This window comes from Populus alba, chromosome 7 (genome assembly GCF_005239225.2).
Source record: "Populus alba chromosome 7, ASM523922v2, whole genome shotgun sequence".
Classification (NCBI taxonomy): Eukaryota; Viridiplantae; Streptophyta; class Magnoliopsida; order Malpighiales; family Salicaceae; genus Populus; species Populus alba.
Genome location: NC_133290.1, coordinates 9,175,478 through 9,239,051, shown reverse-complemented (window position 1 = coordinate 9,239,051; position 63,574 = coordinate 9,175,478). Strand labels below are relative to the sequence as shown.

Genomic DNA, 63,574 nt, shown 5'->3' with positions numbered 1-63,574 from the left:
TTTTTTATATAATTTTTGCTTTTTTTTCAAATTTGCTAGTTCTAATAATTGTTTTTTTGAATTCTTGTTATAGTGATTTTTTTCCCTAATTAATTAGATATATTTTATTGGTTTGTTTTGATTATGCATGGATTTTTTTTATGTTTTGTTTTTAGCAGAGCCACCAAAATTATCAATTTTTTCTCACTATATATGTTTTCATTTTAGGTTGAACCATGAACAAAATAAGAAGAATTAATTCTTTTTTTGAAAAAAAAGGAAAAATATTGATAACTCACAGCTTAGTGAACCAGCTCCAAGTAATGTTGAAGTTATGGTTGAGCAGCCTCTATGTACTTCAGTTTACAAAGAACCTGCGCTGATTAGTGAGCAGCCTCTTACTAGAATCGATATTGCTCATTTAATTAGAGATCCAAGCAATCGTCCTCAAATTTAGGAATACCCGGTTAATCAACAAGATGAAATTCGAAGGGCATACATTAATTTGGGGCCATATCAAACTTTGATGTCTGAATATCCGCTAACTGGTAATAAACATCCTTGTCGATTTCAGTCTCATTGGTTCAAAAGTTATCCGTGGCTTGAATATTCAGAGAAAAATATTGCATTTTGTTTCCCTTGCTATTTATTTTCAAGTAAACTATCTGGAAAGCTAGGATCAGACACATTTACTGTTAAAGGATTTAATTGTTGGAAGAAAGTTAATGATGGGGAACGATGTGCTTTTTTGACTCATATGGGAAAAGGTCCAAATTCAGCTCATAGATTTGCTACCAGGTGCTTGAAAAATTTGAAAAATCAGTCATGTCATATTGAGAAGGTAGTTAAGAGACAAACTACTCAAGAAGTTCAGAATAATCGATTGCGTATTAAAGCTTCAATAGATATTGTTCGTTGGCTCACATTTCAAGCATGTGCTTTTAGAGGGCATGATGAACGTCCAGAATCAAAAAACCGAGGTAATTTTCTTGAAATGATGGAACTTTTAGCATCATACAATGAACAAGTAGGTGCTCTTGTTTTGGGTAATGCTCCACAAAATGCTAAATACACCTCACATCAAATTCAAAAAGAAATTTTGCATGTCTTTGCTAGAAATGTTCAGTCTTCAATTCATCATAAGATTGGTGATGCAAGATTTTATTTAATTGTTGATGAAGCTCGAGATTAATCTAGAAGAGAGCAAATGGCCCTTGTTATTAGGTTTGTTGATAGAAGTGGATTTATACGAGAACGATTTTTGGATATTGTTCATGTCAAAGATACAACTGCTGCAACTCTTAAGGAAGAGATTTCCCTTGTTTTATCTCATCATAATCTTGATGTTCAAAATATTAGGGGTCAAGGATATGATGGTGCCAGTAATATGCGTGGAGAGTGGAATGGTTTGCAAGCTTTATTCATTAATGATTGCCCTTATGCATATTATGTACATTGCTTAGCTCATCAGTTACAATTGGCTCTTATTGCTGCAGCTAGAGAAATATTTGATGTTCACACTTTCTTTCAGAATTTGATCTTTATTATTAACATTGTTAGTGCTTCTTGCAAGCGTAATGATGAGTTACGGGCTTTTCAAGCAGCTACAATTGAGCATCTAGTTGATATTGGTGAGATTGAAACAGGTAAAGGAGTTAATCAAGTAGGTGGTTTGCAATGACCTGGAGATAGCAGATGGAGTTCGCATTTCAAATCAATTTGCAGTTTGATAAAAATGTATGGGGCAACTTGCTTGGTTCTTGAGAACATTGCTTTAGATGGATCTACTTATTCTCAACGAGGTGATGCGGCCTTTTCATTTAAGTTGCTAATGTCATTTGATTTTGCATTCTTCTTACATATAATGAAGAATGTTATGGGAATTACTGATATGCTTTGTCAAACATTGCAAAAAAAATCTCAAGACATTTTAAATGCTATGCATTTGGTGACTAGCACAAAGACTTTAATTCAGAAGTTAAGAGACGAAGGTTGGGAAACTCTTTTAGAAGAAGTGACATTATTTTGTAAGCATCAAGACATTGAAGTTCCTGATATGGATACTTGTTTTTCTAGTGTGGGACGATCTCGTCGTAAAACAAAATCAGTAACAGTTGAGCATCATTACCGAGTTGATATATTTACAACTATCATTGATCAGCAATTACAAGAGCTAAATAACAGATTCAATAAGCAGGAGATCGAGCTTCTTAAATTGAGCATAGCTTTAGATCCTAGAAATAGCTATAAATTATTCAATGTTGAAGATATATGCTTGCTTGTTGACAAGTTCTATCCTGAAGATTTTTCTGACCAAGAAAAAATTCATTTGAGATTTCAGTTGCAACATTATGAAGTTGATGTACCCAATCATCCAAAGTTAAAGAATATGTCATCGATTGCAGATTTATGTCAAGGATTGGTTGAAACAGAAAAATCAACAATTTATCCACTCATTGACAGGTTGATTCGGCTTATCTTGACTCTTCCTGTTTCGACAGCAACTACTAAACGAGCTTTCTCAGCGATGAAGATTGTTAAAACAAGACTTCGCAATCGGATGGAGGATGATTTTCTTGCAAATTATTTGATTGTCTATATAGAAAAAGAAATTGCTGAAAGATTCCCAATTGATATGATAATCGATGATTTCTATTCGATGAAAGAACGACGAGCACAATTAAAATAAATATGTAAGAATTATTATTTATTATTTTATTTCAAAGTTTATTAAACATAAATAATGTTTCGTTTTAGTTAATGCTTCTTATATATTTTGTATGTTTGTATTTAATAGGTATAAAGATTATTATATGTTTTGTAATACGTTCTTTAAATAAAACTAAATCAAGTAGTTTTTATTTTATTTTTACTTTTTATATATAATAAATTAAAAATATATATTATATTTTTTGGCCCCCCCTAACAAATAATCCTAGTTCTGCCCCTGTTTATATATATATATATATATATATATAGAGAGAGAGAGAGAGAGAGAGAGAGAGAGAGGGGGGGGGGGGGAGAAATTGTATGATATTTAATGTTTACTAAAACACTAAATTGTCCTCACTTTACTTGGTGATAAGGGCAAAATCACTATTACATTGTTCTAGTTAATAATATCAAAGAGTATATGAATAATGTTTTTCCAAGCACAATTAGTTGTGGTTAATTAATTTTCAAATTGGTTTGAATGTCTTTTGACTAGGTTTTTTTTATATAGAAAAAATAAAAAATAAAATGAAATAATATAATTTGTAAAGATCAATTTTCATTATTCACTGTCTAAACCTCATAGTTTGTTTTTTAGAAGGAAAAGGAAAACGTTAAGTAAACCTGCTACACTAATAACTTATATTAATAAGCTTTTCCCCATACAGTAGTTAATCAAATTATTTGAGTAATATAGACTTGATTTATGTAATGACACTTCACCTTCAAAAATCCCACTATGACAACTTAATCATTTAACCCTTTTTCTGCTTATCAAAATTATTTTGTGGACCTTTTTCTATCAAGGCAATAATATGAGCTATAAGACATTAAATTGTATTGTAGCATTATGATTAACCAAGATTTTATCAATAAATATTTAGTATATATTGTTTCCAAAAAAATGTCATATCAAGGGAAACACATGAATATAATTTTTCTAAACTCTCAAGCGCATTGAGTTGCGCACCAGCCCTTAATGCACCCTAACACAAACGCACTAGGCTGGCCAACTAGTGCGATTGCACAACTCTTCAAGAATGGGATTGACACAATAGCTCTTCAGTGCAATTACACCGCTCTCTAATTAATGGACTTGGAATCCTTAAAGCAATCACACCACTCTCTAAAGAACTCACATCCACTTAGAATTTTATAAGTACGAGCTTCACCCTCCATGGATTCCACCTAGCCACTTAGAAAATTTCTAAGTATAGACTCACCGTCTCATTGAGTTCATCGTAGTCACTTAGAAATTTTCTAAATATAGGCTTCATCCTTATTAGGTTCCACCTAACCACTTAGGAATTTTCTAAGTATAAGCTCACCACCACTTAGAAATTTTCTAAATACAAGTTTCACCCTTCTTAGGTTCCACCTAGCCATTTAAAAATTTTTTAAGTATAGGCTCACTCTTTTATTGGGTTCATCTTAGCCACTAAGAAACTTTATAAGTACGAGTTTCACCATTTTTTGGTTCCATCTAGCCACTTAGAAATTTTATAAGTATAGGCTTACCCTCTCATTAAGTTCATTATAGCCATTTAGAAATTTTTGAAGTATGAGTTTCATCCTCTCTTTGGGTTCCACATCCACTCAAAGATTTTTTTCAAGTGTTAGCTCACTTTCTCATTGGGTTCATCCTTTCCACTTAGAAATATTTCATATTTCTAAGTACAATCTCCTTTTCCATGGATTTCTCCACCTATTAGAAATTTTTCTAAGTAATGGGCGTGGTACCTTTAGACTCTTAGAATTTGTTTCTTAGTATGGATTTTTGGTATTTTTGTCTGAGTTAAATTTATTTTAATAATGATGCATGTCTTTCTGTGTATTTTTTTGTTATGCACCCTGGTTTATACACCCCTCTCTTATACAAGCAAAACTCACCACCCTGCTCAAACTAGGTAATTAATTAAAGTCTTCATGTTTTATTATATTGCAAAGACCTACTGATGAACCAATATTTTATCAATAAATATTTTTTGTATATATTGTTTCCAAAAAAAAATATCAAATCGAGGGAAACATATTAATATAATCTTACTGAACTCTTGGGTGCGGTGGGTTGGCACGCACTAGCCCCCAACACACCCCAACACAGGCGCACTAGACTGATAGCACTTGTCAAGTCTAGGCAATGTTGGGTCCCTCGCTTGCCAGACCCATGTGCTTCAGAGCATGATAGTGCACCATGACTAGGCACAACTAGGTCTAGCGCCTACTAAATCCATCAGTGTCTGGGCTTAGCGTGCGTCTCCCAAGGGTGTCGAGCTCGAGGATTTTTTCACCATCGTATCCCAAGTGTGGGCAGGCACTCTTTGTTTGCCTAGACCTAACATGTGGTCGAACCTACTACATCCATGGATTCAAACATAATGCATGAATCTAACGCCACACCTTTACAGATTTTTACATAAATCTTAAAGGGATTATTTCTCAGCAAATAAACTTAATTAAACAAATCTATACCCCACCAACACCATTATATATATTAAAGTCTCTCATAGCTTACCATATCTCTATCTCTTAGTTGGATAAAATGAGCAAAACACAACTCATAATACAAAATTAATTTATAAGGGTGAAATGACTCTTCAGCTCCTTATTCTAGCATAACGATAAGATTAAAGGGATATAAGTACCCTCTAAACAATCCAAGTAAGAGGGTTTATAATTTTGTTTATTCTCAATTTTTTTATTATATATTTTTTCTAAATCTATCTCTCTAAAATATCATTATATTTTTTTTCTCTCTAAAAAAATACTTAAATATATGAGAGCCTTTAAATATACAAAAAAAAAAAAAAAAAATTTACAAGTATCAACAACTAACCAACCACTTTAGCTAAAAAAAATAAATTAGATTATCAAAATTAAAAAATTAACTAATTATCTAACTTATAAATCTTATTCCAAATTATCTAAATCTTTTAGAAAATCATCACGCTGTATACTTTTTAAGTGCATGGCTTGGACAGTGAATAAGTTAAACTGAAACTTTATTGCAATCAGGTGAGGTGTTTTGTTAAATTGTTTAAAGATTAAATTTAATTTTAATTAACGTATAAATTAATTTAAAAGTATCTCTTACTATTAAATAACAAAATAATTTAAGTTGCCCGACCATAAAAACAATAAGAGAGAGAGAGAGTAGCAATCAGGCCAGTATCTTCTGGCCCATGAAGCCGAGAAACCATTTAGTATCTCTTACTATTAAATAACAAAATAATTTAAGCTGCCCGAAAAAAGAGGAAAGAGTAGCAATCAGGCCACTATCTTCTGGCCCATCAAGCCGAGAAACCATTTAGTATCCCCTTCTAGTCTCTCGCTCTGACCCAAAAGTCTTGAGAATCTCTCTCTGACTCTGAGTGATTGTAAATCACTCCAAAGTGAAAGAGAATTCACTTTCCATCTGTGTTCTTCAAGAAACATAAGGTAAAGCACCCGTTTTGTTGATCTATTATGCTGGCTGTCTCTTCAAGCTCACATTTTGATCCGTATTTTAAAAAAAAAAACTATGTTGAATCAATTACTGTAAAGTTTGTAGTTTTTTGTTTTTATGTTTAATGTGAACCCATTTGCTTGTTTCTCAAACTGCATGATCCAATTGTCAAAGAAAGTTTGTTTCTTCTTCTTCTTCTTTTGTATTTATTGTTAATAAAAAGATTGAGTTTCTAGTCTCTTGCTTGTTTTTGCCCATGTTTGTTTTTAGCAAGATTCAAGCTTTCTAATTCTTGATGATTGTTATTAGATGGTAGATCGATATTGGGTTGGTTTCTTTCTGGTGTTTTCATGTCTTGCTGGAACCTTAGATGCTAGTGCTGGGGATTCTGATCCCATTTACAGGTAAATTTTGACCCTTCCCTTAATTACTGTTTTACTTCATGTGCATCTGGTTCCATGTTTTTTTTGTTCTTCTGTAATGTTATTAATCGTCCACACACCAATGTAACAAAAGGAACAAATCTAGTTTTTTTATAATGCTAATTGCACAATTTGATATATCGACAAAGGAAGTTTTGAGCCTGTAAATGTGATTTCTACACCCTCAAGTGTGTGGCTGTTTCTCTCACATTGGGTCAACCAATGTGCACAAGAGGCGTGAATTAATTTCGTGGGCAGATACGGATGTGCTGAACATTCAAGAATTCGGTATTTCTTATATTTGCCTGCTTGTTTCAGCAGTCCTGCAGTACTAGCTACTCTTTAAAGCAGTCACTGCTGAGCTATTTCTCATATCTTTAGTGTTAGGTTCAGCAATTTTGGTCTGTTCCACCATTTATTTGGTGTACATTCTCATTAACAAATATTTTCCCATAGGATATATTCCTGAACCATTACAGCACACCTTCAAGTTTGTTTTATGTTGGTATCTTTTCTATCATTTTGTGCCTGTTCAGAATACCTGATTACAGTTTTCTATGACATTAGGTCCCTCAACGCCCTTCAGTAATGTTTTTGTTATTCAAAACAACCTGATTATGTGCCCTTTTTACATTCTGTTGTATTTTCTTCTCATTATCTGTTGTGGAATCAAGTAATTTGCTCTTATGTATAATTCTTATAATCTCCTATAATTCCATTTTGTGCATGCTGAAATATCTTTTTTGTTCTGAAAACTAGGACTTGTGTTGGACAATGTGAAAAATCTGGATGTGTGGGGCATAGATGCTTTTCACACTGCAATTTTTCTTCTGATGGTGTCTCCATTGATGGTCCGTGGTACAAGCAAGAACCTCTTTACTTGCAATGGAAACAATGGGATTGCCAAAGTGATTGTCGTTATTATTGTATGCTGGATAGAGAGAAAGAAAGAGAAGCACTTGGTCATGGTCCCGTCAAGTACCATGGTAAATGGCCCTTCAAGCGTGTATATGGAATTCAGGTTTGCTTTTCCAGTAGTTCTATTCTCATTAGCCTTTTTCTTTTCATAGATGCTCAAGATCAATCCTATTAATCTCAAGAAAACTTAATGACCTATTGTTTATGTGCTCAGGAGCCTGTTTCTGTTGCTTTCTCTGCCCTTAACCTTGCAATGCATTTCCATGGTTGGCTATCCTTTTTCATTCTTCTCTACTACAAGTTGCCTCTGAAACAAGATAAAAAGGCCTACTATGAGTATGCCTCTTTGTGGCATATCTATGGGTTCTTATCATTGAACTCTTGGTTCTGGAGTGCTGTTTTCCATAGCCGGTGAGGTTCTTCTTTTTAATCAGACTTTCATTTGTGAGGACCTTTATCGTTGTTGTTGTTGTTGTTGTTGTTTTTATTATTATTATTATTATTATTATTTTCATTTTTGTTATCCATGCATGCATGACTTTTTTTTATTTTACCATGTTTAATTTTATGTTTCTTATCTTGCATTGTCTGTTTGAAATGCAGAGATGTGGACTTGACAGAAAAGTTAGACTATTCTTCTGCAGTGGCATTTTTAGGGTACTCACTAATTATGTCTATATTAAGAAGTTTCAATGTGAGGGATGAAGCTGCAAGGGTCATGGTTGCCGCTCCACTACTTGCTTTTCTGACTACTCATATACTGTTCATCAACTTCTATAAACTAGACTACGGTATTGCATCCTTTCTCTTTTTGTCTTCTTTCTAGACCAAGGTTTAGTGCATAAAATGTTTCTAATCATTCTTAAATGGCTACAATTACTTGAGGAACTTAGGTTTTCTTCCACGTAACACAAAGTTTTCTCATAGTATGTAGTAAGAAACTGACAAGATTCCTGACATCTTACAGGGTGGAACATGCAAGTTTGTGTTGTGATGGCAGTTGCTCAGCTTCTCCTGTGGGCGATTTGGGCTGGTGTCACCGGCCATCCTTCTCGCTGGAAGTTGTGGGTAGTGGTAATTGGAGGTGGCCTGGCAATGCTCTTAGAAATCTATGATTTCCCTCCGTATGAAGGATATGTGGATGCCCATGCGCTTTGGCATGCCACCACAATCCCTCTTACCTACATTTGGTGGAGTTTCATCAGGGATGATGCAGAGTTCCGCACCTCTAATCTCCTTAAGAAGGATAAGTAGCATATAGTAAAACAAACAGGCAAACCTATTAGACCTTTTCTTAGACCTGGCAGCAAAGTTTGATAGTTTAGAGGGTTTGGCATATTTTGTCTGTGTTGTAGTCTTCTCTCCTTTTCTGGTGAAAGATTTATGTGGCAGGATGGGATTCTGTAGTTGAGCATGAGCTTGTGCAGATCGTCCTAATCTTTTTCTTGTTTTCATGGAGGATTATCTCAAAGCAACGCACTATTACATAAGGATGTTACCCCCGGTATCCCATACTTTGGTCACCTGCATCCTTGTGTATCAATGCTTAGGTTTTGTTTTCCGGATGTGCATGTTGATCTGAGATCCCTGACACTTGAAAAAAAAATTAATTGTCATTTGAAGGATCATATAATCATTAACCATCTGAGTTGCTATTTTAGGATGTAAGTGAATTGAGTCCCATTTGAGCATTGACTTGTTTACTTGAATTAATTTGGGTGGAGAATATTTTATTGTCAAGGGCATTAGCATGGATGTTTGTAAGTATAGTAGTTGATTTTTAAAATGTATTTTTATTTAAAAATATTTTAAAAAAATATTTAAAAAAAATTATTTCTGATATTAGAATATGAAAACATTTGAAAACATAAAAAAAATTAATTTAAAATTAAAAAAATTAAAAAATAATATTTTTTTCAAAACACTTTTAAAATACAAAAACTAATAGGATTTTAGGTTGAATGAGTTTAACTAAAATTATTTAGATTCTAATTTGTTCAAATTATTCATCAATGATGCAAGCTTATGTTTGGTTGGAATTTTATATATATATATATATATATATATATATATATATATATATATATTTAAAATTAAGGGTTTTTTTTTTACTTATAAATCAAAGAAAAGTTAGAAATATATTAAGTTAGAAATAACTTTTGATTTAAAGTTTGTTACAAATTTTATTTAAAATTTTAGATTAATTAAAAGTTCAAATTTGTATATTTTAACTTATAAATTATAGCTTTTGAGTTATTTCTTACTAAAAGCTTGTTTTGTATTATAGTAGTGATTATTTTTCAAAGTGTTTTTTGTTTAGAAATACATTGAAATAATATTTTTTTTTTATTTTTTTAAATTTATTTTTGATATTAACACATCAAAAAAAATTTAAATTATTAAAATATATATTTTTTGCAAAAGCGTTTTCCAAGGTTCTAAATATGTTTTTAATTCAAAGTCATCTTGATTCTTTTTTTTTTTTCATAATTTAGTTATAAAAACAATTTTTGAATTACAACTCAAACATTGAAAGTCATGTTACACATGTGTCAAAGAAAATTTATATACGTAAAATTTGTTGTTGTTACCTCCTATGAAAATTCATTCTTTTTAGTGTTTACCATCAAGCAGTTTTCTTTCTTAATTAGCATATTAAATTTAAAATCTTAATAGAATAATACCATTTAAATTAAATTGGTGAAAAACACACTTTTATCTTATTGTATTTTTAAAACATGACATTTACAAAATGTCACTATTACTAAGCGTGAAAACTTAACATGACATATTTCAAAAATACGATATCAATTAAAATTTAAGTCTCTCTAGATTAAAGAACACAAAGACACAACAACTCCTCTCTCTCTCTCCCCAAACCGACCGACACCCTCAGCCCTTATCTCTCTAAAAAATACCCACCAAATATTTTTTTTTCCTTCTTAAGACAACAAAAGATCGAGCCTATCCTACTCTTTAAGTATTCTTGGATATTTTTGTTTTTAAAATTCATTGTTGTCTATGTTACTGTTGTCGCCCCAACCCTTTTTTTCTAATTCAACAAGGTGAACATACTATATCGCTATAAATTTGTATTTAGTTTAGTTGAAATAAAATAATTATTTAGGTTGAATTTAGAGTTTATGGTGAATTTACGGTTTGTTGAATTAATGATGAATTAGTTATGAATAATTTAGGGCTTGACATCTTTTTAGTTCACATGAGGAGTCTTTTGAAAAATTGTCTATGTTGTTGTTTAGTAAACCCCTGGAAATAAATATTTGTGTAAATTGCAAACTAAATAAATGGAAAATAAAAGTGAAGAAATTCATGTACAAATTTAAATAAAACAGGAATTCAGAAATTTTCAGATTAAATATTTTGAGATATTATAAATTTAACTCGGAAATATTGAGGGTTGGATTAAATTAAAAAAAATGAACTAAACTAAAAAGTTAAAGGGTGGAGCTATAAGAAATGAAAAGAGGTATAACTTAATTATAAAAAGAACAGATGTTGAGGTAAAAATAATACACTTAAAAGAAATTAGGTCTAAGTGCAAATAAGAGAAATTATGGGGTATAAATACCCATCTCCCTTACTCATCAAAACCGGCAACAACTATTAAGAAAGAGGGAGGGGGTTTTTTATTTTGTTCTTGTCAAATTAAAAGAGGAACACCAAAAATCTCAAGAATCCATCAAAAAATAACGGTTTATAAGTAGAATAAACACTTATGATCAAGGGATTAATAAGAAATTTTAAAGGTAGAGAGAAAATGAAGGGTCGACTATCATTAGAAAAGGGGGAGTAGAAAATTTTTGATTGGTTGAGGATTGAGACCTTAATTCTTACCAGGTAAGGAGTTTTAAACATGGCTCTGTAAATCGTTTCGAATTCGATTACAAATTGATGCCTTAGTGTTGAATATTAATTATGATTCTTAGACTTGAATTGGGAGAAATTAATTAATTATTAAAATTAAACTAATTCATATGTTGTATGTGATTGGGGGCATGAAATCATAATGATTCATCAAAGAAAATGTATGGATAATTGAGTTAGAGTCATATTAAGAGCAAAGAAGCAAAGGGAGAAATTGTGGTTTTCCTTATTGAATTTATTATAATAGGTTGGTTTTGATATGAACGAGTGTGTGAATTGAATGAAATTAGCATGAAAGGAATGAGAGAACTCTTAGTTCCTTAAGGCCATACTTTCGGCCAATTATACATCAAAGGGGGAGGATGTTTAATTTGACATAGTTAACTTTATGACATATGTTTAATTGTGTTGAAATGAGGAAAAATACATGTAGAAATAGCAAGGATTGTGTTTAGAAGAATATTGTTTGAAAAATTAGTAAAATTGATAAAAATATTATATTTTGATGTAAGAGGGAACATTAAAATAAATAGAATGAATTGGCTGTTAAAATATATTTTTGACACTCTTATATGGTATGTAATATGGCTAGGGGTTGAGATAAAAGAGGAACAGTTGAATTATGGATGTGATGTGTAAATAGAAAGGTTGACAAATCTGGACATATTCGTCTCTTGATTTTTGGAGAGAATTCAAGTAGGAGGATGAGGGAATTAGGATCGAGTTCCTTCATTGGAATTGTAGTTTTGGATGTTGAATAACTAATGAAATTGGTCTTGCTCAATTTGGAGCTATAAAACTCCAGTTATGGGGTAGGAGGTCGGATTCATTAATGAGTAATTTCGAGTGTCTTAGGGGGAGAACTAGTTCTCCTCCTATTATGGGGCTTGTAACCCTGTATCTTAGCTTTCCAACAAGACTAACCTCTCTTGAAAAGGAGTCCTACAACTTCAAATGTAGTTAAAAATCTGAGGAGAGGTTGGAATGTGACCTTTGCTAACATATTCAGAAAGCGGTAAAGTGACTATCTAAATGCGTTAAGGGTGAAAATTGGGTCCTTTTCTTTTGGGCAACATATGATATTACATCTTAGCTTCCAAAAGAAATGAGCTATGTTTGAAATGAAAATTTGTAATGATAACTATGATCGGACAAAGAATGATGATATTAATGGGTAAAATGGGAAAAACATAAAATATAAGAAAAGGAATAATTGAAAGAAAGACCAATATTGGTTGATATGGTTATTATGAAATTTATCCTTGAATGAGGATAATTTATGAGATATGCATGTGATTTCAAGAGAGACTACAGGCGTTGTGCAACAGCAATAGAGGACCAGTAAAGCTTCTACTATAGTTAGGTGATCCGCACCTATGCTTTCTAGTTAAATTCCATGATTTAATATGTTATTGATATGAAATGTGAATTAGTGTTGTGGGTCGATCCCACGAGTAAGGTTTAGTTTAAATTTTTATGCTAGATAATATGCAATTGGAAGGATTTTTAAGATTATCTAGACTATAGCAAAACAAAACAATCAAGCTAAATTAAATAAATCAAAAAATGATTAAGAGAAAAAACATTAGTTTCAAGTAGACGTCCACCTACGAAAATCAGAGCCAATAATTGAAATGATACATAGATTTATATTATAAATATTCATCTTTTCTTAACATTAGTTAGTTAACCGATCTAACGTGTAACTAACTCTAACCATCAAACAACCACAGTGTCCGCACTAATAATTTAATTTAATGGCAACCTTAAGAACTAGATGAGTTGATTAATCTAGACAACATAATTGTCTGCAATTCATGTTTGATTTGATTGAATGTTTTCCCTAAGATTAATAATATAGATATGTCATAATTATTAAACTCAGTTGTTTCACAAATTTATATACCACAACTCTAGTTTTAATAATAAACTTAGCAATAAATTGGTTAGAATAATAACTTAGAATCTGCTCTAGCAATCAAACTAAACAATCATAGGAAATAAGCATAGAAAAACAAACATACTTATCATATAAACTAAAAAGAAAATGTAAAATAAATCTCACGGTTTTTGAAACCTGAAGGTTCATATCTCCTTACAATCAAGAAAAAGAACTTAGCCTTGCATTTATATTGAGAGACTAATTAAAAGAAAAGATGAATACATGATTTCGTGTATAAGAGGAAAAGATGAGTTTTTCTTCTCTTTTTGGCCGCCCCTTCTTCCTTTCTCTCTGTCTTTTTATTTGATAGGAAACCCTAATCCCTCTTTCTTGTAAAATAGTCCTTTTCTAAGTAAATAATTTACATTTAAGTAGTGCGATAACTATTTTTCTAAAAAAAGAGAAATAGTCTTGTATAAAATCTTCAAGCTTTGAATTTGGACTTAGAGGAGTTGAATTGCTGAAATAAAGACTTAGATGTCAGTTTAGATGCTTTGGGAAGTAAATTGGACTTGTTTCTTCACAAAACTTATCTGCTAGCATAATTCATATGTTATTTTAGAAAAATCATATCTCTCTCATATAAGCTCTTTTTCTACTAATATTTGGTAGGATGATAGGTCTTTGAGTCAGGAATCCAATAAAATTTATTTTGCATCAAATAAACTTCTCTAGCTCAAGATATTCAAATGCGAATGGCTGAAGGTCAACATTGGCAGAATACGAGATTTGTCTTTGAAGGCTGCGATTTCCATGCTCTTTCTCTTTTTATTTTTCTTACCATATATTTATAGAAAGGTATGAATGTTAGCTTTATAATTCCACTAGAATCACTTCTTTTCGACACCTAAAGCTTAAGTTATACACAAAACATCAATTAAAGGTCAAATCTGTCAATTACCTCCAATTTACTTCCTTTTGAATCTTACATCCAAAAGTTCCTTCAAAATATAAAATAAAGAATATGAAGGCATTTTATATATAAAACATAGGCAAAATACTAGGTAAACATAGATAAAATTATTGAATATATGGTTGCATCAATTAGCAAATGTTGAACATTATATGAAAGAATAAAAGTTTGCGTAATGATATTGTTATTTTGGATAGTATTTTGAATGTATATGTGCTCAATGTGAATGGTCTTTCGTGTGAATTTCCAAGTGATGGAAGTACCGCTAACATAGAAAATATGAGAAGTGTGATATGTGACATAGACTAGCATATATTTAGTGTATATCAGGATTTCGGGTAAGGGAATTACCATGCATCAGCTAGCATACATTTAGCATATGCTAGGATCCTAGGTAAAGGGAACGTCATGCATCGACGCGAATATATTTAGTGCATCGACGCAATGCATCGACGTAAATATATTTAATGTATGTCAAGATCCTGGGTAAAGGGATTATCATGCATTGACGCGCATACATTTAGTGTATGTTATGATTCCGAGTAAGGGAATTACCATGCATCAGCTAGCATACATTTAGTATATGCTAGGATCCTAGGTAAAGGGAACGTCATGCATCGACGCAAATATATTTAGTGTAGGGAACGTCATGCATCGACGTAAATATATTTAATGTATGTCAAGATCCTGGGTAAAGGGATCATCATGCATTGACGCGCATACATTTAGTGTATGTCAGGATCTCGAGTAATAGGATCGCCATGCATCGACGCCTACAGGGTGATGATGATATTGGTGAAATTGGTATCGGTAATGTGTTCGGCGAAAATAATTGTGGTTGATTTTATGAAATTTTGAATGGAAGTTGAATGAGAAAGAGTTCTAATGGAAACAAAAAGAGAGAAGTGAATAGAATATAAAAACATGTTTGCTTTTTTAAATTGTTGTATTTTTATGTTGCTATACTTATTATGATATTTATGTTTCAATAATATGTATTTAGTTTCAGAACCATTACATTTACGACAGGAATAAATCCTAACTTTAGTTCATTTTTTATTATTTAGTTCTAGGAAGTATATCATTGTATTTTGTAATATTAAAACATTTATATAACTTAATTTATATAATTAATATTTAAACTTGAATAAATTAGCTTAACTCTGTAATTCATAAAATCATGTTTCATGTATGCTTGTTTATCTTATTTATTCCTCTATAATGATATTTGTTGTTCAATATGTGTTATAAAGATTATGGTTGTGATGATGATGATGATGTTTGTGGGATTAAAACCCGAGACGAATGGATCATGATTGAGTTATGAGATGTGGGATATTAAAAGTGTAAATAAGTTATATGTCGATAACTTGGGACCTCCCAATATAGGGGAGATTCTTTCGAAATTCTGATAGATTTTTGTATGAAAAATGTATTAAAAAAAATTTACTTTGTTTTCCATTTGATATGTGATTAGTGTTTTTATCCTGGATAAGGGGATGTAACATGTTTGTAATAAAATAATCAATCCTGGAACAATTGTTGATTGGACACACAAAAAAAATTTTGATGATAGTATAATTTGGTTATCGTGGTTCTTTGCAGGTTTTTATAAGTAAGACAAAATTTCAGATATAATTCCTATATAGAAGAAACTTCGCCTAAATTTTATTAAAACTATAAAATTTCGAACTCTCTAAAATCATTAATTAGATTAAATGTAAGATTAACAAAGTAAGTAATAGATCTCATAAGAAAATATTTTTTTTGTTAGATTTAGATGTTAGAGAATTTTGGGAGGGGTAGTAGCCTCACTACCAATCATCCGGCTCAAGCAGTCAGTCGGTTGATTTAGTTATATGAACTAGTTGATCGTTTCACACAAAAAATATGATTTTATGAACTTTTTCTTCCAAAAATATTTTATGAACCAAAATATATATCTTTACTCAATTTATAAACTACAAAAAAAACTCCAATTAAAATCTCAAAAATTTATTGTTCGAACAATAGCTTGCCTTTATTTTTCAATGTTAACTAGGCGGTCGATAACTATTATGAACAAGTACACAATAGCTTTTTTTTGTTTTTTAGTGTCAACCAGGTAGTTGATTTAACTGACTATTATGAACCAGTATCGGTTTATAATAGTAAATTAAACAAGGCACTTGATTAAATTTTTATCACAATTTAAAAATATAATATTTAATTAAATATCAACCACAATAAAATTTTAATTCATATAGCATTTTAAAACTACGACATATATATATATATTATTTTACTAAAACTTTTTGTTTCACCTTTTCTTTTTATTTTACATGCTAATCGCCGATTTTGTCCGATGCGCTGTTGCTCTTCTCGTCATCCCTGTAAATGACATGACTAATGAGCAGTGAGCACCCAGCAACTCCAAAACATGTACCAGTGCCTTCCCACTCCCACCATCACCCGGCATGCTACCTCTCTTGTTATTGACTTGTGGTCGCCATGATCATCACCACTATCCATCTTCATCGCTGCTACCATATTTTTATCCTCGTGATTTATAGCACAACAGTAATATTTCGTTACTTTTTTTTACGTGTGTATTGGGATTTTAGTATCTTAAAGTAATAAACAAATTATACAAAAAGAAAAGAAAACTTGACATACACCCAGATTACAGGTGAATAACCGCTCCTTCCAATATCAAGATCGGACAGGTGGTAAGTGTAATGATCCAAATTATTGTTTTTGAGAGATTATCAGGTAGTACTCTTGAATAGCTTCGCCTAATTATCCTCTCCCTTTACCTAATTCTTCGATGCTTACGGTAGAGAGCATTCTATGCAAGGAGAATAACGAGAAATTATAAAGCAGAATGTTCTCTCTTAAATTTTCTATATGCGTATGGATCTGGTTTTATTATTCATCACACTCGGTAATTACTGGGTAATTATGCACCATCGAGTCATCACTTGGGATCACATGGATTTACCTGCAAAGAAGAAGAAGAAGATGAAGGGTTAAAAGCCTACTGTGGACTTTACTCGGAGTAGGAATCATAGAGAGCAGTGGCTCTACTCGCCAATAAAATTTGTTTAGATCAATATGGATATTCGAAGTGGTTTAAAGACCATGTTGTCTGGTTTGTGGCCTAAAAGACTTGACCTAACAGCAGCTGTCCAGTCTTGATTATGGGCTGTGGCCCAATACACCTGGCCAGACAGTAGATGTCCTATCTCGTTCAGTCTTGATTATGGGTCATGGCCCAGCAGACTTAACCAGAATGTTGGTGTGCGTGTGTGTGTGTACTGAGCTTTTAAACATTTGTATGTTTAAAAACGTTAAGTGCACACATATTGTAACATAAACTAAAACTACTCAGTCTTTTACTGTGGACTGCACAGTGCAGTCCACAGTAAAAGCTGAGCTGTTTTCTTCTTCTTCTTTTTTCGTTTTTTTTTTTTTTTTTTTTTTTTTTTTGCGTTTTGCTTTGTTTTTTTTTTTAAGTTGTTTTTTACTCTTTTTTTTCTTTGTTTTTTTAATGGATATTTTTTAAAAAAAAATTTTTGTTAATATTAATTTTTTGTATTCAGTTCTCAAACTTTTATAATACGCATTTCGGGTTTAACGGGTTAACCCAGTTAATTCTAAGTTAACCAAAAATGTTTTTTTTTCTAATTAGTTATCAAACTTTCATGACACGAATCCCAGATTTGACAGCTTAACCTGGATTTTTTTTTTGTTTTTCTTTTTAATTATTTGTTTTCGTTTAATTTAGTTTGTTAATGTTAAATTTGTCTATTTCGTTATTAAACTTTCATGACATGGATCTCGAGTTTGACCGTTAACTCGGCTAATTTTGGGTTAACCAGTAATTTTTTTTTCCTATTCAGTTATCAAACTTTCATTACATGAATCTCAGGTTTGTCTGGTTAACCTGATTTGAAGGGTTAACTCAATTCATTCATTTTTTTTTCTATTTCTTCATTAGTTTTTTTCTTCATGCAGGCTTTTTCTTCTTTGTTATTTTTTTAAATTAATCTTTTTTTTGTTTAGTATTTTTGTTTTATTTCTACTTTTTAATTTTTTTAAAAAATTTAATTTGTTGATATTAAATTTTTTTTTCTATTTAGTTATCCAACTTTCATGACACGGATTCCAGGTTTGACAGGCTAATCTAGTTTGACAAGTTAACCCAATTAACTCAGATTTTTTTACCTTTTTCATTATTAGTTTTTTTCTTCCTGTAGGTTTTTTTTCCTTTGTTTTTTTTCTTTTTAATTAATTTTTTTTGTTTAATTTAGTTCATTAATGTTAATTTTTTTATATTTAGTTATCACGCTCTCATAATATGAATTCCAGGACCCGATTTGGTGGGTTAACCCAGTTAATTCAGATTTGTTTTTTCTTCATCGGTTGTTTTCTTCCAATTTCATCTTTAAATATTGTAATTAACTATAATTAAAAGGCATCAACCTTTTTTCTTTCAATTTCATAACATGAATCTTAAGTTTGACAGGCTAAATTGATTTGGCGGGTTAAACCAGTTGATTCATATTTTTTTTCTTTTTTTTTAAATAGTTTTTTTCTTTCAATTTCATCTTTTAATATTGATTTGATTAAGAATTAAACTTTATGATTTGTTTTGTTTACTGTTCATTGGATTATTGTTATCTCATGAGGAGATTTTAATGTACCCCTCCTTGCAAAGCACTATTAATCGGAATAATGCTTTACTTTATAGGTTTTTTTTTTTATTCAATTAATCCTTTTTTTTTTTAATTTCATTCTATAATATTAATTTTTTTTCTTTTTAATTATCACACTTTTATAAGCAGTCAGACTCATATCCAAGACTCCAAGTTTGATATTGCAACCAAACGCACCTAAACTTAGGTCATGTAAGTTTAATATTATTATTAATATTATAAATATAACTTTTGGGTCAGGGATAGCAGATAGACCCAATGCTATTAGATATAGCTTTAGAAAAATACCTAACACTCTTAGATCTTAACTTTTTTTTAATATTTTTTATGCAAAATAAATTGATCCGCAGCGTAGCGCGGGCCACGTTTCTAGTTTCACTACTATTATTGATATGAACAGTGACACAATTTTTTTTTCATTTCTTCTCTTTTTATTTTTTTTATTTTCAATTTTATCCTCAGATTTTTTTTATTACTCATCCGAGTTATCTTTAGATTGACTAAGTCAATTAAATCATAACAAGACAATTTTTATATGTTTAATTTTAAACCTGAACTAGATGAGAGATCGGGTTAGAAAGTATTTTGCTTTCTATTTATTTTATTTTTCTTAATTTTGTCCTCAAACTCTATTTAATAATCATTTGGGTTGCTTTTAGGCTAACTAGTTCGATTGAGTCACATTAAGACAAATCTCATATGCTTAATTTTAAACTTGAGCTTGGCAAATAGCCAAGTTGAGAGATTTTTCTTTTAATTTCATTATTTTTTTTTCAATTTCATCCTTAGATGTTTTTAACTTGTCATCTGGGTTGGCCAAGTTGTTTAGGTTATGTTAGAAAAAAAAATCTTATAAATTTAATTTTAAACTCGAGCTAGGCAAAGAGTTAGGTTAAGAGATAACAATTTCAAATAACTTAAACTGAATTTAAAATGTAAAGAATAATCATGTGTCGATATAGTAGAAAGATATAAAAGAAGAAAATAAAAAAAGCCTTTCAGCGAACTCGGCAGACAACCCAGACCAACAAATTAAATACATAACCTATAGCATGAAATTGAAATGACCCCATAAATACAAAAACAAAATAAAAAAATACCAGCACAAAATATTTGAAAAAAAAAAAACCTTAAAAAAAAGATCGAAATTGACTCGGACTAATTATTTAGATCTATGACCTAAGTCATGAGATCAAGGTGATACTACTAAAGGTAAACCTTAAAAAACAAATAAGAAAGATTCTCAATGAAACAAATATGAATGGATGAAATTGAGAAAGAAAAAACAAAACAAAACAAATAGCAATTAAAATAATTAGGACTAAATTCAACATAAAAATAAAAAAAAAATGTTTATGGATGAAATTGAAAAAAAACAAATCAATTAAAAAGATTATTAAAAAAATAACAATTAATTTAAAATAAAAATTAAATTAAAAAAATTTAGGGATGGAATTGAAAACACAAATTAATCAAGAAAATGATTCAATACAAAACAAATATCAATTAAAATAATGAGGATCAAATTTGATTAAAAAAATAAAAAAAATCAAATGATTAGGGATGAAATTGAAAATAAAATTCAATTAGAAATAATCAATGTAAATAAAACAATTACAATTAAGAGAAGAGATGACGAGTCAAAAGAAAAAAAAAATTGAAGGGCTAATATAATTTTTTACATGGCCAACATGCAATTTAAAAAAGAAAGAGAAGGAAAAGAAAAAAAAATGAAAGAAAAAAACCAAATTGAGATGAAACCAACGTGAATGGACTTACATGCGCCACCCAATGTGGTTGGATCCACCATGAAGGATCAAAAAACACCTTGGACAACATTTTTTTTTAGCAATCTTGATATGCAACACATGCTGCCTAAGGGTGACAGGATGCCTCACGTGCAAATACATACTCTGTAAACATCTACAACTTTTGTTTTTTTAAATCATTTGAAAGACTTAATAACCCCTCCTAAAGCCTAAATTAACGAAAAATATGTGTGAAAAGCCAAAAATACCCCTAATAACATTTGATAATAATAAAAAAACATGTGGGAAAATACGAAAAAACCCTTAAAGCAAAGGTTTAAAAAATTTAAGTACACTAACTATATAAAAAATATAAAAATCCATTACACCCCTAAGTATCAGCATTTGTGTTATTCAAGGCAAAGTCAAAACAATTTATGAAAAACTTCTTACACCTTCCAACAATTATACATTGAAATTAATATCCTATAAAATGATAATGTTACCCTTGTTTTTTTTTTTTAATCTAACTAATAAGAGTTCTTTTTCCAAGTGAAAAATGGGAGCAACACTAATAGGTAATTTAATTTAATTTAATTAATTAATAATTTTAAATTAATAAGGGAACATGACAAAGGGAAATAGACAACTTTCAAATATCCATTCGTCGTAATATCGGGCTTCTGTTAGCAGACTGTGAAATGCCACAACTATGAAAGCCCAACACTACAGCCCAATAAAAAAATTCAAAGCCCTAGCCTACCAAAAATGCAAAACCCTAGTCAACAACAGAAAGCACGTATAAATACCCTCATGTTAGCCAACTGCAGCTCTCTCATCTCATGCATTGTGTGATAGAGTGAGTGACCCTAAAAACCTACTCTCTTTTTCAAGTTTTCGCCGCCTCCTCGTTCCTGTAAGCTCTCTTCCCTTCGCTCCTTCATCCTCTTGTCTTCTCTATCTAGATCTGCTAGTAAACACACATATAAACTATTTTTGGCTGCAGCTAATGGCTATAATTATTAGTGTCCAATATTTATTGATTTCTTTTATTGCCTTATTAACAACTGGGTTCTCAATGGATCCTTGGTTTTGTGTTGAGTAGATCATAACATGATTGATTGGACAACATTTTGATGGGTTTGATGAAGCACTGCTGCTGTTTCTGTGTTTGTGCAGGTTTTATTATCCTAATTAAATTTTTAGGAGCTCGACAAGATGGTGAAGTTTACAGCAGAGGAGCTTCGGCGCATTATGGACTTCAAGCACAACATCCGTAATATGTCCGTTATCGCTCATGTTGATCATGGTAGGATTTCGTTTGAATTTATGTGATTTATCTTCTTATCGAACCATTTAAATTGGATGCGTATACTCTATGGTTTTGACTGGAAACTTTGGTATTGTTGTTCCTTAATCAAATCTGCATGTGCTTTCTTGAGGGTTTTTTTTTCCTGGCAGTGGTTATCTTTTTTATATTCTCCAATATATTAGGTTACTATGTTTTTTTACGTCTGTGCTTGTATTTATGTGCTTATTTTAATTCTGTTTTTGAAAGTTCGTGCTTTTATGTGTGAAATTCTTTGTTGGGCTGGATTTGATCTTTGTTCCTTTGCAGGAAAATCAACTCTCACTGATTCTCTTGTCGCTGCTGCTGGTATCATTGCCCAAGAGGTTGCTGGTGATGTTCGAATGACTGATACCCGGGCAGATGAGGCAGAACGTGGCATCACAATCAAATCTACTGGCATCTCTCTATACTATGAGATGTCAGACGAAGCCCTCAAGAGCTACAAGGGAGAGAGGCAAGGAAATGAGTATCTTATCAATCTTATAGACTCTCCTGGACACGTTGACTTTTCATCTGAGGTCACAGCCGCTCTTCGTATCACTGATGGTGCTCTGGTCGTTGTGGACTGTATTGAGGGTGTGTGTGTCCAGACTGAAACTGTGCTTCGACAGGCTTTGGGTGAGAGGATCAGGCCTGTCCTGACAGTTAACAAGATGGACAGGTGTTTCCTGGAGCTCCAGGTTGATGGAGAGGAGGCGTTTCAGACATTTTCTAGGGTTATTGAGAATGCCAATGTCATCATGGCAACCTATGAAGATCCCCTCCTTGGTGACTGTCAAGTCTACCCTGAGAAGGGTACCGTTGCCTTCTCTGCTGGTTTGCATGGCTGGGCTTTCACTTTGACCAACTTTGCCAAGATGTATGCCTCAAAGTTTGGGGTGGATGAGTCTAAGATGATGGAGAGGCTGTGGGGCGAGAACTTTTTTGATCCCGCTACCAAGAAGTGGACCACCAAGAACACCGGCTCTGCTACTTGCAAGCGTGGTTTTGTGCAGTTTTGTTATGAGCCAATCAAACAGATTATTAACACGTGCATGAACGATCAGAAGGATAAACTGTGGCCCATGTTGCAAAAGCTTGGTGTTGTCATGAAGTCTGATGAGAAGGACTTGATGGGAAAGCCTCTGATGAAGCGTGTGATGCAGACCTGGCTGCCAGCAAGCACTGCTCTGCTTGAAATGATGATCTTTCACCTGCCTTCTCCTGCCACGGCTCAGAGATACCGTGTGGAGAACTTGTATGAGGGTCCCCTTGATGATGCTTATGCCAATGCTATCAGGAATTGTGACCCTAATGGCCCCCTCATGCTTTACGTGTCTAAGATGATTCCTGCTTCTGACAAGGGTAGGTTCTTTGCCTTTGGGCGTGTTTTCGCTGGAAAGGTAACAACAGGTCTGAAGGTTAGGATCATGGGACCAAACTATGTGCCTGGTGAGAAGAAGGACTTGTATGTGAAGAGTGTGCAGAGGACTGTCATTTGGATGGGGAAGAGGCAAGAAACCGTTGAGGATGTGCCTTGTGGTAACACTGTTGCCTTGGTTGGACTGGATCAGTTCATCACTAAGAATGCCACTTTAACTAATGAGAAGGAAGTCGATGCCCACCCTATTCGTGCCATGAAGTTCTCTGTCTCGCCTGTTGTGCGTGTGGCCGTTCAGTGCAAGGTAGCATCTGACCTCCCCAAGCTGGTGGAAGGTCTGAAGCGTTTGGCCAAGTCTGATCCCATGGTTGTCTGTAGCATCGAGGAATCTGGGGAGCATATCATTGCTGGAGCTGGAGAGCTGCACCTTGAGATCTGTTTGAAGGATTTGCAGGATGATTTCATGGGCGGGGCAGAAATCATCAAGTCTGACCCTGTTGTGTCGTTCCGTGAGACTGTCCTTGAGAAGTCCTGCCGTGTGGTGATGAGCAAATCTCCTAACAAGCACAACCGTCTCTACATGGAGGCACGACCCATGGAAGACGGGCTTGCAGAGGCTATTGATGATGGTCGTATTGGTCCAAGAGATGATCCAAAGATTCGTGGCAAGATCTTGTCCGAGGAGTTTGGTTGGGACAAGGATCTTGCAAAGAAAATCTGGTGCTTCGGTCCTGAGACCACCGGGCCAAACATGGTTGTGGATATGTGTAAGGGAGTTCAGTACCTTAATGAAATCAAGGATTCTGTTGTTGCTGGTTTCCAGTGGGCTTCAAAGGAAGGTGCCCTGGCTGAAGAAAACATGCGAGGTATCTGCTTTGAAGTCTGTGATGTGGTTCTTCATTCCGATGCCATTCACAGAGGTGGTGGGCAGGTCATTCCTACTGCCAGGAGGGTTATATATGCCTCCCAGCTGACTGCCAAGCCCAGGCTTCTTGAGCCCGTGTACATGGTGGAGATCCAAGCCCCCGAGCAGGCTCTCGGTGGCATCTACAGTGTTCTTAACCAGAAACGTGGGCATGTGTTTGAAGAAATGCAGAGGCCCGGTACCCCCCTGTACAATATCAAGGCGTACCTCCCTGTTGTAGAGTCTTTTGGATTTTCCGGCACTTTGAGGGCTGCAACATCAGGACAGGCTTTCCCGCAATGTGTTTTTGATCATTGGGACATGATGTCTTCTGATCCGATGGAAGCCGGGACACAAGCAGCACAGCTTGTTACAGATATCAGGAAGCGAAAGGGTTTGAAGGAGCAGATGACCCCATTGTCTGAGTTCGAGGACAAGCTGTGAGCATTTCAGTATGGTGTTCAAGAAACTTGATTAGCTTTGAGAGATATGACGATACAGAGTGGCATTGATGCTGCTTGGTTTGTTGCAGTCTTCTTATCTATGATTCTAAATTTCGTTACTCTGGATTAGTAATTGCCCTGTGGGAACAGGTGGAATTCTTTCTGTCTCGTGTTTTGTTGTCTCGTAGTAACTCCAGTCATGTTGTGATGAAGTTGGTACGCTTTAAAGTTTAAATTATTCGGTCATTTATCGTGTTATATTTAATTTTCAATGGGTGCATTCCTCATCAGATTATTATATGTTTGTTTGTGGTGATTGTTTCTTTGGTCTTGAAAAGATCAGATTCAGCCAGTGGTGCTTTATGACCTGAATTCCTGAAATGGAACTGGAGCTGGTAAGATTTGTTTGTGATTTTCTTCTCATCAACTTTTTTTCCCTTCTCTGTTTGGCTTCTAGAAGGCAGATCGTAGTATGCTGTAGCCGAGAATGAAGCAAGATCTTCTTGCGTGGGCAAATAAATAATAGGCTGGGGAAATCAAAACGAACACTACAAAATGAATTCAGTATGGATACAAGGTGACAGCTTAGCAGCGGCCAATGTTGGCTAGAAAATATAGGTCTGAAAGAGCTCCAATCTCGTCAACAAATATATGGAATTGCCGAATCCCCGTTTTAGTGGTGGGTCTGTTTGCCTCCATAAGAAATGATAAGAAAACAGTTCTCCACAGCATACCGGGGGCAAATCTATATAACGAGTGCATGTTTGTGTATATGATTAATCATTTTAGTGAAAAACAAATGATAATTTATTCGGTTTTTTAGGAAAAAACCATTTCGTTTGCTCACGAGGTTTTTTTTTTTTTTTTTAAAAAAAAAAACAAATTCTACTGAAACTAAAGAATATGATCACAGTACAGAATAATCCATGTGAGAAAATTATATAAAAATAATTAAAAAAATATTTTATTCTTATTAAATATTCTTAAGATTTTTTTTTTAAAAAAAAGAATTACACATATTAAGTTAATATATAATTATAAAAATTACCATGACTCTTTTTAAGTTTGCCCGCGATTACATTTTAGTTTTATATTTTCATAAACTACACTTTGCTTGACACTATTTATAATTCTCGTAAAAAAGTAGTCATTACAATTGAATTAATAACTAAAAAGCATTTATACATTAAATTTTACAGTTTTGGCAGCAATTTTTTATTTTTTTTTAAATCTAATAGAACCTGACAAACCATTCACCGCCGGCTCCCACACGACTGCTCCCCCCTCTCAACAAACTCAATCTCCGATCGCCAGCCACCCCGACTTTAGTGATCATGGCACTTCAGGCCACTACATCAGGATTTCTTATTTTCTTGAACACTTTTAATGCAAACCATCCCACACTTCGAATAAATAATATTAACAAGACTGCAACCTAGAAGTCCATCAATCTCACGCCGACTTTTAATTATGTTTTCCGTTTAGTAATTGAGGTCTGTTACATTTTGTGCTCCAAGGTGTCTTCTTGTAATTTTGATCCTTTGATCGGGAATCCCGATCTCTTACCGAGGAAGAGATCTCCTCCTCGCCGGAACACTTGAAAGGTTAGTTGGTCTACGGATTTTTTAAGATCTAGGGTTTATTATTTGATGATTTTTGCTCAATTTTGCAGTTCCATTATTTACAAGTGCTTGTTAATATATTCAGCAATGATTCTCTCCCATCATTTTTATCATTTTATTTTAAAAGTGTTCTAAAAAAAATTATTTTTTTAAATTAATATATTTTATAATATTTTTAGATATTTTAATATATTAATATCAAAAATAATTTTTAAAAATTATAAATATATATATATATATATATATTATTTTAATATATTTTAAAATAATAAACTTTATATAAAGTTCATTGCTAATTTGGTATGAGAGTGGCTGGGTAAATAAAAAGACAGGGATGTGAGTTTACTTGGCTGGCCTCTTCTCAAGATGTTTTTTTAAAAAAAACATTTGTGAATATAAAATATATAAATTAAAGGGTTTGAAATCTTATATTAAAAAAATAAAATATATTTCTAGTATTTATACAATAAACTTTAAAAATGGTTAATAACCAACTAAAAAATATGAAAAAAAAAATCTCTGACTAGGAAAAATAATATTAAAAAAAAAAAAGATCTCTACCATGATTTGCCGGGTCGCCTGACTCACGAGTTGACCTAACAGGTCGACCGAGTTTAACTATTTTTTATCTTATTTTAACCGGTCTAGTTATTGAGTTATCCAGTTTTAGATTGACCGTCAAACTTGTTCAAATTTAATAACTTTGTCATGCCATTTCAGCTTTTCTGCTTATTCTTCACTCAAAAAGAAACTTACACTTAATCAAATGACACAATATAAATGAATACAACTATTGGAACTTGTATGCAAGTTTGCTGATCTCTACCTTACCATATCGCGTTCTGGCTTTCCCGGAATGCAAGGACTGTTTCGTAGCATTTAATTACGCGACAAAAAAAATAAAGATAATGAAAATAGAGTAAAGACCAAAAAGTAAAAAACTGGTAACAAAATTATAATATGTAATCATATATAAAATAAAATAATTATTTTTATATCTTGTTCCGTTATGATGGACAGAATAAGATAAAATATAAAAAAAGATATTTTACTTTTTAATATATATTATTGTGAGATTTACATATTTAAAATAATAATTTCTTTTTATTTTAGTTTTTATTTTAGTTTATATTGAGTGTTGAAATTAATAATTTTATAATAACCATAGTTATAAAACCAGAATTAACCTAACGGGTTGACCCGCGACCTGAACTGATTCGAGTTTAAAAAAGAATTAACTCAACTTGACCTGATCAAAAACTTAGGTCAACTCAAGATAAAACACAGATAAAAAACCATTGATATTTTTGAAACAAAAAAATTGGTCAAACCAAGATTGTTGTTATTATTTAAAAAAATATATGTAAGCCGGACTGGCCCTCCTGAACTGTGACCTGAACCTCGCCTCTGATCAACTTCTGAGTTAGGTTTTAAATCCATGATAATAACCAAATATTTATCTATACAGTGAATCAATCACCTCGTGTTGACCTTTCCGACCTATGATTTAGGTCTTGCCCTGGTTGACTTCTAAGTCGGGTTTTAAAACTATGATGATAACAAATTTTATCCTTATAATGACCCAGGTTAACCTGAGTTGACCTTTTTAATCTAGGTCTCGAACCTTGTTCTAGATTAACCCCCAAATCAAGTTTTAAAACTATAATAATAACCACTTTTATTTTATGTTCACCTAAGTCAACCCCGTTGACCCTACCAACACATGACATGGCTTTACATCGATTTGACCCCTGAGTTGGTTTTAAAACTATGATAATAATTATTTTTATTTTTATATTGACACGGGTCAATAGTCAACCCTACTCGTAACCCTTGCTTTGACCCTAGTAAACCCTAGAATCGAGTTTTTAAATCATGGTAATAACTACTTTTATTTTTACGCTGACCCAGGTCATCCCAACCCTTGACCAGTAACTTAGACTTTACTATATATCAATCCTTGAGTTGAGTTTTAAAACTATAATAATAATAATTTTTATTCTTACATGTCTTACTTAAAACAATTTTGAAATTGAAAGTTTTTTACAATGATATTTTAAGAATAAAGAATAATAAATATTGTCTCTAGAAACATGTCATTTTTAGACCCATCTAATAGGACTCAATGCTTTCAAAGTTTTTTCTTTTCTGTCATGTAATTTTTTTTCCCTACAATAAAGACGAATTAAATTTATAGGAGTTTTTTTATATTGTTTAAAAGTTGGGTGGTCATAATTCTTTTTCATTTGAGGTTGTGTTGACTTTTTTTATTAAAGCATGTTTGTTTTTGCGTTTCAAATATTCTTTGAAAAATTTTGAAAAATTTTAACTTTTTTCTCTAATATTATCATATTAAAGTGATAGAGCTCTCAATAAATTTTTTATTCATATCATATACTTTATATATTTGTATTATATAAGAGAATTTTTTAACAATAAAATCTATTAAAAACTAATTTATAAATATTATAATATAATATTATTTTGGGTGATATAAGATATTTTAATTTTATAACATTAGTGTATGAGATTCAAAGTTTTATTAATATTTTATTGTCTTTAGATTTTTTATTTAGTAATTTTGAAGTATATGTATTATTAAATACATAAATAAATTATGTGTTGGTCTTGCTCCCAATAAGACCTATTACAGTTGGGTCCTATTAGAGCAGGACCCAATAAAGCTTTGGGTATGGTTGCACAACAAGACCCAATAAGTTTGGGTACCCAAAAGCACTAGGTCCGAATCGAATTCTCTTGGATCCTAGGTTAGGATCCAAGACTAATGGGTCTTACATTAAGATCCAACTCGCTTGGGTCAGGCATCAGGACCCAAGATTAGGGTTCTGAGTTCGGGTTCAATTTTGGTCCTACATCAGGATCCACAGGTAATGGGTCATGCCTTAAAACCCAAAGTTAATGGGTCCTGCATCAGAACCCATTTCGTTGCGGTCCTACCACCAAACCCAATTCTTTTGGGTCGAGCTTGAGAACCTAAAGGTGATGGGTCATGCATTAGGATCCAAGGTTAAAGGGTCTTGCGTTAAGACCCATTTCGTTTGGGTCCTGCGTTAGGACCCAAAGGTAATGGGTCACATATCAGGACTCAAGGTTAATGGGTCCTGTGTTAGGATCCATTTCGCTTGGATCTTTCCTTCAGATCCAATGTTGTTGGGTCCGGCATCAGAACCCAAGGTTCTTCGGTTTTAGATTTTTAAATATTATTATTTGTGCTATAAAAGTATTGTTATTCTTAATATTGTTATTTTTGTTACAATTAATAGTATTAATATTAAAAATATTATTATTTGTATTATAGATGTTATTATTCTACTATAATTAATATTATTTATAAAATAATTAATAAATTTGAAAACAAATTATTATCAATATTGAAAAACAACCTTAAATTTGATTTGAAAGGTAAAATTAAAAATTATTATTGTTATTGTCATTAATAAATTTCAAAAAACACTATTATTACTATTGAAGAAAAACCAAAATTTCTTTTTAAACATTAAAAAATGTAAGAATTTGGACAAACAAGTTAAATATTATTATTTATATTATAAATATTATTGTTAGGTCTAGTGTTGCAGCCAAGTTCAAAGCTCTTGGATCCGGACCCAGCAAGACCCAATACTTTAAATTTTTTTTATTTAATTTTTTTCATACAATAAATAGATAATGAATTAATAGGATTTATTTTTATATTGTACAAAAGTTTGGTGATTATAATTTTTTGTTATGATAATTTTTTTTTTCATTTTAGGTTGGGTTAAATTTCACTATTAAAACATGTTTGTTTTTTAATATAAAAAATGCTTTTTAAAAAATTTAAATTTTTTTATTTTTTTTATTTGCTTCAAATTAATATATTTTTTCCTCTTGAATTTTTTTTCATTTTCTCTTATGTAATATTTTTTTCATACGATAAAGTGAATAAATTGAAGGAAAGTTTTTTATATTATATAAAAGTTGGGTGATAATAATTTTTTTTTTTATTTGAGGTTGCGTTGAATTTTTTTATTAAAACATATTTGGTTTTGTGTTTCAAAAATACTAGCACATTAACAATGATGGCAAATGTATTATATGCATAATCTATTTCAATAAAAAAAAATGTAAAAAAAAAGTTGTCCCACCTATTGAAGGATTATGTTATCTTTAATGGACATAAAAGGAGAATTCATTTAGTGATATTATTTATAAAAAAACAAATCTTGGTAATTGTAGTGTTAACTTTTATTGATTTAAATTAGACTAAATGATTTATATATATTATAACAAACTTTATTAATATTTAAAAAACAGTTTGATAGTGACATAAAAATTTTATATTTGCATATTCTTGATACATGTCTCACATATAATGGCAATAAATTTTTTAAAATAAAATCATTCAAAAAAATTATAATTATAATATTATCATATTAAAGTTAATGGAGCTCTACATAAACTTTTTATTCATATCATATACTTTATATATTTGTGTTATATAAGAAAATTTTTAACAATCAAATCCATTACAAAAATAATTTATAAATATTATAATATAATATTATTTTGGATGATATTATAAGGATATTGGGTCTGGATAATATTATAGAGTTTTATCAATGTTTGATTTTAAAAAAAAAATTATTAAATAATTTTTAATTATATATATTATTGAATACATAAATAAATTATACGTTTAGTCCTGCCAGCTTACCTAGCAGAACCAATAATTTTGGGTTCGAGTTCCTCAACAAGACAGCAGGACCCATCAGCATAATTTATAATACCCAATGCTTTTCCATCTAGCCAGCTTGGCTACCATACTCAAAACAATTAAAAAATTCTCTCTCTCTCTCTCTCTCTCTCTCTCTCTCTCTCTATATATATATATATATATATATATATATATATATATATATATATATTCAAAAATAAATATAAGCAAAGGCCAATATGCTAGTGACATCTAAACAGCGTTTTGGCTTGTTGTCCAACCCGATCCCCCAGATTAACCTGCTTCTACTTCAATTTTTTTTATTTATTGCATCTAGAAAGCAACTAAGCACAAAAATGGTCGAGGAAAAGAAACCACTTATGACGCTCTCCCCACACCAAAAAGGGCTTTTTGGCTTTTTTGTAATCTAATTTGAGCTTGCATTCATAAACACGAAAAGAAACAATCACACCATTCATAGAGTTCTTATAGGAGAAAATAAAAATGAGTTTAAAGAAAATAAATACTTAACTGTTCCAAAAGGAAAGGCAACTACGCCACTGACCCGTAACAAAATTTAAAAACATCACAAAATTAGTACAGCAGCCAAGAACCAAACTGTTCTCGTCAAAGTTTTCTTGAGCACGAAACTGAAATGCTCACAGCTTGTCCTCGAACTCAGATAATGGGGTCATCTGCTCCTTCAAACCCTTCCGTTTCCTGATATCTGTAACAAGCTGTGCTGCTTGTGTACCGGCTTCCATTGGATCAGAAGACATCGTGTCCCAATGATCGAAAACACATTGTGGGAAAGCCTGTCCTGATGTTGCAGCCCTCAAAGTGCCGGAAAATCCAAAAGACTCGACAACAGGGAGGTACGCCTTGATATTGTACAGGGGGGTCCCGGGCCTCTGCATTTCTTCAAACACATGACCACGTTTCTGGTTAAGAACACTGTAGATGCCACCGAGAGCCTGCTCGGGGGCTTGGATCTCCACCATGTACACGGGCTCAAGAAGCCTGGGCTTGGCAGTCAGCTGGGAGGCATAGATAACCCTCCTGGCAGTAGGAATGACCTGCCCACCACCTCTGTGAATGGCATCAGAATGGAGAACCACATCACAGACTTCAAAGCAGATACCTCGCATGTTTTCTTCAGCCAGGGCACCTTCCTTTGAAGCCCACTGGAAACCAGCAACAACAGAATCCTTGATTTCATTAAGGTACTGAACTCCCTTACACATATCCACAACCATGTTTGGCCCGGTGGTCTCAGGACCAAAGCACCAGATTTTCTTTGCAAGATCCTTGTCCCAACCAAACTCCTCGGACAAGATCTTGCCACGAATCTTTGGATCATCTCTTGGACCAATTCGACCATCATCAATAGCCTCTGCAAGCCCTTCTTCCATGGGCCGTGCCTCCATGTAGAGACGGTTGTGCTTGTTAGGAGATTTGCTCATCACCACACGGCAGGACTTCTCAAGGACAGTCTCACGGAACGACACAACAGGGTCAGACTTGATGATTTCTGCCCCACCCATGAAATCATCCTGCAAATCCTTCAAACAGATCTCAAGGTGCAGCTCTCCAGCTCCAGCAATGATATGCTCCCCAGATTCCTCGATGCTACAGACAACCATGGGATCAGACTTGGCCAAACGCTTCAGACCTTCCACCAGCTTGGGGAGGTCAGATGCTACCTTGCACTGAACGGCCACACGCACAACAGGCGAGACAGAGAACTTCATAGCACGAATTGGGTGGGCATCGACTTCCTTTTCATTAGTTAAAGTGGCATTCTTAGTGATGAACTGATCCAGTCCAACCAAGGCAACAGTGTTACCACAAGGCACATCCTCAACGGTTTCTTGCCTCTTCCCCATCCAAATGACAGTCCTCTGCACACTCTTCACATACAAGTCCTTCTTCTCACCAGGCACATAGTTTGGTCCCATGATCCTAACCTTCAGACCTGTTGTTACCTTTCCAGCGAAAACACGCCCAAAGGCAAAGAACCTACCCTTGTCAGAAGCAGGAATCATCTTAGACACGTAAAGCATGAGGGGGCCATTAGGGTCACAATTCCTGATAGCATTGGCATAAGCATCATCAAGGGGACCCTCATACAAGTTCTCCACACGGTATCTCTGAGCCGTGGCAGGAGAAGGCAGGTGAAAGATCATCATTTCAAGCAGAGCAGTGCTTGCTGGCAGCCAGGTCTGCATCACACGCTTCATCAGAGGCTTTCCCATCAAGTCCTTCTCATCAGACTTCATGACAACACCAAGCTTTTGCAACATGGGCCACAATTTATCCTTCTGATCGTTCATGCATGTGTTAATAATCTGTTTGATTGGCTCATAACAAAACTGCACAAAACCACGCTTGCAAGTAGCAGAGCCGGTGTTCTTGGTGGTCCACTTCTTGGTAGCAGGATCAAAAAAGTTCTCGCCCCACAGCCTCTCCATCATCTTAGACTCATCCACTCCAAACTTTGAGGCATACATCTTGGCAAAGTTGGTCAAAGTGAAAGCCCAGCCGTGCAAACCAGCAGAGAAAGCAACGGTACCCTTCTCAGGGTAGACTTGACAGTCACCAAGGAGGGGATCTTCATAGGTTGCCATGATGACATTGGCATTCTCAATAACCCTAGAAAATGTCTGAAACGCCTCCTCTCCATCAACCTGGAGCTCCAGGAAACACCTGTCCATCTTGTTAACTGTCAGGACAGGCCTGATCCTCTCACCCAAAGCCTGTCGAAGCACAGTTTCAGTCTGGACACACACACCCTCAATACAGTCCACAACGACCAGAGCACCATCAGTGATACGAAGAGCGGCTGTGACCTCAGATGAAAAGTCAACGTGTCCAGGAGAGTCTATAAGATTGATAAGATACTCATTTCCTTGCCTCTCTCCCTTGTATCTCTTGAGGGATTCATCTGACATCTCATAGTATAGAGAGATGCCAGTAGATTTGATTGTGATACCACGTTCTGCCTCATCTGCCCGGGTATCAGTCATTCGAACATCACCAGCAACCTCTTGGGCAATGATACCAGCAGCAGCAACAAGAGAATCAGTGAGAGTTGATTTTCCTGCAAAGAAACAAAGATCAAATCCAGCCCAACAAAGAGTTTCACACATAAAAGCACGAACTTTCAAAAACAGAAGTACAATATGCACATAAATAGCAGCACAAATGTAAGAAAAAAAAAGGGCTGGCTCGAAAAAACTACATGAGGTATTCAATACAGTCACAACTGCTTACACAACATCAAAGGTCGATAAAACTTGAGCAATTTAAATCAAGCAACCACATGTCATACAAAAAATAGAAGTTAGTTTTTAGCCGCCTGGTTTTTAATGCTAGAACAATTAACAGACATTATGATTGATCTTACACAACCAACCATATGGAAATTAAAAAAAGATAGCTTCTACCAAGAAAAGAACAACTTGTTACTGTACATACAGTGTGAACTTAAGGAAGAATCACAACAATATTTCCAGTGAAAAAAATAAAGATGCTGAGACACATTCACAGTAGATGAAGGAGACAAAACTTTACCATGGTCAACATGAGCAATAACAGACATATTACGGATGTTATGCTTGAAGTCCATAATACGCCGAAGCTCTTCTGCCGTAAACTTAACCTGCAGATATCAAAATAACATCCCGCCGCGTAGATAATTAAGAAATAAATTACAGCCATATAGTAAACCACCAAAAAAACAGAGAACTTAGTAAAACAACAGTAAAGCTTACCATTTTGGCTAGCCTTTAAAATTTCACCAAATTATAATCAAAAACAAAAGAGAACACCTGTCACCAAAATATCAACAAGGTGAGCCTAAACAATTCACAGATCCACCAAGAAAATACTCTGATAAAAAAACAACTACAGATTTTCAAAATTGAAGCATCGATGATAAAAGTACCACAAAAATATCAAAGTTTATCGAAAAAACTGAATTTTATTTTTAAAAAAAAATTAAACAAGTTTTACAGATGTAACTGCAGCAAAATCATTCAGAAAATCAGTCAAAATCACAGGCGATTACAGATATATATATATATATATATATATATATATATATATGTATATGTATATAAGTAAAATTAGGATCTAGAAATCAAAGAAGGATCTAAGCAAATCACAGGCGATTACAGAGATAAAAGGAAGTTATTAAACATTCAACAAGAAAAAAATAGAGAAAGAGAGTGGAAATAATTACGATCTGTGTAAATCTAAGAAAATACAAACTAACATCGATTAGATATGGAAAAGAAACGGTACCTGAAGATGGAAAACGAGAGCGAGCACAAAGCTGCAAGAGAAGTGAGGGAAAGAGAAAGATAGAGAGACTACCAGAGGATCTCTCTCTTTATGAGCGAGCAGTGTTTGAAGCTGAAAGAGAGACGCATCAATATATGGAGAAAGAACAGAGGGATAGTTGCGAACGGGGGACTTTGCGGTTGTAAATATCTTCACGTTTCACTGTATTCAACGAAGCTAGGGTTTTTTTAGTCTGTTGACTGGGCTTTAGTTCAAAATCTTTGGGCCCAAGCTTCTTAATTCCTATTTTATTAAAGAACTCAAGATGTGGGAATTCAATGTAACAGCTTTGATTTTTATTTTATTTTTCTCACCATAACAGTTTTTTATTTTATTTTTTTCTCTATAGCAGTTTTTTTCACTGTAGCTTTTGTTTTTTTTTTTGCTTTTTTTTTTTGTTACATGTTTTTTTTTCTTTTTTTTACCCAAAATTAACTTCTTTGTCTTTGTTTTTTTCTTTTTTTTAATTTTTTTTCAAAATTATTTTTACTAATTTTTTAAAATATTAAGCTGGTTAAAAATTTTACTATGTAGTTTTTTTTCTTTAAAACATTGTGGATTGCCATAATATTCTCATACATTGTTTTTTTTTCTTTTTATGATTTATTTTTTTTTTCAAAATGATATTTGTAGATTTTATTTTTTTTTTATATTAAGTTGGTTGAGAATTTGGCTTTGTAGTTTTTTTTTTAATAATATGGATTGCTACAGTGTTTCTCCTACATAGTTTTTGTTTTACTACAGTGTTTTCCAATATATTTTTTTAAAAAAATATATTTATCGAATTTATTTTTTCAATATTGAGCTGAATGATAATCTAGCTTTAGCTTCCCCACATGTTTTTTTTGTTTTTTTTTTGTTTTTTTTTTTTCAAAATTGTCAATTTTTACATTTTTTTCAGAATTATTTTTTTTTATTTTATTTTATTACTATTGAACTGGTTGAAAATTTAGTTTTTTTGTTTATTTCTTTAAAACACTGTAGCTTTCCCCACGTGTTTTTTTTTTTCTGCTTTTGTTTCCTTTTTTTTACATTTTTTTTTCATTTATTTGACCCAAAATTGACTTTAAAAAAAAAATTATCTGTGTCGTTTTTTTTTTATATTGATTTGGTTGAAAACTTAGCTTTGTAGCTTCTTTAAAAAAAAAAAAAACATTATGGATTACTACAATATTAGCTTTTTTTATTTTTAATATTTTTAAATGATTTTTTTTTGTTTGATTTAGTTTGTTAATGTTAAATTTTTTTTATTTAGTTATCAGATTTTCATGATACGGATCTCGGGTTTGATGGGTTGACCTGATTTGACGAGTTATTTTTTTCATTTAGTTTAGTTTGTTAAAGTTAATTTTCTTTCTATTTAATTATCAGACTTTCATACTTTCATGATACGTATCCTAGACTTGACAGGTTAACTTGGTTTGATGGGTTAACCCAGTTAATTATGGGTAAACCTATCATTTTTTTTTCTATTTAGTTATCAAACTTTCATTACGCGAATCTAAGGTTTTACGGAATAACCTGGTTTAAAGGGTTAACCCAATTAATTTATTTTTTTTCTTTTTCTTCATTAGTTTTTTCCTTCCTGTTGGTTTTTTTTCTTTGTTTTTTTTTTAATTAGTCTATTTAATTATCACATTTTTATGATACGACCTCATAGCCAGACCCACTTCCAATATTCTTGAGTCCGGTGTTGCAATCAGGCTCACTTAAACTTGAGTCATGCAAGTTTAAATTTTATTATTAATATTATAAATATTACTTTTAGGTCATACATTACAACCAAACCCAAGATTCTTGGGTATGGCCTTGCAAAAAAACTCAAGATTTTTAAATTTTTGTTTTTTTTAATATTTTTATACAAAAAAAAAATGACCCACGGCATCGCGCCAGTACCAAGGCTAGTTTTCTTTGAATTGTCGTTGCGTGTTTTTCCTGGGAGTGCTATAGCCGAATTACCATGCTGTGTTCCGGGTACAATTCTAAATTAATTTTCAAAGTAAGAGAAGAATGTGAATGTATTTACTGCCATCATAAAACAATTAATTAAAATTTTGATATTATATAAACCAATAAATCATTAAAAAAGTTGTTATTGTTAACTAAATTTTAAAATAGAAAGCTTAAAAATATATGCTCATGAAAATATTTGATTTGGTAATTTGAAATGTTTTTTGCATTTTTTTTTATTTAATTATATGACAATAAAAAATAAATTTTATCACAAATACAATAGTTTAAATTTTTTAAAAAAAATATAACTATCAGTATAAATTCTCTTGTTCTCATCAATGATGCGAACCTAAAAGATTAACAATTAGAACTCACAATCAAGAATTAAAATACTCATCCAAGAAAGCTAAAATCAAATTAGAAACTCCTAATCTAATGATTTCTTGAACCAAGAACCAAAAGCAAATGGTTAAAACACCATATAAATAATAGATTTGATAAGTTCGGAAGGTTTAATAAAGAATCCAAAGAAAAAGAGCATTGATGCTATTTAATTTTTACTGATAGAAAAAATCATGTCTTTTCAATGTTATTTTATCTACATATATAATATAAAATAAAAAATAAATCATAATTAGCTAACGGACATAAATTAAATTCACATATCTAACTAACTTAAATCCAAAACTAAAAAAGACTAAAATAACTCTAATTAGCTATTAGATTTAAATTAAACTCACATAATTAACTAACTTAAATCCAAAACTAATAAGAATAGAGTACAAAGTTCAAGTTTGTATTTAATGAAATATGAAAAGGTTTAAATGAACTCCACTTACTTGGCATGCTTTCGATTCAACTTACTTTTTCCTTTCAAGTGCTTTAAAGATTTATGATCCATATGGATAACAAACTTTTTCGGCTACAAGTAATGTTGTTAAGTCTCCAAATTCTAACCAACACGTAAAGCTCTTGTCATAGGTTAGGTAGTTCAAAGCTTTCCTAATTAGCTTTTCATTAAAATAGTACATTAGTCACTTCTTCTACATTAAAACAACTTCAATATCTATCCTTAAAGCATCACACTCAATTCCAAATGTTTTAGAAAATTTAGGCAATGATAATAAAGGTACAAAATATAACATTTATTTCATCAAATTGAATGTATGCTCTTATTCATTGCCTCATTTAAAACCAATATATTTCTTAACAATTTCAGTGGGTGGTGCATCAAATGTACTAAAATCTCTAACATTTTCTCTTTACCATAAAAACTCCTATAAAAACTAGTCAAACCATAAAAACTTCTTACCTTGATAATTGACTTTGGCGTTGGTCATTCTTTGATAACCTTCACATTTTCTCCTCAGAGTAATTATGGAAATAAAAAATCATCTCTACTTCCCTCTCTCACTCTAAGTAGGTTTATGGATTATTTTCTTCCTTGAAATGAGGGGATGCATTTTAATACTCTTAAAGTTTCTATCTACACCATCATAGGCTTTAGTATTCCTTATAATCCCTTTATCACGCCAATCACTGTTATGCCTAAATATACCTATATTAACCATTCATGCTTGATCACCTTCATCCTCATCTTCATTATTTGCATTGCATGTAACACAAAGAACGTGTTCTCATTTTCCTATTTTGATATTGACTCGCATTTGGAAGACATAATCAAGAGTTATAAAAGATGCTTTTCATAAACCCTACACACTCTCTTACATGTTTACATTAAAAAATATATCACTTCATCCGTGTTTCACTCTTGATTTAGCTTTTCTCAATGTTAATCTCATATTTTCTTACCTTTTCCACTTTTAACTTCTCGTTTTTAATTCATTACTAAACTAAACAAAGTCAATCAAAAATAAAATATGATGCAGTGTTCAAATCACAGAATTCAAAGGAAGATAAAAAAACAAACGAACAAGAAACGACAAACAACAAACATGATGTAGTGTTGACATCTCTGCTATGTTGCCAATGTTAGTCGTGATGAGGAACCCCCTTCGTATGATATTGCTATGGCCGATCTTAAGTGGCAGGAAGCTATGAATTCTGAGCTTCAAGCTTTTATTGACAATCAGACATGGAGTCTTGTTCCTTTGCCCCTTGGCAAATGCTTGATTAGTTGTAAATGAATGTATTGCACCAAGTGCAAGGTTGATGAGTCTGTTGAGCACTATAAGGCTCGCCTTGTCGCTCGGGGTTTTACACAGACTGCTGGAATTGATTATCATGATACTTTTTTTCCCTACTGCAAAAATGGTCATTGTCCACTAACTCCTTGCTATTGCTGCCAGTATGAACTAGCCTTTACATCAATTGGACGTCAATAATGCTTTTTTAAATGATGATTTGTTGGAAGAAATCTATGTCTCCTCCTCCTGGTCTTTGGCGACAGGGGGAGAACATTGTGTGTCGCCTTCACAAATCGTTGTATGCCTTAAACAAGCCTCTTGACAGTGGTTTTCTAAGTTCACAGAAGTTGTTCTTGCTGTTGGTTTCTTACAGTAAAAAACTGACTATTCCTTGTTCATAAAAAAAGACGATACATCTCTCACTATCCTATTGATCTATGTGGATGACATTTTGATAACTAGAAACAACATTGAATCCATCAAAGCTTTAAAGCATTTTCTTCATACTCATTTTCGCATCAAAGACATTGGTGATTTGAAATTCTTTTTATGCATTGAAATAGCTCGTTTCAAGAAAGGCATTTACATTTTCCAGTGCAAATATACTTTGGAAATTATCAAAGACAGTGGATACTTGGGTGCTAAGCCGATTGAATTTCCTATGAAAGAATGCAGACTTTCAAATAATGGAGAATTGCTCAAAGATCCTTGTGCATACCAGCGTCTAGTTGGTCAATTGATTTACTTACTAGACCTGATATCACATATTCAGTTCACATTCTCAGTCGATTCATGCATGAACCACGTTAACCTCACATGATTGCTGCTCTTCGAGTTATTCACTATTTAAAATCAACTCCTGGTCAAGATTTGCTTCTTCATTCCAATAACCTATTACACTTAAGGGCATTTTGTGACTCTGATTGGGCTGGTTGTCCTATCACTCGCCGTTCCACCACTGGGTATTGTGTATTTATTGGAAATTCCTTAATTTCATGAAGAACCAAGAGGCAAAAGAAAATTTCTTTATCAAGTGCGGAAGCTGAATACAGAGCATGGCAGGTACATATTGTGAGCTTACTTGGTTAAGACATTTATTAACAGTTCTGATCATGTTGGTTTTAGATCCTGTTACTCTTCCTTATGATAATCAAGCTGCCTTACACATTACAAAAAAATCATATGTTTCATGAAAGATCTTTGCATATTGAAATGGATTGCCACTTTATTTGGGACAAAATTTTATGAGATGAAGTTGTTTCTCGATATGTGATTTCTTCACAACAATTAACAGATGTGTTTACAAAAGCTTTGGGAAAAGAGAAGTTTAAGCAGCTCATGTGCAAGTTGGGAGTTATTGATACTCACTCTCCAACTTGAGGGGAAGTGTTTGAAATTATATTGACAGTGTTTTGATATAAATATGAAAGCTATATCTTGATATAATTAAAAAAGATACGATAGAATAATTTGTATCAATCTGCATTCAATTAGTTGTCATTCCTTATCAGTCTCTGATTTATAAAAGAACCCTGATGTATCATGTATATATGTTGAACATAATCAATACAACAAAGTATTCCGCTTAAATAGCCTTTCTTACACTTGTTCCTTTAATTTTGTTTTTTACAGTAACAAAAAAATCCTTCCATATAAAATTAACATATTATTCAATCCTGAGACAATTCTCGACATCTTGGGCATGCGATAATATGCAACCCTAAGAGAGTAGAAAAACTGAGTGCAACAATAACAAAAACTTTCAAGAACCAAATTGAAAGAAAAACAAAAACTGGACGATCAAATTGAAATAAAAAAATAATTTACGAGATTGAGGAAGAAAATTTACATATTATATAGTCTTAAGAATAATGATTTAAAGAAACAACAAAATTGGATGACCAAATTGAAATAAAAAAAATTAAGAGATTAAGGAAGAAAATTTACATGTTATAAGTGTTAAATAATGATTTATGGGGAGGATGAACAATAAAAACAAAGTAAAACCCTATTTTCTTTTAGTTTCTTTGTGAATTATAACATTTTCGAAGAAGGTCTCATCATTTGATGTGATTTTAGCTTTTAGTTTAGTTTTTTTTTTTTTTTTCTCGTAAAAGTTTTTTATATGAAATAAAAGAGAAGGTGCGTTTTCTAATATAACATGAAATGAAATTTAGCAGGTAACATTTTAAACTAGCTTGAAAATGTCATTTACTGTTGAACAATTTTTTTTTATTAAGAAGTTAAATGGATTTTCATGACTTCTAAATAGAATTTAAAAGAGCATTTAAAAACTCGGGGAAAATACTTTGCTTGTGTGTGGACAAGAAGAACACTAGGAAACAAAAAGGTAAAGAAAAAACTGGACTGGTGTGGGGATTAATTGGAATCTGAGCTGGATCTGACTTTTGATTTCATTATCATACATTGAATGTGAATGAGCCGACTTAAAAGCTACCAAACTTTCTCACGGAAATAGGCCATGGGCCCGAATAAAAGAGAAGTGGGTCAAACTTAAGCATAGTTGGGCTATATAAAAATTATGCGAATTTAAAAAAAAAAAAAATACAGAAGCTAGGTTTGTTTGTTTTATCTAAAATTCACATATATTTTTGTTTATTTCTAAAAATATTTTTCTATTTTTGTAAAATATTTTACAGACAAGATTCAAACTTTATAAATAACATAGTTGGACCTTGTTCCTTTCAAACAAAACATTAAAAATATTTTATGAGGAAACATTTTATATGTAAAATATTTTTATTTGTAAAACACTTTACATAAAACAAATGAACTCTTAGTAATTGATCTAGAGAAAATTTAGAATAAATCATGAATTTTTAAAATAATTGATTTTCATAATTATCAAAAATTAAAATACTTGATTTTCATAGTTTCCATTATATATCTCTTATCTATTACATGTGCATTTGATAAGATATAGATTTTAACTTTCAATTGTGTTTCTAATATTTTTCAGCATTCATTGTGAAAAAAGAAGCTGCCATCATTATTTTCATTTTTTACGTGCTAGGAATAAAAAAATATATTGATAAATACCTTAGAAAACACACTTATTATCATAATCAAAATGTAAGAAATTACGATTAATCATTGTTTTTTTAAAGAAAGAGTACTCATTGTTTTTTTTAGATATGACTCCATTTGTGTATAACTAACAAAACATTGCAATTTATAAAAATAAAATTTAACAAGTACAATGAAATCCTTCATATTTGATTAGATTTGTGAATGGTTGGTTATAAAAGGACCTCGTACTAGTATAAAATGATGGGACCTAGCTCATTTAGGATGTTAATAGGCCTAGGAAAGGTGGCTTAGTTGGTAAAGCATGAATTTACATGAAATGATTTGATGTTTTTTTTTTTGGTTTAAATGTAGTTATAATTATGTTTTAAAATATAATTTATATTGAAATATATTAAAATAATATTTTTTTTTAATTTTAAAAAATTATTTTTAAAATCAATGCATTAAAACACTCTAAAATATATATATAAAAAAATTAATTTTTAATAAAACAAATTAAATTTTTTGAAAATTTGAGTTGGCCTGCATGTTTAAATGGGTTTTTATGAAGATTATTTACCTTTAAAAATGGGTTTGACTTGTTTGGCCAACACAATCCTGCAAACAACTCCCTTTATTGGGCTTTAGTCTTTTGTCCCTTCAATTTGCCCCATGTCTAAGATGTTTCTAAGAATATCAAAGATTTTTTAGTGCTGACACCGGTTCTGATATTGTTTCTGAAAAAGGCTATTATAGTTGTGTTTTTTGGTGATTTGGTATGTGGGAATTCAAGGGAGGTGGATACAAGGAAGTAGTTGAAGTGTTGATGTCTCTTGGCTTGGATTGTGTTTGATTAGTGTTCCAGGATAGAAAAATATATACAAAAAATATAAAAATATGTTTTGTTGAAGAGATAGAGAAAGACATAAAAATAAATTTATCTTTGAGATAATTTTAAAGTAAATTTTTATCATTTTAAAACACAAAGGACATAAAAAAACAAGTCTCCATAAATAATGTATATTATTTTTTATTTCTAAAATTTTTGTAAAAAAAATTTAATTCCAAATTTATCTATCTTGTTTCAAGTAAATAACCCTAATTGCTTTGAGTTAAAAAGCAGCATCCGTCTGCTTCTCTTATCAATTTAGATTAGATACATCCCTCTCTTCTTGATGTTTTTTAACCAATTTCTTAAATATCTTTCTAATAATAAATATTCTTGCATTCACAAATTAAGTGTAGCTGCCAATCAAGAGGTTGAAGGTTAGTATTCAAAACTGTTTTCTTTTTATTTTATAAATAACAAGATGCATGTCCACGCGCTGCCGCAGGCTTATAAAATAAATATATTTAATAGTGTTATAATTGTGAACCAACGCTAGATAAATAATAGAAACTAAAAATATGATAGAGCTAATATTTTATGATAGGAAAAAAAGTTGTGTTGGTGATCAAAACTTAAAGATTGAACAAAATGATTTGTAGCAATCCATAATGTTTTGGGAGGAAAGATACATTGCTTTCACCATATGATTTAGCTTTTCTGTTAATAAAAAGCAAAAAAAATTACAAAGCTAAATTTTTTACCAACTTAATATTAAAAAAAACCAACAAAGATAATTTTGGAAGGAAAAAAACCTATAAGAAAAAAGTTGTAGCAATTGATAATGTTTTATGAGGAAAACTACAGTGCTTTCCCCAATAAAATAAAATAAAAAACCATTTAGATAAATAGTGTAGCAATCCTTAGTGTTTTGTGAGAAAAACTATAACGCTTTCCCTATATGATTTAACTTTATTGTAATTATAATTCTTAACCAACTTAATATTTTTAAAAAATGGACAAAGATAATTTTGGAAAAAATAGTAAAAAAATCATATGGGAAAACACTGCAATAATTCACAGTGTTTTAAAGAAAAAAAATTATAAATCTAAATTCTTAATCGGCTCAATATTAAAAAAATATTAAATCGACAAAGACAATTTTAGAAAAAAAAAATATTAAAAGAAAACACAAAAAAAGGAAAAAATCATGTTGGAAACACTATAGCAATTCACGGTGTTTTGTAATGAAAGCTACAATGTTTTCCCACATGATTTAACATTATTTATAGTAACTTTTAATAGTAATTTTAAACAATGTTTTGTGAGGAAAGTTACAGTGCTTTCCCCACATGATTAAGCTTTATTACAAAGTTAAATTCTAACCAACTCGATATTAAAAAAAATAAAATCGTCGAAGATAATTTAAAAAAAAATATTACAAAAAAGAAAAACACAAAAGAAACCAGAAAAAACCATGTGAGGAAAAATTGTATCAATTCATAGTGTTTTGTGAGGAAAAACTTGTATTTATTTGTAATTGCAATTATTAACCAGCTTAATATTTAAAAAATAAAACTGACAAAGACAATTTTAGAAAAAAAACATAACAAAACAGAAAAAAACAACATGAGAAAAAACACTGTAGCAATCCACAGTAATTTGCGAGGAAAGTTACAGTGTTTTCCTCACATATTATAATTGTAATTTTTAACCAGCTCAATATTAAAAAAAAAAAATAAAAAAAAGATAATTTTGGAAAAAATAAAAACAAAAACAAAGAAAACCATATGGAGAAACACTGTAGCATTCAACAATGTTTTAAAGAAAAAAAATTACAAAACTAAATTCTTAATCAACTCAATATAAAAAAAAAAATTAACAAATATAATTTTAAAAAAATAAAAAAATAAAATAGAAAAACTAATTGGAAAAACACTGTATCAATTCATAGTATTTTAAAGGAAAAAAATTACAAAGCAGAATTTTCCAGTTTAAAAAGTAAAATCAATAAAAAAAACATTTTAAAAAAAATTAAATGGAAAAAAAAAAAAAGCAAAGTTGGGAAAAAAAAAAAAGGAAAGCAGTTTTTTTTTAAAAAAAAAGACAAAAAAAAAAAAAAAAAAGAGGGAAAGTTAAAAAAAAATGAAAAAATACAAAAAAAAAAATAGAGAAAAACACTGTGGATTACTGTTGTAATCCACAGTGAATTGTGTGTGGGGGAACAGTGATTCCCACACACCATTTAGAGATTGTATAATGTGAGATTGACGATTAATTGGTCTTTTATGTGGGAAAAAGGAGGATAAATTTTTTTTTTTGTCCTTTTTACAGGGGGAATAAGATGGAGGCTATGATTTTTTCATCAAATGGTGCCTCCTTCATATTTTTTTTTATTGCAAGATTCTTTTAGTATTTATAGATATAAATTTATGTCATTTTCTATTTTTATATTTTTAATCCTTCTGTTCATTCTACTTTTTATTTTTGTATTTTTTTTAAATAACAACATCAACATCAATTTAATAAAAAAAGTTAATCAAGGATTTTAGAATGAACGCATTAATAGCTGAACATGTTAAAAATATATCTTTTATACTTTTTAAAAAGATATTAACAATTATGAAAATACCACAAGATCAAATATCTTAATACATATATCAATCTTAGTTTCTGAACTCAATCTTTAGATTTGAATTAATAATTTTATTATTATTTTTATTATATATTACTCTCAATTTATTTTATAATACACATAATAGTTTTTTAATTTAAAATTAAAATTTTTATTTATGATAAAAAATATTAACAATATATATATATATATATATATATATTTTTTTTTTTTTAAAAAAAACTTGCTTCATCACGTAGCAGCGGAGCAAGGGCATGCTACTAGTTTGGATCTAACGTGTTATCTAGAAGTATCCTAATTCCTAATGCTAAGAGATTTTGGACCGGGCCCAATAAGAAATAAACGTCCTCCATCCCTCGCACATATAAAAAATCCAAATCCTTCGAAGTTGAAACAGGGACGTTTTGCAGAAACTATCTAAGCTAGGGTTTCAGCCTCCACCATCTAAAAACAATGGAGGCAGACGGAGCAGAAAACACAGATATATCAAACACAAAGAAACCAAAACACAAAGGAAAACATGATAAGCCAAAACCATGGGATGAAGACCCTAATATTGACCGTTGGAAGATTGAAAAATTTGACCCGTCCTGGAATCAAGGTGGAATGCTCGATGTCAGCTCTTTCTCGACTCTTTTCCCTAAATATCGCGGTAAGTTATGTTCCTCTGCTTCAACCCCAACTAAATTTAATTTGCGCTAAATTAATTTTTTAATTTAATTGGCAGAGAAGTACTTGACGGACGCATGGCCGATGGTGAAATCTGCGTTAAAAGAGTTTGGCATTGATTGCGAACTTAATAAGGTTAGTTTTTTTGTTCTTTTAGTTTATTGTAATGGTTCTGTCGAAATTTATTTTGCTCTTTAATGATTTTATGTTTTTTTCTTGTTTGGCGGTTAGAATGAGGGGTCAATGACGGTTAAAACTACGATAAAGACCAGGGATCCTTATATTATTGTTAAAGCTAGGGATCTTATTAAGCTTTTATCGAGAAGTGTCCCTGCTCCTCAGGTAAGATGAGCTATTTTTTGTTTGGTTTTACAGTATGGTTATCTATAGTTGTGACTGTGCTGTCCTTTGTTGTTTTGAGGGCTTTTGTTAGTGCAAATGGTGGATTTAAATGGCATGAACTATCTGTGCTGGAATGTTTTTATCAAAACTAAGCAATATAATCAGAAGTGGTTCACTCTATGAAGATATATGAACTTTTTTTTTTTTTTTTGAAGCCTGTATAGACTTTGAAATCTCAAATTACAGTTGCCCAAGCCGAAACTGCTTTTGCAGCTCAACCCATCTGGATAAGCTAGGCGAATAAGCTCAAAGTACCAAAAAGAGTTTTTTTCTTTGTATTTGTGTATTGCCTTCATTGATTCTATTTTTATGTTTATTTCAGTTTAGTTTAGTTAGTATAAAAAAAAGAACAGAAAGGTTTAATGTTTTTGGTTCACATCCAACCAAAAAATTTGCTTACAGGGTAGTGGTTGTGCCCCTGCTGACGTGTCTCCTGTTCTGACTATATATTACATGTGGGCTGGGCTACTAAAAACATATATACTATTGTTTTACGGGGTTAGGCTGAATCTATATGATGCATATATCTCATTTGGGATAGTTTTATATTGGTTTTACAACAGTGATTATTTTAATTTTTTATTTTACAGGCGATCAAAATTTTGAATGATGATATGAGTTGCGACATCATCAAGATCGGCAACATGATTCGTAATAAGGTAGGTGCTTAAATTATTCCATATAATTGATAACATGTAATTATTATGTGTTGTATGGTACATGTTAAATGTCTTAAGCTGTGTATCATTTTCTGGTAACTAAATCTTTTTATAAAATCTTAAAATAGAAAGAATATGAAAAAATTCCTTACTGCTAAACATTTGACATCAGAACTATATCTGTTGATCAATATTTGCCAATAATCCTGTATTCAAGAGTTCAGGAGCAATTTCAACTTTCTATTATTATTTGCAGGAACGATTTGTTAAAAGAAGACAAAACCTTGTGGGCCCGAATTCATCAACCTTGAAGGTGTGTGCTGTTTATTTGCTTTAGAATTTTTTTATAAGTTCCCAACCCTCTTCCCCTGAAAATAAAAAAACCAGCAAAAGGCGGATCTTGTATTCACTGACTTGTCATTATTTTATATTGGTGCAGGCACTAGAATTATTGACAGGCTGCTATATTCTAGTTCAGGTGATAATTATTGCTTGTAATTTGATAGCCAAATAATTTTTTTCCTGTTATCGAAAAAGTATAGCACCATGAATAGAATTATTTATGTTTTTCTTTGATTGATTAGGGAAACACTGTTGCTGCTATGGGCTCATTTAAAGGTTTAAAACAAGTCAGGAGAATTGTTGAAGACTGCATACAAAATAAAATGCACCCTGTATACCATATAAAGGTGCGAACAACTTGCATTGCATGCTATATATAATTGTTGTTTTTTTCATGATTTCTTTCTACCATAGATGTTTTTTCTTGTATTCCTGTTTGCATGGAGTTTTTCACTTGAAAAATCTATCAACATACCCTCTGTCGATAACCTTTAATCACCTCTTGTTGTCCTTGTGATGTGTAGATTCTTATGATGAAGAAAGAACTTGAAAAAGATCCTGCTCTTAAAAATGAGAACTGGGACAGGTTCCTTCCTAAATATAAGAAGTATGTACCATCAAATGATCTTTTCTAATCCCACATATTTCAGTCACTCTTGCCTTCTATCTTCTTAGTTTTTGTTGCTGAATTACATGGATAATTTCAGGAAGACCGTGAAACAAAAGAAGGTTAAGAGTAAAAAGAAGAAACAAGACACGCCATTCCCTCCTCCTCAACAACCTAGCATGGTGAGACCACTGCTCTGTCTTCCAATATATATTTTTGTATGCATGGTTTATTTATTTTCAAGGAAACAAATAGATTTTGCTGAATAGAAAACTTAAACAGGCAAAGAGACCAACAAACTTCACATTTTCCTTTTCCTTTTTATTTTCTAAGACTTTTCTTTCAAAAAAATTCCTTTTTGTATTTTGTTTGATGCTCTAAAGTGCTATCTTGCTTAAGGACCACTGGATAACTTTTCTTTTGTAATTGACTCGGTATTGGCAACTACTCAATACTTATTTTATATTGGTAATGGTAACTATGCGAGGAATGCTGATTACATGAGGTAGTCGTTTACCTTGTTTACTGCAATGTTCTGGAATCAATTTCCTTGTGAATGCTTTTCTCTCTCGCTCTTTGTTTCAAATTACCCTTTTTGTTTTTCTTCTCCTTTTCAACTTTTTATTTTCCTGCAATTGTGTCTTGTGGGAGATTAAATAAAAAATCTTGCCACAAGGTTGCTTAATTCTTTGTCGGGGAATATAGTTTGGTTATTCAAGCCACCAGTTCTGTTACTAATCTAATGGTTGAATTCGACAAGCACAATTGCTGGAAGGTGTCATATTTTGAATTTGTTTGCATTAATTCATGCTTGCACACAGATGTTAATACCAGAAGCTTAGTCTTTTTCTTTGACTTTTAGTTAGTCCTTCTCAGAATAACTAATATCCATTTGGCATGCTATGTAATGTTGTACCTGCAGGAAGATATACAACTGGAGACGGGAGAATACTTTTTAAGTGACAAGAAGAAACAAGCAAAGAAGTGGCATGAAAAACAAGAGAAGCAATTAGAAAAAACAACTGAAAACAAAAGAAAAAGAGAAGCTGCCTTTGTTCCTCCCAAGGTTCGTATCTGAAGCTCTTTCTGCTGGTTATACCTATCTGATAAGCATCTTATCTTTTTTCCTTTCTTTTTTTCTCTCTATACTGTATGTAACCTTCGTGGAATGCGTGTGACAATCACAGGAACTCATAAAGGAGGATCCTAGCACATATGCAGATAATAACAACGATGTGGCTGCCATGGCCATGTCACTAAAGGTAATTTGTCATCATAAAATGTCAATTTCATCGTAATGCCATATGCTCTGTGTACAGAAATAAAGAAGAAGATTTGTATTGTAATCATCATGCTCTGATTTTTAGTGCTTCATGCATATTTCAGTTATAATGAAGTTATTTCACAATTCCAGAAAATGGAATGCCATGTTACTTAATGATTTTTGTTAAAATGTCTTGAATTTGGTGGTTTTGCAGAAAAAGTCCAAGGAGTTTGGGAAGCAGAAGTCTTTTGAGAATGTCAATCCAGAAGATTATATTGCCACATCTGGAGAACAACCCCGGAAAAAGAAATCCAAGCGTGATTAGGCCTAGAAGTTAATTGTATTGCATGACATTGCTGTTTTTGATATCTTTAAGCTGCATGCCTTGTTTTTCTTATGTTATGACAGTGGTATGGTCATAGAACAATGTATGTGCAGGGAACAAATGTATTCTTCAACCTGAAAGTTTAACTTTGGTTGAAATCGAAGTTCATTGATTTGTTGTGAATCGCAAGGAACTTGTACAGTTATGCCTAGGGAGGCTGTGAGAGGGAGATACTGCTGTGAAGCTTACAAGAACTTCAATGTCTGCTGGCACCCTGGAATTGAAGACTGAGCATCTTAAGCTGATGATTCGTGAAGTATTTGAGAGCCGAAAAAAAGAACAATTGACTTGTCGGCTGTCAATTTTAATTGTAGTTTATTTTCTACTCATATTCTCCTTGAAGTTGCTTAGAAGACTACAAGTAACTCGTACGCTGACAAGCTATTGCATCTTCATTTTATGTTTCACTGATTATTGGCAATCTAATCCCAAGTTTCACCCATATAAACAGAATAGATAGACATGCTAGTATGCTTGAACTCACCGATGGCTTTTAAGCATATTAAATATGATCTAAAAACAGGACCTAGCAAGCCCTTCTATGAAATGTCACGCTCTTATTGTTCCTTAATTCATTAAAGAACAGGAAATTGATCCCATGATTTAATAGGAGTCGTCCCTCTCTTCGTCTAATCCAAACACAATTTGGAAAAGATATATCCGAAGCTTATGTCTATAGATCCTATGGGCCTTGTTCCTCACATACCTCAAACCTTGTTGATCGTTTTGTTTCTTTTACTACTTTTTTCTTTTCTTTTCAATCTTTGCATTCAACAACATACAATATAGGAGAATCTTCAGGAAGTTCCAAGACAGCAACAAACAGGCCTCTTGTTGAAGAAGCCTTGGTGGATGACAACTTTACTAATTCACTCCATCCTGAAATTATGGAATTAGCTAGTTATTTACACACAGACTCTAAGTAAATATGGATTTAAGAAGCTTCCGAACCCAACATTTTTAGTTGAAACTAAATATATATGGGTCTGGAAAGCTGCTAGATCAATATTCTTGGTTTCAACTATATACTGAGTCAAACTACATATGAATTGATGAGTTGCTAGATCCAATATCCTCGAATTCAAGTATGCGGTGAGCCTAAATATATGTGGGGTTGATAGGCTGTCAGACTCAATATTCTTGGGTTCATCTACATGTTGAATCCAAGTATACATGTGTTTGACAAATTACTAGACCCATTACTTTTGTGCACGACATCTTTCTAGGTCCAAGAGGATATGAAACTGACGATCATTATAAGTCCCATGTTAGGTCACAAGACTTTGTTTATTCTTATAGCTCTTAACATAAAATGTTAAAAAGTAAAAAATAATCATCTCCCTACGTGTATAAAAATCTTCTAAAAGTCTATTATAATTTTATCTACATTAATATTGTGCAAGAGATATCTATTCCTTATTAATATTGTGTAAGATATATTTATCATTCATTAATACTATTACAAAAAAATAACACTCCAACCTTTTTATTTAAGCAATATGACAAGGTTTATAATTTTTATTTTCTAAGTATTCATATTTTAATTCTCAAAGCATTTATCCTATAAAAACAAGAATAAACATTTTTGTTCTTAGAATTTAAAACTCATTCTCTTATTTATTGCAATCCTTTACTAAATGTTATTGATTTTATCATCTGAGAGTCTTTAAACTCCATCAAAAGGGATTGTTTTGCAGGTGTTAGGTCTTCTACAACCAACCATCAATTTCATGAACTCTTGAGAAGGGAATATCGACATGAACGTGTGATTACCCACTATCTAAATGCTCAAAAACCTTATAGCTGAGCATATTGGATTTTGAAACATCATGTCTGTAGGGAACTAATAAAAAAAGCCATCAATTGTTCTCCCTAAACTAGTTTTTGACATCCCTAACCGCTATTAATGGTAGTCAATCAGATATTCCTAGGATGAGGTGCGACAATAACCTCGCTACAGTTGCTGGCATGTCTACTCCATTAAAGTTTCAACAACTCATTAACAAGGTATAAGCCCTTACTCAAGCCATATTGGTAACCTAGGGGCAACATTAGACCTTGCCACTCTAGCAAGCCTTGACACATGATGTAGCTCCCTTAGTCCCAGCTTCTCAACCATAAGCTATCTCCTTGGCTAGGAGGCAATTATATTATTTAGAGGAGGTTGGGCAAAACAACACAGAGAGCTTTTCACCCTAACAATCTCCTAGCTCCTCTAGAGGTTGTTCTTGTTGACATGAGGCTCCCAATAAGTGGTCACTCTAGGTGTGATTTCTCTGGACACGTGGGATAAAAGTTAGCTATCAATCCAACTATTCCACGCTAGAATTCTCCAACTCCTTAGAGCTTATTAGAAAACATTCGAGGAGAAAGTTGGCTGGTAAATATATTCAAGATGAAGTTTATGATCCTCATAAGATAAATGGATTACCTTTTTATCTAGACGAGTCTTACACACCCTTATCTCTAAGAAGTACATCTCCACAAAGATGACTTTGAACAACTACGATGGTTTGATAGATCCATGAGAACATGTCCAAAACATGCATAATAATCTTGAGTTGGTCATCTAAGATGGTGATATTATGTACAAGATCCTTCCTACAACCTTTAAAGGGTCAGCACAAGCCTAATATAACAACATGGAGCTAGGCTCTATCATGGGTTTTAATGATCTTTGTGCTAAACTTGTGTCAAGGTTTAACACCAGTATACTTATCAAGAGAAGCTTCACATAACTCTTTGGTATTACTTAATAAGAAGGAGAATCCATTATGACATTTGAAGAGCTTTAATAAAGAAATGCTTAAGGTAGAGAAATTTATTGAGCTAGTAGCCTTAAAGGATAAGTGAAGTGAGGTAAGGTTCTCCTTGAAAGGACTTATATGCCATAATAGATAAAAGCATATTGAAGGTAAAACAAGTTATGCAAAATCATATACGGGTAAAAAAAGCTAGTATGTTAAGGCATGAGCCTTTTTGTTTCTACTAAAGGGTTGAGGATGAGAAACCTTTCAAATAAAATCACTCTCAGTAGAGAAAATAATTATAAGAAAGGTCATAAAAAGCCAACAAGGGAGAACATGTAATACTTTAAGAGGAGATATACAATTCCCTGAATGCCACTCTCGTAAAAGTCTTTACAACCATCAAAGGGAAAGATTTTGTTCAATATCTACCTTTTATGATGTTGCCTCCACACACATGCATCTCCAAGAAGTTTTGTTTTTTCCATAAGGATAAAAGACATGACACAAAAGATTGCTTCATGTTGAAAAAAAAGATTGAAAGGCTGATGACAACAGTTATTTGAAGCAGCTTGTTAAAGGACATGCTTATATGAACGAGACAAAGAAGAGCCCAACCAATCTGCCCAAGCCCTACCTAAGATCAATGTGATTTTAGAGGGCACCTCAGTTAGAGGAGATACTTCTAGTGGAAAAAAGAAGAATTGAAAACAGGTCCTGACAACTGTTTATCAGTAGAACCTATATCACGAGCCTATCACTTTCACTCTAGAAGATAAAGAGGGGGTGACTTACTCCTATGAGAAAGCACTGTTGATTTTTATGGTTCTAGCTAATCATTGAGTCCACGGGGTGTTGGTGGATGATAGGAACTTAGTTAACATCCTGTCCAAAGATGTGATGTCCTAGATAAGGATAGATCCTTTAAGGATGACTCTTGTAAAGGCTCTTTTGATTTGGATTGAAGGGCTAGGAGTTCTAATGAAGGGTGCCTTAAAGATTTCAGTCACAATTGACACTTACCCTAAGTGTCTTACTCTTCAACAAACCCTTATGGTGATAAATATGGTTCTAACCTACAACATCATAATAGAAAGATCATTTTTGCGCAAAATCAATGCAGTCATAAATACATGATATTTGGTCTTGAAGTTCTCTACTCAGAAGGGAATGACTATTGTAAAATAAAAATAGAAGGCCTTTAGGCATTGTACCTTCATATGCTTGAAAGGTGAAAGGTCTTTTGTTTTGGACCAACAAGGGTCTTTAAAGGAAAGGGTGAAGGTTAGAACCAATGCCATAGAGTAGTTGAAAGAAGTATATTAGGGAAAGAGAAGGGGTTGTCACAAAGATAGAGATGTCTAGTTTCCATCTCAACCTGAATTGCAACAAACTTCCACCGGTATCTCGAGATATGTGATAAATAATACACAAAGATTTAGTTTAACAGATTTATCAAGATTTGTCCAATAACTTTGATCATTTGAAATAATATATTCCCGAACTCTATTTGATCTGAAAATTCACCAAAATATAGTTCCATGTGTATAGTATCTCCCTATAAAATATTTTTGCTCGTTTCGATGTACGGATTGAGAGGTATACCTGATCTCGCAAAATTGATCAACATATATTTTAAGGTCAAATTCTGACCTGACTTGGTTCATAGTATGAACTTATTTATGACCATATTATATCTATAATGATCTAAGTTTTCAAAACTATATATATATATATATATATATATATATATATATATATATATATATGAGAAATATATGAAGTTTTATTTTAGTAGATGCTAATTATAATTCCTTATCTTATACGCTTTTCGTATAAATATAGATCAAAGTTAGAATCATGTTAAGTGTTTCCATAAATTGAATGAAGTTTGAAGTTGGATTTGTGTACGATGAATATAAAGGGTGAAGGCATACTTAAGTTAACAATTACATGCTATGTTTAAGATCCAAATACAAATAGTGTTTGTCAACACTTGGGTAAAGATACAGAATAAAGGAAACTCTGCAGAAAATTCAAAAAAGAAATTCAACCATGACAATCCACTCATTTACCAAATCACACACTATAAGACATGGGTATGGATAAAAAGAAAGAAACATAGAAATTTAATCGAACAATGACATCCCATCCAACAATCTCTTCATAGAAAATCATTCACAAATCTACCAAAGCCCAAGAGAAAATCAAAGGGCAAGAAAATCATTTATAGAGCTGGCAATCCACTGTTACAATCAATAATTGATTGTCTCTTGGACTCATGAAAGTTCCTGAAAATAATTTGGTCTTAATGTATTGTGATAACCTTTATATGTAAATAAAGTGGCATGGATTATATTACATACACCAAATTTTTTGTTTTTTAATAAAAAATAAAATTAAAAAACAATACCGAATTTTTTTAATCTACTCTGTCATAATCTAATTTTTAATTTTAAAATATATATATAAAAATAAGAAATAAAAATGAATGAATTGAAGATAGGGTTAAGACAATTCAAATTAAAAGTTTGGGGACTTAATTGAATTATAAATTTAGGAGTCAATTTGGTAAAAAAATAGAAGAATGGGAAGTTTGGGGACTTAATTGAGTTGAGAATTGTTTAATTAATGAAAGCAGAGACCCGATTGTTAAATGTCATAAGTTTAGGGGTCAAATTCAAAATAGTCATTTCGGGTGAAATCGATGTCGTTTTGAACGCTCGCTGTTCATCATCTCCTCATCCTGAAGATTGGAGCAACAGGAAACATAACCAACAGATCATGGACCACAATCCCTCATGGAACGTGCCTCGTTTCTGGAGGCATGAACATACGACCTTCTTTGGCTTTATAAAAGCTAGAGAAAGGCCTCACATATGGGTGGGGAGGGGGGGGGAGATAAGATAGGAGAAAAAGCAGAAAACTGGGGGAGACCAGAGAAAGACAAATACAAACATACTAAAAAAAAAGGGAGAGGAAATAACCAGAGGACAACGAAGATACACTTAGAACATAAAAGAAGAAGAAGAAGAAATAGAGGAGAGTGTCCAATTCGACCAACAACCTCATATCTTCATCACCATCGCCTTCATCTCCAACAAATACCAGAACCAGAGCTTCCCAGGAAAAAGCCACAAAAAAAAAGAGACTAAGAAACAGGAAGACAAATAAGAAAAGACCAGAAAAAGAGAAAAACAAGAAGACTTAGAGGATAGAACGTTCGATCAGTCAACGCACCGGTCCTCCATCACATCTTCATCTCCAGAGCTACCAAGTAAGTTCATCCTCTTCCCTACTTTGCAAATTCAAGTCGTTTGTTGCTGTGAAAAGGTAGTATAATTACCTTGTAACTGTTGCAAGCATGTGTGAATAATTCATGCATGACTACAACAATGCCCAGCTAAATGATTTGGGTCAAACCTCCCCCCCCCAAAAAAAAAACAAAAGAAATAGCTATGATCGGGTCGGGCCTCATTCCCATCCAACCCAATTTGTTTTGAGTTTTTACGGTGAAATGCAAATTCAGTATATGATATATTTTTTCTCTCTTAAGAGAAATAAAAAAAATATGTATGCATTGATTTAATTTAATTTTATTGGTTTAATCACTAAAATTATAGTGAGGAATACCATACGTTTTCTTAGCTACGTAATATTTACCAACGCTTGAGTTGAAAATATTCATGGTTGAATATGCACTAACACCAGAACTAGGAATATCAAAAGCAAACCATCATAGCATAAACTAACAAACTCTTAGCAATTTAAGATAAAATCAATAATGCAATCTGTTTCAAGTAGAATGCTTAAACGATGATAATATCTTTTCTTTTGCGTAGCCAACCCTGTATCATAGAATTTCTGCTTATCAAATAGGGTTTCTAATGACTATAATACTAGGCGGCGACTTCTTAAAAAAATCTTTCCCTATTAAAAAACAAGACTTTTCATTAAAATTTTTAAAATCACCACAATAACGGGTGTGAGACTCTTTAAACATATTTGTAAACTAAAATAGCAACTCGCAGCATATTACAGACAGTGATAGTATACGTGCGCGTGGTGGTGATATGCAGCAACCAAGTTTTATTTATTTATTATTATTATTATTTTTTTCATGTGTGATTGAAACGCCAAGCAGAAAGGAGACCAGCTTCAGGGATGCGAGCCTCCCTCTTGAAATTGTTAAGAAAAAACACAAAGCTATTCATTCTTTATCAGTAGATAACTGTTGGTTGATGGAGTGCTACTACATTAGAATATTTCTATTAATTAAAATGTCATGTGCATGAACATTGACCTGAGGTAACTGGATGGATTTCATTTTCTAAATAGAAAACAATTGCAATCACCACGCATCAAGGGGCTTACACTGTGTATGTAAGACCGTGACTTATAAGAAATTTATAATTTAGAATTAGAGAAATACAAAAGCCTATGCTTAATTAATTCTAATTACCCAGAGAGTTTGGTTGGAAGTTGCTTTCAGTGATACATCATTAACACTAAAAGGCAAGATTCCATTTAGACTTTTGGCTCCACGTCCCAAACCTAACTCCATTAATTCACTTTCAACGATAAATATTCTTACCTCAAGAACAGTTTAAACACTAGCATTCGTGTGGGGGTGAAAAGGATTGATGCTCCATTTTGTCAATGATTAGGAGGAGGATGCTAATTGTTTTCTCGTTGCAAAATCCCTGTCAAGTTCACTCAGTTTTGTCAACTTAATCTTCACAAATTAAAAATATTAATTAAGATGAAGCAACGTGCAGGAGGTGGAGCATTAATTAGCCTCTTTTTGTTTGCCCTTAAGTTAAGGGCATGGCCTTGTATAAAAGGGACCTTTGTCAAATATCTTTCTATCTCAATATATATTTGAAATTAGTCACTTTATCTGTATGGAGGATTTTACCTTATGTTGTTCAGCTTCAAATAGATTTACCTGGCTTCAGTTTTAGACCTTAAAATAGCTAGCCCTTTTTAATCGGATGTAAGAGATAATTACATAGAGTTTGAAGACATGAGGATTAATGTCTGAATGCCACGGGTTTCTAACGACCGAAAAGAAAAGGAAAAAGGATTCAGTCAACACCTAACTAAATTTCAGAACTTCTACTCCAGGAAAATGACAGTGATTAGGAAGCCATTTTAGATCTTCGTGGGGATCTCACTCCGATTTAGTTTTTCTTTCTTTCTTTTGCAGTTGGTTGTGTTAGCGACTTAGTGGAAAGTGATAGTCCCCCACCCCCAATTCTATGCTTTGCTTGGCATTGCACGACTCGTTTTTAAAAACTCCAGTTCTTTATTAAAAAAAAAAAGATTCATAATTTGTTTGTTTATTTTATATCTTATTAACAAATTAATGGTGTTGATGTATTAGATGGAAATTGTTTAGTTTAAGTTAAAAAGTATGATGACTAGATATAGCATGCAAGTAAAGTGTGTATAATTCAATTGAAACAATATCTTAGAATGTATATATGAAGTATATAGAAAAATATTCAAAGTTATAATTAATTCAAAGCAGATTCTTGCATGTCTACCAATACATACAAATAAATTATTATATTTAAAACAAAAGATATCAAACTAAAACTAGTATAAGAATGAGAAACTTTCTAATAGAAATAGATCTAATAGAAGTGTGACACAATAAAAATCTGCCTCAAGACACCAATATTATTAGAATGAAGTAGAAAGACATGCACCTCAGAGCCAGTTAATCTTTGATAAGTTAGATCCAGTTCGTTTAAGAACTGAAGAATGCAAGAATCACTATCACACGTTAAAACTAAAAAAAATCAAAAGTAATATTCATCAATGGCTGCTAAAATTTAGGTTACATGAATTTAAATATTTATTGAAAAATTAACTCAAATGAATCTACCCTAGTGGATTGATTTGACCCACTTATAAAACTGACCTAAAAACCCTAAACTAAAAAGCCCATAACCTGATCCAAATAACCCTTAGATCCTAATTGAAAACAAAGTATTAAGTAAGCCTAAAGAAGCCTTGGGCTGCAGCCAACAAAAATAAAGATAAAGCTCATAAGTCCTAAGTCTTTATCTGCCCAATGATCCTAGAAACCAAGATATCATTAAATACCACCAGCTCCTTTTCCTTGTGTAGTTAGAATGAATAAGAAATCCTTGTAAGAAAAGGATTATGAAATATTAATGAATCTTTACCACACCTGAAAATTATGTTGTAGCCCATTAAAGATTCTTATAGAACTAGAAGATTTTCAAAATAAGCTGTTACATCCATGTAGGAAACGAATTCTTACTAAATAAGAAGTTCATAAGTTAAAAGGAAGTAAATAAAAAAATTCATATAGCCTGTTCTGACCTATATTGATGCCCTTCATTAACTCTGATTCATCTGAAAGTTTACCCTAACATAAACAAATATCTTTGGAATCTTCTGGTAAAGTTTCAGCTCGGTCCAACAATTAGATTAAGAATTATTCTCAATAACATAAAACTAGATGATAGGAAATTTACGCCAACATCCAAATATGACCTTGCTTGGATCGTATCATTACCTTTCATAAAAAAAAACCTAATTTTTTTTGCCTTCAAAGAAAATTATTTTTCCTTTGAAATAAAATCTTCAAGTACGAAGTCTTTCATGTCAAATTTATTAGTTAATATTTTCTTAGTAGACCAAATTGTGTGATCATTACTACTCAAAATTAACATATCATTCATATAAAGACATAAAATTATATAACATTTATATGTATTTTTTACATAAAAAAATTATAAACTTATTTTAAAATCATTTGACAATGTAACCTTATGAATTTTTTCATGTCACGGTTTAGGTTGCTTATTTTAAACCATCTAACGAGCCAAAGATCGAGATGAGAGATCGTGCACGCGTGTGCTTAAGCCAAAAACCACTTTTGTTAGGCTCATTTATAATTCTTCAACTTCTCACTATATAAACTACAAGAAAATCTTATATTTTTTATATGTGGGGATAAAAGGCCTTGGGTTTCACAAAAATATGCTAATAAAAGTCTATTCAATTTCTCATTCATCTATAATTTGTTTTAATTAATTTAATTTTCCATGTTAGAAAACTTGTGTTGGAGAATAATTTCTAATAAAATCTTAACCTTAAAACTTAGTGGAGCCCATTTTTAATTTAGTGTCAAATCTATTCATTAACCATGTCATGACCTAATTTTAGATCCCCAAAGTTCTTTTATAAAAATACATTTTTTTTTTATTCAAAAATCCAAAAAAAAAATAATAGAAATTTAAAATCCAAATATATTTTCATGATATAAGGAGGTAAGCCTTTGAGTTGCAACATATTAAAATGCTAGAAGAATAGCTAGATTGAGATATTCTGACAAGATGAGCTGAAGAAAGACTTAATAGAAAGAAATTTGAGGTTGAAATTCAAAATTGACCAAAATTGAAAAAAATTAATCGAATCTAAGGATTTAATTAAACTTGTGATAGGTTTAATTGACTTATTTAAGGACTTAATTGAAGAAAAATTAGGTTTGAAAGTCAATTGGGTAAAAAATGGTAGAATTAATTAAGTTTAAAGACTTAATTAAACTTATATAGGGTTTTATGGATACAATCAAGGACTCAATTAAAAAAAAAAAATTGGAGGCTTAATTCAGGTTAATCTACAATAATTGGAAGAAAAGGACCTATTTGAAACTTTGAAGAGCGAAATTGTTGCGATTAGGAGCTTAATTGAAAGAAGGTTGAAGGTTGATTATGGACCAAATTGAATGGTCCTAAAACTAAAGACCAAGGTAAAAGAGGTGCACGCATCAGAAGACTAAAATTGATTAAATAAGGGGTTAATTTGGAACAAATTGAAAGCTTGATGAGAAATAAGGGTCAAATTAAATAATCTATAAACCAAGGACTAATTAGTAAAAGACACAAGAATCAAAAGATCTCAATCAATGTTTCCAAGGATGTAATTGTAGAAATTAAGAAGTTTTTGGGCCAATTAAGGGTGTATACGCTGAAATTAAAAGGAAAAGGACCCAATTTAAATTTCTCAAAATCCTATTTAAAAACCATAAGTTTTAGGGTTTTGACGAACGATGTGCCACTAAGAATTTAATGAAGAGAATGAATGACATGTCTTTCAGTCACTATATCCTTTTCTTTTTCAATCGAAAGGCTAATCAAGATGCTACTTTTAGACGAATAAACATGACATTGTTGACCACCTCAAAGGCTTTAATCAACACCAATAGACTGAGAAAAACTTCTTCTACAAGAATTAGCTATCCTCATATAATTTTTGTATCTTATTTGGCTCGATGAACTCAACATCTTGTTCCTAGTTAACCACCCTTGCATTAACGAATTCAAATAGGTTGAGGGCTAACCTTCTTATCAATGAATGTGGAGTTTTAGACCTTTAAATCATGTATGGTTTGTTTCTAATGGTAGATCTACATCCTCTCTATATTTTCTAGGTCCATTCATGATTTGTTTAAAAGAGCTTGGCAAAGTACCCAACGTAATCAGTTATGACTGAAGAACAAATTCACTATGAAAGAAAAGACTATAAGTTTTTTTTTTCTCATGTTTACTTTCAGTTTATGAAAGGAAAAAAAGAAGACCAGACACCATCAATTTTAGAGAGGATGATTTTGGAAGAGAAGGAATAAGAATCTTCTATAAAACCTCTTAGCATAACCACTATAGTTTTGCAATTTCTGGTTTTGATTTGTTTGTAAAAGGGTAGTTGCTCTTTAGTAGAGGGGGGTCAATGGGAGGAGAAAAAGAGAGGAAAATAGGGAGAAAACAAAGAAGAATTCTTGAATAAATAGAGAGAAAAAGGTTAAGAAAATCATGTGAAAATTGAAAGAAGAAAGGAGAAAAGAACAAGTTTATTCAAGCTAAGGATTAAAAGCCGAGAACAAAAGGAAAAAAAGCAACAAAGCTTGAAAAATGAAAGCTACATTATTCAACAAGGTATACTTAAAACTTTAATGAGATGGTGTAGCCTAATGGACACACCTCTCCTTTAATGTCTTCCATGTCTATATTTTGTTTGTTTGTTATTGATTCTATTGATTTCATTTCAATTTAGAAGTTATATTTAGTATATTGTTGTTCTTAAATTTAATTTGCATTTAATAAGAAAAGTAAGTTGAAAACATTTTTTGGTATATAACTTGATGTTCTTGGATTGTTAAAGACATGTAATTAGCATGTTTGAATGTTAGTTTTGATTTTTTGAAGTTTAGGTTGATCACTTGTTTTTATTTTGGTTGAATGCATTGATTTGCTTAGACAATGGTCCTGTTTTGTTCTTCGACACGATGTTAGGTTTAATTCAGCTTATGTATATGTTAAAGATGATTAAAAAAAAATAGTGTTAAAATTGATGTAATAGTGTTTATGATAAAGAAAATGAATTACTAAAATTATAAAGTCTTATTTCTTTAAGCTATTATTTTATATTTTTTTGTTGTTTTCTTGAATTTTTTATGGTTTAAGCAGGTCAAGTTAGGCATGCCTAGGTTAGTTTTGGTAAATTTATGTTTCGCTTATGAATTTTAGGCCAAATTCTAAGTATAAAGCACATTCTGGGTTTCTTTTTGTTTTTTGTTTTTAACATTCTTAGCTACAGATTTTGGATTTCCCATCAATTGATGTTTCAACTTGTTTTATGTACTTTAATCAAATCAAGGGCCAATATATAATTGTTTCATGCCATTTATTTCCCCATTAAATGCCTATATTGGATCAAACATCCTTTTTAGGTTTTGAATGCCTAGGTTAGGGTTAAAAGTTGTCGAGTATGATTCATGGAATCCCATTTAATGCATAATTATGCTTTAATCTTCCATATCATATCTCTGTGTGCCTTTTATTTGGTGTTATTTAGTCTTTATCATCAATTCAATTTCTAGATTGGTATGAATGTTCTTCAAAAAAATTCAAACCAAAATCCTTTTTTATCTTATTTCTTTATTTTATGTGTGTGGGTCTTTTTTTGGGCTGAGTCCATCAGGATTAAGGGTGTGTTTGGCATGCTGAAAGTTTCCAAAAGAAAAAAATTATATTTTTATGTCTGTAAGGTATGTCTGTTAAACATGGCCTTAAAGCAATTTTTAAGCTTCTGACTTTTAGTTAAGGGATTGTTTGGCAAACATACCCTACTGATTTCTCCAAGTTTGTTTCTTTTCCTTTTCTAATATTTGTCAATCACAATCCTTGTTTTTTTTATTATTTTAATTTTATGCTTCAAGAAACCAATTTGCAATAATTTTATGTTTATGATATTTTTCTCCTTATTGTTTAATACTAGGGATTATGACATACACGTGAGGTACTTTTCTCATATTAAATAAACCAGTTTTTTTTTTAAACACAAAATACAAAAAATAACAATAAAAAGATTTTTTTCAAAAATACAATTTTATTTTAAATTGTATATGGCCAAAAATCTTAAATAAACTTCATATTTTCAAAAAATAATAAATAATAAATAAATAAATAA

At 31.8% G+C, this 63,574-nt stretch overlaps 4 protein-coding genes across 4 annotated transcripts; 3 read left to right on the top strand and 1 right to left on the bottom strand.

The window, feature by feature from the left end:
- The first annotated feature begins 5,970 nt into the window (after positions 1-5,970).
- Positions 5,971-9,037, top strand: LOC118045580 (uncharacterized). The gene is made up of 6 exons (XM_035054247.2): positions 5,971-6,129; positions 6,446-6,540; positions 7,318-7,579; positions 7,691-7,887; positions 8,080-8,267; positions 8,444-9,037. The coding sequence occupies exons 2-6, from the start codon at positions 6,446-6,448 to the stop codon at positions 8,728-8,730; spliced, it is 1,029 nt and encodes a 342-aa protein (XP_034910138.1). The 5' UTR covers positions 5,971-6,129; the 3' UTR covers positions 8,731-9,037.
- A 12,407-nt stretch (positions 9,038-21,444) lies between these two features.
- Positions 21,445-24,965, top strand: LOC118045578 (elongation factor 2). The gene is made up of 3 exons (XM_035054244.2): positions 21,445-21,577; positions 21,841-21,970; positions 22,280-24,965. Exons 2-3 carry the CDS (start codon positions 21,880-21,882, stop codon positions 24,718-24,720), a joined length of 2,532 nt encoding a protein of 843 aa, XP_034910135.1. The 5' UTR covers positions 21,445-21,577; positions 21,841-21,879; the 3' UTR covers positions 24,721-24,965.
- A 6,549-nt stretch (positions 24,966-31,514) lies between these two features.
- Positions 31,515-35,552, bottom strand: LOC118045579 (elongation factor 2). Its single transcript, XM_035054245.2, has 4 exons — positions 35,361-35,552; positions 34,829-34,885; positions 34,629-34,716; positions 31,515-34,155 (listed from the first exon to the last, which is right to left on the bottom strand). Exons 2-4 carry the CDS (start codon positions 34,829-34,831, stop codon positions 31,715-31,717), a joined length of 2,532 nt encoding a protein of 843 aa, XP_034910136.1. The 5' UTR covers positions 34,832-34,885; positions 35,361-35,552; the 3' UTR covers positions 31,515-31,714.
- A 10,817-nt stretch (positions 35,553-46,369) lies between these two features.
- LOC118045577 (KRR1 small subunit processome component) lies at positions 46,370-50,725 on the top strand. The gene is made up of 12 exons (XM_035054243.2): positions 46,370-46,642; positions 46,718-46,794; positions 46,891-47,001; positions 47,652-47,720; positions 47,977-48,033; positions 48,160-48,198; positions 48,305-48,409; positions 48,587-48,669; positions 48,770-48,851; positions 49,592-49,735; positions 49,857-49,931; positions 50,148-50,725. Exons 1-12 carry the CDS (start codon positions 46,444-46,446, stop codon positions 50,256-50,258), a joined length of 1,152 nt encoding a protein of 383 aa, XP_034910134.1. The 5' UTR covers positions 46,370-46,443; the 3' UTR covers positions 50,259-50,725.
- Positions 50,726-63,574: the final 12,849 nt, after the last annotated feature.

What these genes read in the sequence shown, in the direction of transcription:
- LOC118045580 (XM_035054247.2), top strand. Translation starts at nt 6,446, where the DNA reads ATGGTAGATCGATATTGGGTTGGTTTCTTTCTGGTGTTTTCATGTCTT. An exon ending in GATTCTGATCCCATTTACAG is followed by an intron (nt 6,541 to 7,317) that starts GTAAATTTTGAC and finishes TCTGAAAACTAG; the next exon opens with GACTTGTGTTGGACAATGTG. An exon ending in AGTGCTGTTTTCCATAGCCG is followed by an intron (nt 7,888 to 8,079) that starts GTGAGGTTCTTC and finishes TTTGAAATGCAG; the next exon opens with AGATGTGGACTTGACAGAAA.
- LOC118045578 (XM_035054244.2), top strand. Translation starts at nt 21,880, where the DNA reads ATGGTGAAGTTTACAGCAGAGGAGCTTCGGCGCATTATGGACTTCAAG. An exon ending in TATCGCTCATGTTGATCATG is followed by an intron (nt 21,971 to 22,279) that starts GTAGGATTTCGT and finishes GTTCCTTTGCAG; the next exon opens with GAAAATCAACTCTCACTGAT.
- LOC118045579 (XM_035054245.2), bottom strand. An exon ending in TATTGCTCATGTTGACCATG is followed by an intron (nt 34,156 to 34,628) that starts GTAAAGTTTTGT and finishes GTTTCTTTGCAG; the next exon opens with GAAAATCAACTCTCACTGAT.
- LOC118045577 (XM_035054243.2), top strand. Translation starts at nt 46,444, where the DNA reads ATGGAGGCAGACGGAGCAGAAAACACAGATATATCAAACACAAAGAAA. An exon ending in TTGATTGCGAACTTAATAAG is followed by an intron (nt 46,795 to 46,890) that starts GTTAGTTTTTTT and finishes TTTGGCGGTTAG; the next exon opens with AATGAGGGGTCAATGACGGT. An exon ending in GCTGCTATATTCTAGTTCAG is followed by an intron (nt 48,199 to 48,304) that starts GTGATAATTATT and finishes TTGATTGATTAG; the next exon opens with GGAAACACTGTTGCTGCTAT.